The following is a 72089-nucleotide window of genomic DNA, read 5'->3' on the forward strand; positions in this document are numbered from 1 at the left end:
GGCACTGAGTCTTGCTTAGAGTCATTCCATGAGACATGGGTAGGTAGCCTCACTTGGAGTCTGCCATCTTGAACCTATCAAGCACCTTATTGATATAAGTGCTTTGACTAAGTCCAATCATCCTTTTAGATCTATCTCTGTAAATCTTGATGCCCAATATGTACTGTGCTTCTCCTAGATCCTTCATCGAAAAACATTTCCCAAGCCAAATCTTGACAGAGTTCAACATAGGAATGTCATTTCTGATAAGTAATATGTCGTCGACATATAATACTAGAAAAGCAATTTTGCTCCCACTGACCTTCTTGTATACACAAGATTCGTATGCGTTCTTGATGAAACCAAAGTCACTGACTGCTTCATCAAAACGTATATTCCAGCTCCTGGATGCCTGCTTCAATCCGTAGATTGATTTCTTTAGCTTGCATACCTTTTTAGCATTCTTTGGATCCTCAAAACCTTCAGGTTGTGTCATAAACACAGTTTCTGTTAAAACGCCGTTTAAGAAAGCGGTTTTGACATCCATCTGCCATATTTCGTAATCGTAATATGCAGCGATTGCTAACATTATCCGAATAGACTTTAGCATTGCAACTGGTGAAAAGGTTTCATCGTAATCCACACCGTGGACTTGCCTGTAACCTTTTGCAACCAATCTAGCTTTGAAAACTTCAAGTTTCCCATCCTTGTCCTTTTTCAGTTTGAAAACCCATTTGCTTCCAATGGCTTGGTAGCCATCTGGCAAATCGACCAAATCCCATACTTGGTTTTCTGACATGGAGTCTAATTCATATTGCATGGCTTCTTGCCATTGCTTGGAGCTAGGGCTCGTCATAGCTTGTTTGTAAGTCGCAGGTTCATCACTTTCAAGTAATAGAACGTCATAGCTCTCGTTCGTCAAAATACCTAAGTACCTTTCCGGTTGAGATCTATATCTTTGCGATCTACGCGGGGTAACATTTCTAGATTGACCATGATTCTCACTAGATTCTTCTAAAAATCTCTGAGTTTCATCCTGAATGTCATCTTGAGCATTCTCTAGAGTTTGTTGTTCGACTCGAATTTCTTCGAGGTCTACTTTTCTCCCACTTGTCATTTTGGAAATGTGATCTTTCTCCAAAAAGACACCATCTCGAGCAACAAACACCTTGTTCTCAGATGTATTGTAGAAGTAATACCCCTTTGTTTCCTTTGGATAGCCCACAAGGATACATTTGTCAGATTTCGGATGAAGTTTGTCTGAAATTAATCGTTTGACGTATACTTCACATCCCCAAATCTTAAGAAAAGACACATTTGGAGGCTTTCCAAACCATAACTCATATGGAGTCTTTTCGACAGCTTTAGACGGAGCTCTATTTATAGTGAGTGCAGCTGTATTTAGTGCATGTCCCCAAAATTCTATTGGAAGTTCGGCCTGACCCATCATTGACCTGACCATGTCTAGCAAGGTTCTGTTCCTCCGTTCCGACACACCATTCCATTGTTGTGTTCCAGGAGGAGTCAATTCTGACAGAATTCCACATTCTTTTAGATGGTCATCAAATTCATAGCTCAGATATTCACCGCCTCTATCAGACTGCAGTGCCTTAATCTTCTTGCCTAATTGATTCTCTACTTCACTCTAAAATTCCTTGAATTTGTCAAAGGATTCAGACTTATGCTTCATTAGGTAGACATAACCATATCTACTGAAGTCATCAGTGAAAGTGATAAAGTAGCTGAAACCACCTCTAGCATTTGTACTCATTGGTCCACATACATCTGTATGGATTAAACCCAATAGTTCAGTTGCTCTTTCTCCAATTTTAGAGAAAGGTTGCTTTGTCATTTTGCCAAGTAAACATGATTCGCATTTACCATAATCCTCTAAGTCAAATGGTTCTAGAATTCCTTCCTTTTGAAGTCTTTCTAAGCGTTTCAAGTTTATATGGCCTAATCGACAATGCCACAGATAGATGAGATCTGAATCATCCTTTTTGGCCTTTTTGGTATTTATGTTATAAACTTGTTTGTCGTGATCTAATAAATAAAGTTCATTGACTAATCTAGCAGATCCATAAAACATCTCTTTAAAATAAAACGAACAACTATTGTCTTTTATTAAAAAGGAAAATCCCTTAGCATCTAAGCAAGAAACTGAAATGATGTTTTTAGTAAGACTTGGAACATGGAAACATTCTTCCAGTTCCAAAACTAGCCCAGAGGGCAACGACAAATAATAAGTTCCTACAGCTAATGCAGCAATCCGTGCTCCATTTCCCACTCGTAGGTCGACTTCACCCTTGCTTAACTTTCTACTGCTTCTTAGTCCCTGTGGATTGGAACATAAGTGTGAGCCACAACCTGTATCTAATACCCAAGAAGTTGAATTAGCAAGTATACAGTCTATAACAAAAATACCTGAAGATGGAACGACTGTTCCGTTCTTCTGATCTTCCTTTAGCTTCAAGCAATCTCTCTTGCGCGCAGCCTGCCTGCCCATAGCATCGCAGCAGCTACGATGCTCCTCGCATCGCTCGCTCGCTCGCTCGCTCACTCGAGGCCACGCGTTGTGGTGCGTAGAGCAGCGATCGCTGGGCGACCAGCTCTCGCTCGCTCGCGCGCCCACAGCGTGCCATGGCTTCGCCCCATCGCCCATCGCGCACAGCGTTCGACACAAGGCAGGGCTGCTGCCTTGTGCTTGCACGCCATCGCCTTGCTCGCTGCATTCGTACCGCGTGGGCGACGAGCTCCCTTGCTCGTCGTCGCACGCCCGCACTATACAACACCCCTTAAGGGTAACACGTAGCGTCCATTCAAAATTAATGACGAATTAATAAAACATATTAATTTCATAATGGCCGAAAAATCAAAAATTTATTAATTAATTGATTTCCGATTAACATTGATTCAAGTCTAGGTCATAAAAATTTAAAATTTAACACAAATTTACAATTTTTATGGTGGTTTTTAATCATAGGTATCTAATTAAATTATTAACTAATTATGAAAATCAAATTAATTCTAAATTATTCCAATTTTCAACAAATTAATCATAATTACAAATTAGATTGCATAATTAACAAGGCTAGGCATTCAAACTTGTTAAGCATATACAGTAGGTCAATCAAAAATTCCAGATTTATCAACAAGAATCGCAAATATTTAATTTAACATCTTAAATTTACAAAATTTTGCGTTCGAAAAACTAAAACCTCCTAAAAGTCATAGATAGGCTTCGAAATTAGATAAGCTGAAAAATACTCTTTTTGTCAAAATTTTAGAATGCCTTTTACATGCGGAATTGACACAAAAATCACTCGATTTGGATGAGTAACGAAGAAACTGCCAAAAAACTGCGTACGTATAATTAAATAAACGCAATTTGTAATTAATTAACAATTACGAAAATTAATCACCCCTTTTAATTCTTGCAAATTTGTAATATTTAACCATGTTTATGCAATTTAGATTATGAAAATAATAAGAGGCTCGTGATACCACTGTTAGGTTATGATACATATGACAATACATAAATCATGCGGAAAAACCATAAAGTCAGGAAAGCATATTATTTACACATAATCATTTAGCATAGTATAGATGCATACACTTTGTAGCGTGCCTTCCCTAGCTGCGCCCGAACCGAACAAGAACAAGTCTTTAGGACTCCAAGTGTCGTCCCTCCGTAGATAGTCCACAGTACGTCCGGATCCGCCTCAAGATTGACCAACTAGAATCGCCCTTAAGGTGCTTAGGAATTTTCGGCTATTAGTGCAAGAGAGTGGCTGAATTTTCTTTCAAAAACTTACCCTTTGAATACTTCAATCGTGCGTATAAATTATGACCCTAGACCCTTATTTATAGAGGTTTGGAAAGGGAATTGGAATCCTAGTAGGATACGATTTAATTAAACTTAGAATCCTACAAGGACTCTAATTAATTAAATAATCCTAATAGAAATAGGAGTTTAATCATACACCAAATCCTAATAGATTTAGGAATTGTGCATGGACACAAACACACAAGCACGGAGCCACGAGGGCACCCGCACGCATGCGCTTGGCCCACGCAGCCCACGCTGGGCACCATTGCCTTGGCGCGCTGGGCCTGCCTTGCGGTGGGCCTGGCGCTGCCTTGGGCTGGGCGTGCGCGCGTCCTTGCTTGCTGGGCGATGGCCTGGCTTCGTGCTGGGCCTTCGTCCGGCAGGCCTCGTCCGATGCTTATTCGTACGATACGCTTCCGATTAAATTCCCGGTTCCGGAATTCATTTCCGATACGAACAATATTTAATATTTCTGATTCCGGAATTAATTTCCGTTTCGAACAAATATTTAATATTTCCGTTTCCGGAATTATTTTCCGATTCCGATCATATTTCCGATTCTGACAATATTTCCGTTTCCGGCAATATTTCCATTTCCGATAATATTTTCCGATACGTACCATGTTTCCGTTTCCGGCAACATCTACGACTTGGATAATATTTATATTTCCGATACGATCCATATTTCCGTTTCCGGCAATATCATCGTTTCCGGAGTATTCATTTCTTGCTTGTGACGATCTCAGCTCCCACTGAAACCAAGATCCGTCGATTCCGAATATCCATAGATAGAGTATTTAATGCCATTAAATAATTGATCCGTTTACGTACTATTTGTGTGACCCTACGGGTTCATTCAAGAGTAAGATGTGGATTAATGTTATTAATTCCACTTGAACTGAAGCGGCCTCTAGCTAGGCATTCAGCTCACTTGATCTCACTGAATTATTAACTTGTTAATTAATACTGAACCGCATTTATTAGACTTAACATTGAATGCATACTTGGACCAAGGGCATTATTTCCTTCAATATATATATATATATATATATATCATTATCCATCACAATTATAAATTTAAAATAAAGGGCAACACAAGATCCATGAAACCCGAATTTTGAATAATTTGTCTTCAATTACCAATAAAATTAACTTATAAAAACTTAAGTAGTTAAAATTCATAGTACGTACATGTATGTTACTAACCAGAATCCAAAAATACACGCATCTATATCACTAACCGAAATCCAAACCAAATAGTACAAAACATCCTAAATCCAACCTAAGAACTAAAACCTAGAAAAACTAACTAGCTAGGATGTACTATATACTAATACAATTATTTATAAAGGCTCATAAGCTACATAATTTACATTAAAATATCCAATTTTGGAGCTTCTTGCCATCTCTCGTTTTGCAAATTTGGAGCCGCCGAATATGCTCCATGTCACATGCTAAACAACCTTGGGAAATAAAGGCAAGCTAAAGCAGTCAACATTAAAAAAAAATAGATTTGTTCCGTATGAACGACTAGATAGCATAAATCAATCCTACGGTTAAACACACATTCAGGCACTAAAAGCTAATGTGTACAATATCTAAGACAAATTTACATGTGTTTCCAAAATACGAATTGAATCTACATGTACTTAAGAAAGAAGTTGGATTCTCAGTTGTGGAACCCTATAAATTACTTCGTACAGTGTGAGTGCCAAGGAGGGATCTCAGTACATAAACCACAATGAATTGCGACATCAGAGATTTTCATGTTCTGTTGAAGAACCAATGTTATAATAATTATTATTCTGCTACCATCCATCTATACATACTGTGATTGTAATTGACTCACAGTTAACAAGTATGTATAACAATGGAATCATATCTCACTTAACTGTTCAATAGCCTCTCTTACAAGGTAGACTAGGATAAGTTAACCCTACTATATGCCCCACCTTAAAGCAAGAACCACAATGAAGGCACTGGGATACGTTTGGCTTACTGTAAAGGTAGGGTACATAATATTTGCTTCCTAAGAAGATTGAAGATTCAAAAGCGGAAAAGCTTTCTATAACACATCCAACGATAATTTATACAATTAGATGAAATGATTTATACCGAAGAGTTCACATACTGAAGAGTTAACATCCAGTTTCATACCTTAAAGCATCTGTTAAAGGGAGTATGTGTATCCCAATATCCTTTAAACAACAAGCTAGAGGTGCATGTTAATAGATGTCATCAGTGGGTCTCATTAAGCCACCATATACAACTAAATCTACTAACAAACAACATAGTAGAATTAAATGTCTCCCCCATTTGACAAGAACAAAGCTGCAAATGAAGAGCTAATACTCCAGCATAATTCAATTTCAAATTTTAAAAAATCGTAGAAAAAATCTTCTAAAACAAAAGAGAACCCATACCATATCCACATGTCTGATGTTGAGTTCAATCCCTTGGAGTCCTCTTTGGGAATTAACTTGGATATAACAAAACCTGGCCTATTGATAGACACATGGAGGCAAGTAAGAGCTAATGATCAACACACGCCCCTTTTACTCCTCTTGCACATTAATCTCCCACAGTTAAAAACCTCATTCCAACCTATACTACAAATCTACAATATGAATCATAAATACAGTTTTTCCCGCATTATTTTTTTTTTTGGTGAAAAAGTGGGCCAAGCCCAAAGAGAAAACAAAGCTAGAGCTACAAGAAAAGAAAAGAACAGAAATTAAAGAAAGCTGGGAAACTACAAAAACAAAACTAAAGAAGAAACAAAACAGCAAGCAGCCTCTTAGAATCTAAGCAGACTGCTCCAAGCTCATACGAAGCTCCTAGTTAGGTACCATTCTTGGCCATGCCACACCTCCAAGATCCTCCAATAAAACGGCACGAAGATCCTTCGGGATCGCCCTTAGCAGTTCGAACTTTTGACCTAGATGAACTCCGTAGTTTGCTAACCAGTCAGCCGCCCGATTAGCCTCCCTATAACAATGACCAATTGTAACCGTCCAACCACTACGCATGATATAAGCCTTACATTTCCTAATTACATGAATGTAAGGGGAATTAAGAGGTGTCTCATCAACCAACAGTCGCACTACCACCTCCGAGTCAACTGAAATTTGTACTCTTCTATGTCCTCCTTCCCAAGCTACACACATCCCACGCAAAACAGCAAGAAGTTCAGCCTTTGTACAGGTGCAGCTACCACAATTCAGAGCAAATACCTCATGTATCTCACCTGCATGACCCCGTATCAGTCCCCCGCCACCCGTCGGTCCCGGGTTACCCTTAGCAGCCCCGTCTGTGTTAAGTCTCACCCAACCTTCCCTTGGATGCATCCACCTAATTAACACTTCAGACCTCTTCCTCTTAACACCACACTCCACCACCTCCTCTCTGTCCATAGCTCTTCCTATCTCCCTCACTCTGGCCATCACAAAAGCTCCCTGGTCTATAGGAATGCTTGGATTATCATTAAAAATCCTCTCATTTCTCCATCCCCACAACCACCAACAAGTAGTAGCAAAGATACGAGGCCATTGTTCACCTTTTCCATTCCCATCAGGTGCAACATTACTAAGCATCCAATTTTCAAATGTTGGCCTATTGATAGACACATGGAGGCAAGTAAGAGCTAATGATCAACACACGCCCCTTTTACTCCTCTTGCACATTAATCTCCCACAGTTAAAAACCTCATTCCAACCTATACTACAAATCTACAATATGAATCATAAATACTGTTCTTCCCGCATTATTCCTTCCAATACTTTTATATAAACTAACCAGGTTTATATGTTTTCTTCAATACTAATTAACTACAACTATTTTTGTGCTCTTGTGACATTCAAATGAATTAAAGATCAACACTCGTAGTTAGGACATTCAACAACTCATAGAGCAGTACCTGGAACAATTTTAACTTGAATCCCCTTATGCTGTAGGAAATCCATCTCTTCGCCACCGCGTCTGAAAATCTAGCACAATAATCACACAAAAAAACCACAATTATATGGTTTACACAATCTGTTGACATAATAAAAAGTCATTGTTAGCACATAAACATTACTTACAAGAGGATCTCCGCCTTTAAGTCTAACAACATTAGCACTAGCAAAACGCAACAGCAGCTAATAAACCTCCTCATGGGTCCTACTATGATACCCATCAGTTTTCCAACATACAGAAGCCTGGCATTGGGTAGCCGACGACCATCAATTCACATAATAGAACATAAATTTCAAGTTGAGGCAATGACCTAAATATCCAAAAAAATGAGAACATTGGAGACAAATTGACAACTGAAGTTCTTTGAATTTCGTTTACAGTGTGTCGTAATCTTAATTAGTAAATAAATTGAGGCATAATCTTCAAGGTTTTGGAGTAGATCTAGAAATTTCGAGGAAGAGAGGTGAGAGTGATAGAAGTTAGGGTTGAGGGGAGAGGAGAAGACAATAGAGAGAAAGAGGGGTGGGGCGGGTTCATTTTTTCCAAAATGTGAACACCGAGGCCGCTAATTGAGACCACGTGCAAAGCACGTTATTTCTCTACATTCCTCGACGCTATTAGTGACTAGAATTAGGTAGACACAGGACAACGTCGAGAAAACACGGATAGTGTACTCTCAGCCTAACCGTATAACCCAAGCGTCGAAGCCAGAGCGTCTAGAAAACATGCATTTTGTAGTAGTGATTAGATGAGCGAACGACCCATAAGCAGAGAGCCACGTGTCACATATATTTTCTCATGGACGCCTTTTAATATATAGTATGGATATTGCATTGATAGTAAAAATATTTTGATGACGCATGACCTACGTGATTCTTATATGTACCATTTAAATCCGACATGTAGGATTGCCACAACTAATGTACGTTGTCGCAACTTGCGACCTTTATCATCACCCTTAAAGCTAGTTTTCTTCCATTTTCTAGTCTTCCTTGAACTTCACCGATCAAGAGGTCTCCTCAGTACCAACTACCAAGTCTTAGCAATATCCTTGTACTGCAGATATAATGGCACACGAAAATACGAAACACGGTCGACGGGACAATGATCTGCCCAATTTGTTACTCCCTCCGTTCCTAAATAAGTGTCACTTATTGGGAACGGCACGAAGCTTAATAAAATTGTGAAGTGTGTAAGATGTAATAATTGAGAATATTTTTGTTTTGGGAAGGAAAAAGTAGATAATTATTTATTGATAAAGTACAAATAAAAGTGGATGTGGGGATTAAAAAGTGGAAAAGTGTAGAATGTGTAAGTAAAAGTAATCATGATTTATGAAAAATGGAAAAAGTGTATGGAAAAGTGTGAAAAGTGTATGGAAAAGTGGGAAAAGTATATGTTCAAAAATAGAAAAGTGACACTTATAAGTGAACGCCAAAAATGAAAAAGTGACACTTATTTAGGAACGGAAAGAGTATTATCAAAACAAGGAACCAACATTGTGTGGTTTTATTTTTCAATGTGTGTCGATGACTTGAGTATTTCAAATTCCTGCATGATGCTATTTTGAGATCTAAACACTATTTGAACTATTTCTTTCATAAGATATGTACGGGATGATTCACTTTCTCAGAGCAAGTACAACAGTCTAGACGGTTGTACTTACTCTAAGGGGACTTGTTGTACGGGATAATCCCGTGGCCAATCTAAGTACAAGAATAAGGGTCCCAAGGCCCAAAGACAAGAATAAGGGTCTCAAGGCCCAAATGCACAAGAACAAACTGCAAATGGGCCAAGGCCCAAGTCTAAGACTTAATATCCTACAAACCCCTATAAATACTCATTATGGGGGAAGGTAAGGGGGGGGGGGACTTTCTCCACTCTCACACTCTACTCTTTACTTTCTCTCTATATATTATACTAGACACTAATGTTGGGCGTCGGAGACCCCGATCCGGGAAACCTCCTCGGGTCCGGGGTTCACTTTCCAGGAACTCACGTTCACGTTCTAGATAAGAAGATCCGACCACAACATCCGATTCCAATACCGGAACAAGATATACTTAAATCAAATAAACCCGGTCTTGTTGTTTGATCTTTGCTTGAGCTTGCACATATCATATTTAATATTCATACTCAAGCTTAAGTCTAAACAAAATCAAATTGCACATTTCATGACCCTTATCATGGCAATATGGCATATAGATTTAGGTGATAATTAAGTTGTCATAACCCCATACACCCCGAAGATCACGATGTAACACACGTACGTACGTGGTACGTTGTATGTACACTCACTTGTTGTAACCTTTAGTACTCGATTTACAGTTGAATAACGCTTATGCTTGAATAGATAGTTCTGACTGCAAATCCCGTACAAAGTACCATAAGGATATATTATGCTTATATTCGCATGTTGTAATGGTCAGAACTCGAGCTTCGTTAGCATGTGGGCAACCCATACATGGTTCAAAATAACATGCATGCTAATTAAATAACTTACGTACTCCATATCTTTGGATCTCATGTACAAATTCTACCAGCTGTAAAGATTCTGTAACTTTTGAAAAATAGATATGATATGATCATAAAATACGATTTTTTTTTATAAAAGAAGTAATGCTTCGGTAGTTTACTAACTATCAAGACACACGTCGCGGTCACCCACCACTTACTATACAGACATACTATTAAGTGTCATTTAACAATTAAGTAAGAATTGGATCGTATAATATAAGACTAGCCGATAAAATAATTATAACATTTTTTATATATATTTCGATTTTGGATATGTAGGAGAGATTACATAAGTACTATGATATTATTACACAACATGATTTCCATGATCATGTGGGTTAGAGAAGAAAACTAGAGGGAGTAGAATAAATGAATATATTAATTGTAATTAATTAATTATCCAATACCTAAGAAAATCAATTAATAATTAAAAAAATTGGATTAAAAAATTAGGGTTTTTTTGGGGCCCTTTTATCTTGTTTTGGTTGGAAAGATGAGCCATTCTTGATGAGATGATAATAATGTGATTCTGAGCCAAAGACACAATCTTCCATGCATTCTTCTTTTGCTTGCAATTATTGAATGATTCTTCCTTTCTTTAAGCTCTCCCTTGCTCCAATTGAACCTACTCCACTGTCAAGCACACTGAATCCCATGGTATATATCAGTTTATAGTTCTTACCTAAATTAGTTAATAAAATAAATTCAATCTCCTAAGTCTCATTTAAGCATAATAATAATAATACTAATACGGGTATACAATTATTATGACGACCAGTAACAGTTCTTGAACAATGATGGAGGCAGTATATATAAAAAAAAAGAGGCAATATACTCCTCGTGTAGTATGAGATACTCACAATTAATTATGCTCAAAGTTGAAGGGTCGGGACTAAAATTAGACTACAAAAGTTTTCGCCAGGGACTAGGCCCACCACAACCATAGTAAAGGTTTGTCACTGATGTCAACCTAAAATTTAATTTTGGATCTAAAATAAAGTGCAGAGTGCCCTACATTACTACATATGCACATAATACAAATGAACATCTAAAGTTAAATGAAATATTTGAACATCAAAGTCGTAATTCATAAATAGAAAACTGAATCAAAATTCTAACATGTACCTATCTTATACTTCGTACTAGACTGAACAAATTTGTAAATATCAATGTTAGAGTTATTGTAAGTCCATCTCTAGCAGGATATTAAAATCGGCTTGTAAATGATCTCAAGTAAGATAGCAATTTTATTTTAAAGCTGTTAATGTCATTATCATAGTAGTGGTACTTTGTAGTGAAGACATAGATTGTCATTGATAGTTGCACACATGTAATGCCAGCAAAAATACGTGCGACCATGTCTCTAAAGACAGCCGAGGCCGAAGGAAGGGCATGATTGATGCCAACTAGACCACTACATGAGGCATAATTTAGAATTGAGGTTATGATTTTTTTTATGAATTTATTATTCGTGATCTAATTTTTGGATTAAAGGACAAAAATGATACATTAACTATCTTGCATAAGGTGGAGAAATGCAGAGTTGATCCCTTATGAGACTGTCTAACTAAACAAAATTTTCAAACTCATAGACTTTTAAGTGATTTTATGACTTTTTCGTTGATTTTTTTTGTTTAACTAATACGTATTTTAACGAAATAAAATCCATCAAACTTGCTTATATACGAATTTGGCATGTATAAAGTGATTAAATGTCTAATTTATAAAGAAAGTATACCTGAGGGAGGGGTTACGCAAATGGGAGTAATGGGCTTAGAGATAATGGGAGGAGAAACAGTAATTGGGCCAGCAGAAGAAGGTGGGAAAATGTGGGCTGGTAGGCCCATAGCAGCAGCCTGGTGATGGGATTGGTGTTGATGTTGGTGGTGGTGGTGGTGATGGTGAGAGTAAGGGTAAAATGGGTAATATGGCATCAATGTGTTTGCTCCCGCCATCATAGCCTGACCTGGATACATCTGTGTGTAATGCTGCCCACCGTTTATGTAGGCCCCACCACTGTAGCTTAACTTCTGCAATTACAGTAACATATTAGTTTGACCATTCAGTCAACAATATAACGGTCCTAATTACGAAAGGAGAAAAAAGAAAACTCAAAAGAAGGAAAGGGTAGGGACCGAGGGAGAAGATTTTTCGATCTTAATTGTACAGTCAGTTATACCTAGAAAGTATATTTAATTGTACGGTGAAAATTTTTGAGATATGATAACTTTTAGCATTTGGAATAAAAAGTTATTTCGTTAATTTGTTGTGCACATTATTTTAGGCAAAGTATCTGAAATTGACAAATAATAATACAATGTATATTGAAATTGATTTTTAGTGTGAATACCAATTTTTTTACTTATCAAAAAGTAAAATAAAATTCAATGTATATTGAAATAAATTAAGAGCAACACATATCGCATTGGGTTTTTAAGCTCAAAGAGATACATTTTATAAGAAGAATAGATAGATGATTGATCTGATAAATATACGAAATGGAAGGAGTGTCTTTTTATATGGTTCCATATTACAAATGAAAATCATGAGAAGAAAAATGAGATGCTTATGGTTAATTAGAGGGGACCACCAATTTGTTTTCGTGCAAATTTAATGTGTGTATATGATCATTGGTCATATGAAATCTTATGCAAAGATACAATTGAAACTGTTGTCATCGTTGGACTCATATTAGTTTGCAACTTTGCATCAAAAAGAGTTGCTGGTCTCACAGATGAAGTCATTAGGTGAAATTTTAGTACGGACTAAAAATTAACCATTTTATTGCCACTTTTTGGAAAATAATGCTTGGTATTATGGCGTACGATTTGTTTGGTTACGCTTCACAATTTAGTATATGGATCCGTCTAGGAGAATTACACACCCAATGTTATTTTTAAGTCCATTTGAATTTGAGAGATCACCTTATTAGCCAAAGAGCAAAATAATGAACGCGGATATGTAATATAAAGTACACTCTGGCATATAATGAACACATAATGATTTGTGCACGCTAAGTTTAAAATGTTTGCGATCACAAAACATAAAACAGTTGAAGATTTCACTATTTCAATTATAGTTTCAACAACCAAGTCAAACATAAATTTGCAACACATGACAATGTACGTAGTAATTATAGTTGAATTGAAGTAGTATGAAGTAGGGAATATTTACTTACATGATTGTAGCCAACATCAGCTGCAATATAGGTTGGAGAGTACCTGAAATAATTTCAAAATAACAATGTACATTAGATTATAAATTTCCAATTCACAATTGTTACAATTTAATTAAATTATACCCATAGAAAGGAACAGCTTGATGGGGATGAAACGGTGTCGTTGTAGTAGGCGAACTAGCACGACCAGCAGCAGCAGGATAGTACCACTGCACATGACCTGCAGCAGTAGGTGCAGCAGCCGTGGTGGTACCACCAACATTGGTGTTGCTATTGTTTGACACTTGCCGTTGATAGGGTTGCGGAGTGGTGGAAGATGCTCGAGGTGGACGGCGAGCCCCTAGTGCAGCTAGGTTGCAGTTAGCACGTCTGCCGTTGATAATTGGTGTTGCATCTTCACATGCCTTCTTTGCTGCCTCTGCCTCCTTAAAAGTCACCTGTACGTTTTAATTAATTAATTAATATTAATATTAATATTAATATTATTATTTGTTATATGTAAATGATTATTCTAGTGTCGAAAGCAAAGATCGATAACGATAACGATAACAATAACTTACAAAGCCATAACCCTTGGATCGACCGGTGATCTTATCGGAAATGATAACCGCCTCCAAGATCTCACCGTACTTCTCAAAATGTTCGTACAATGATTGCTTAGGCGTCTCCCATGCTAACCCTCCTACGAAAACTTTCGTAAGTGTTGTGTCGCCGAATTGCGATTTAGTATTACTATTGTCGTTGTTGTTGTAGTCGCTCATTGTCATCTTAGAATTAGATAGATAAGATTTATCAAGTGTAGTAGACTAGTAGTATATATGTAATGGAAGCTGAGTTTTTACTTTTTAGAGAAGAAGGAATAATAGAGGAGTGAAATTAAGACAAGGGGGCCCGGGAAATATAAGGGGAAGAAGGACAGTATGGGAATTTTGAATTGAGACAGGTAATGACAGGTAAGAATATGGTGATTAGGAATTGTAGTGCTATACTTGTCTCTTAGCTTCTTAGCAACGTGAACTCATCTCTCTCCAATCTTGGATGTTTTTTCCCACTCTAATGCGGCGTCTCTACTGTCATCTTTTATTCTTATTTTTTACGGAGTAACCCCTTTTTGGAGAATATTTAGCAAGGAAATTGCTTGTTATTGGAAACTTCGTCAAATAACTTTTTGGGTTAGAGACACTATTACGCAACATGGAGTGGCCCATGGCCCAACAAGAAAAACATGGCATGGTGTAACCCAGTAAGTACAATATGGTACCAACACGAAGTTGTGTAGCCCGTAGCCCGTAGGTGGTGCTAGGATCGCAATTGTTTGGGAAAAACACCACAAGATACATCAAACCAAACATGTTATATTAAGGGAAATTAAGATTTAAAGGCTTAAGTAGGGATGTCAGTCAGTATTTAATGGATATCCATTAATCTGATTCACCCACATTATTAAGTGGATAGATACCCGAATTAAACAGATGAGATACGGGTGACGGATCGGGTCGGATATGGATGATGCACGAACTCGATTCATCGCCCTTTTGAGAATTTCAGCATGGCACGAATGAGTCACATAACATATAACTAGTGGTTGGATATTGGCTAGACCTAACCAAGCCCATGACACATGGGCTTGACACTTGGCAAAAGGCACAAACGATAATTGTTTTACGTATATTATGATTTCACTTTTCTCTATATTTTTTCTTGTGAGGAAACCACGAAATAAAAATATTTTACAATTATATCACTTGACAATTGTTTTCTCAAAAGAGTCTAAACTTGATCAAGTAATTAGGACATTCGATACACATGAACATACTAACCTCGTATCATAATCATTAAAAAGTAGAATGGAAGTTGTAAAATAAGAGTGAGTTGGGGAAGTTAGGATTGGAGAGGCAATGATGCAAGTAATTGAGGTCCCTAATCCATGAATGACGCGTGAGAATCTTGAGAAATTACATTGAATTGAATAAGAGAATCCTCTTACTTTTAAGGGTTACAAATTAATAATATTAATAAAAATGATTAATGTAAAAATAAGTAGAAAGGGAGTCCGTATGGATCCAGCATTATCATCACATGCAGTAGCGTGGTGGCATACAATTAAGTATATTTGTAAATAAATAGACAACAAAGCTTTAGGCATAGATTAGATGAGAGATGAGAGATGAGAGTGTAGTACGTAGATCGACAATTAGACATACATTCATGAATACTTAATTATGCTAACAACCTATTTATCACATGCTCCTTCTCATCCCCTCACTTTTCATCCCACTACCAAGAAGCTTCACTCCACTTGCTCACTTGTTTGTGCACTATCACGTGATCGGATCAACCCCATGCATCCTTAGTCCTTACACAATTATGCACTTCTTCCCCCCACTAACTAGTAAGCACAACCCGCCCTCGATCACGATCCATGAAAATAGCTAATGTTCGTCATTTAGTTACAAATTAGTACTATTGTTATAAATCAAAATATTGGCAATGTGATTCATGTATTTGATGCTTCGATCAAGGTATTTTTTCTTCTTTCCTGCTTCACTAACTCTAAGTAAAGGTATACTACCAATGCATGCATCATTTATCATTTGCGCAGTACGTATTTATCAATCAATTTTGACAATATTTCTTTGGCCATTATATAAGGAAAAACATAGTCAAGTGATCGAGATCTTGTTAAATTCGTATTAATGCAACGATTCCAAACATTAACTTTTTATAATTTTACTTATATGCATTTAGAGATATTAATATCCAAAAAAGCGTGTTAAAATACGTGTAAAAGAAATATTCCATGTATTGGTAGCTAGTAGGTAATACTACTTCAAATATCTCGATCATTTTTCCTAATCTTACACATCGAGAATTCGAGATATAAACACACATGTGAGTATAATGAAAATAACGAATTTGTTAACAATTATTGAGTACTTAACCCGTACGTACCAGGTTATGTCCCTTTTTAGATTCATAAATCCACTCCACTTTTGGGGTCAAAGGAGGTTAGTTTGACCCATCACTTTTAATACGTTATGTATACTTTTCATTCCAAGTAAATCATAAGCCCTCAAAAAAAATAAAAACAAAACTATACGTATTTTAACCCAGCTAAGTTTGGTCTAATAATAAAGGTCGTACTTTTTAAGTTTGAACCTCCAATATTAAGGTTGGAGTTATCTTCTTCCCTATTTCTTTAAAGGGACGCGACTACTAACTTAAGCTGCGTTGAGTTGAGTAGAGTGATTGACCCGTGCAAAATTTCAATCCTGTAAAAAAATTCTTCTTACTCCGTACTACATATATAAAATAATGAGCAAATATCTCAAATTTTACTACCTACGGAGCAAATATCTGCAAAATAATGAGCAAATACCTACGGCGTAAAATTATATCAAGGGAGTATATTTAAACAAATGAGTTGAAAATAATAAATCAATAAAATACTAAGGAAATAAAACGAGAACATAGAATTGGCTTGGTAAAACTGGTAAATACTTTCCTATTCATTTATTCAAATGACTTATCAGAACTATAAATCAAAAGCGGTAATTTTATAATGAGTTAATCAAATGACTTATCAGAACGGTAAATCAAAAGCGGTAATTCTATAATACTATAGCTCAACAAAATGTACAAATATACTCCAAAATATACAGATATAACCGGTTGTATAGTAAAGACTCTCTCTAGACTTTTATATACAGTACTTTATACAGGATTTCACTAATTAAAATTGGAAAAGACATATACACGGAGAATATGTTTAAGACAAAGATGAAAGTAGGTAATTTAGACAAAATTAAGAGCAAAGTATATTTTATAGAAGTATTAAATTTACAGGCCTAGATGTTGTATTAACGAGCTGGACTAATTAAGAAGGGGTGTCGACTCAACATAGTGTGCATTGAGCTGGAAAGTACACACTGTTTGACACCCCCCATCATATGGGTCTCTGATTATCTGAACTGCCATATGCTTTCTATTAATTTTGTTTCCAATTTCTTAATATAAATTTATGAAAATAAAATAAAATAAAATAAAACAAAATTTAAAGGTATAATAATTTGATTGATAGTATATGATACCACCTGTGTCCCCTGTTTGTTATACTACGTACTAAGTTATTGAACGCATATATTCTACTCCGTATATTTTATTTAGTAAATACTTGGTATAAAATAATAAAAGTATGAGTATAAATCATTCAAAGCATAACTGCCGATGCCTGTACGGCTGTACAGTGTGAGTGTATACAGTATACTGGAGAATTATTATACATTTATACTCTTCAACTTGCTTAACAAGAAGCAACCTCCACTGTCATGAACGTGTTACTGCACATTTTTTAATTTTAACTTAACTTTGTTTTGGTTTAGTGGTTCGATCACGACTCACGAGTCATAAATTCATGATATGTGGTCACTCATGACATGTCAGGATCAAGTCCTACTAAAGACGCATTAGCCTTGAATTTATCTTACGTTTGCGATTTTGTTAATCATGAATCTTATTCCGCATATTGTTTTGTTGAAACGAAGCTATTTCTATTCTAACTAAACATCATGGAAATGGACAAAAATGAAGATCCTAGTATGATACAGATATGGAAACATTCAATATGTGCCCAAGAGGCCAAGACAATATAGGCATTGTCCAATGCTACCTGAATTTGACATCCAAATGCAGGTTGAACAAAATGACACGAATCAAAACAACACGAGAGGATTTATAAACATAATAATAATAATAATATTCAAGGTACAATTTATGTACGTTACAACCACCTAATCTTTGGTCGATTGTATTTTTTCTTTGGCAGCAGAAGATGTAAGAAAATATCAATAGAAATTCCAGACAGGCTTAACTTACATCATAAAACACCTGTACTTGACCATTATCAGCAAGACATAATCTATAACCTGGCTTTATATTGCAACTGGATACCCTTCAAGTTCAGTTCTTTTCATGAGTTCTTTCTGCAAAAGTAAGTATTATCATAAGTGAAAAACAGAGCAACTAATCATTCATTGGTTTACACTTAAAAAAACATACAAACTAGTCAAGTGACTTCAAATCTGAAACTCCTATAAACATGTTTATGGACAATGAGGCGCATCAAAAAGCCCTTGGACTGTATCAAAGTGAAGTGAAGCTATGAGCTCATCGTTATAGTTAACATATTACTCATACGGCCCGTTTGGTAGCCAGTAAGAAATAGTGGGCATGAGAATGAATTTAAGTGTTTCTAACAAGCAAAATAACACCATAATGTCTATGGGTAATGAATCTTTATCTCAAATGTTTTGCTTTTATAAATTTGCATTCTCGCCAAAAGCCACTCCCCAAATGCTAATGGATGTTAATGAAATTTATAAAGGAAAAAATAGATATTTTTGACTGAACTAGCAATATCATGGGAATAAAAACACCATGAGAATAAAATAGCAATATCATGGGAATAAAAACACCATGAGAATAAAATAGCAATATCATGGGAATAAAATAGATAACCTCATTTATGACCAAGAAGAAGCTTTCTGGATGACCAGGGTCAGGATTAATTGGATTAATAGTGGGGTAAAAACACCAGCTTCTTTCATAACTCTTTCATAACTCTGTGATTATTAGAAGAAGGAATAAAATCACCACTTTGAAGTCAGACGTGGGTCTTGGGATAGAGGGAGATGAGCTAGTGCCTCATATTGTTAAATACTTTTCCAATCTCTTTACCTCTGAGTTGAACATCCCCCCTTGCCAAAACCATCACAACTCTAATGAGATCAATATTGACTATGCCACTAATGTAGAAGAAATAGGGAGAGCAGTATTTGATCCAGGGGGCTTTGTGGCAAGACCTTTACAAGTTTGTTGATAATGTCCTCCAGTCAAAGTCCTTTCCCCAATCCATAAATGACACCACCATCTGCATCATCCCAAAAACTGATCAACCTGAAACCATTAAGCAGTTTAGACCCATCAGCCTTTGTAATGCTAGCTATAAGATAGTGTCTAAGATCCTTGTTAATAGAATCAGACCCCACCTTAAAGACATTATCTCCCCCAATCACAACAGCTTCCTTCCTGGAAGAGGGTGTGAAGTTAACTACATTGCAGCTTGTGAAATCTTGCACTCCATGAAATCTAGGAAAGGAAAATTTGGGTGGTTTGCTTTTAAAATTTACCTAGAAAAGGCTTATGATAGACTGGAATGAAACTTTGTTAGGTTCTGCCTAGCTAGGAAAGGGTTTGATAAGAATTCCACTGATCTCATCCTTAACTGTGTTGCCTCCCCTGCCACCTCTGTCATTGTGAATGGTAAGCCTTCCCCTACCTTTAAGACCTCCAGGGAAATTAGCCAAGGGGATCCTATATCCCCATACATTTTCATCATTCGCATGGAGCACCTAGCTGATAATTTCTGACTCTGCAAATAAAGGGAAATGGAAACCCTTCTGTTTAAGGAGAAATGACATACCAATCACCCACCTGATGTTTGTAGATGACCTGTTATTATTTGGGGACACCTCTATTTCAACTCTTCACATCATGAAGGAAGTTCTTGGAAATTTTTGGGAATGCTCAGGCCAAAAAATGAACAATGCTAAGAGTAAAATATACTTTTCCAAGTATACCCTCCAAAACCAAAAAGATATGTTCTGTGAGTCACTTCAGGTTCAGCCAAGTCCAGACATAGGTACTTACCTAGGTTTCCCTCTTACAGATAAAAGACCAACCAAGAATCAAACATCAAATATCTGTAGGAAAATCAAAAGTAAACTTGCTTCATGGAAGGCCAAATACCTTAGTAAAGCTGGTAGGCTAGTGCTGATAAAATCCTCTCTGAGTGCTATAGCAAGCTACTCAATGCAGGTGTTGTATTTACCTCAAAAAACCCTCCAGAACATTGACCAGATTTGTGCAAACTTTATGTGGGATTCTGATCCACAGAAGAAGAGAACCCGGGATTCAGATTTGGGGGGTCTTATTGTTAGCTCTGCAATAATAATGAACCAAGTGCTCATGACCAAATCTTGTCATAAGATTAATCAAGGATAAATACATTACCAATAGACCTTACCCAGCTGCTTTCACAAAGGGCTCCCATATATGGCAAAATGTAGGGAAGGGGTGGGGCTTGTATCAAAGTCTAACTGCTTGGTGCATTGGGGAGGGAAATCATATCAACCTTTGGCATGACAACTGAACTGGAAAAGACACCTTAAGGTCCCTGGTCCATGGCCCTTTGAATAGAGATGAAGAGACCAAAATGTTAAATTGTGTAATGAGAGATGGTCACTGGAACCTGAATGGTATGTCCTTTATTCTCCCCACTGATCTCCTTATTTGGATCCAAGCTATCCCCATTCCCCAGTTTGGTGAGGATGTCCCCTACTGTTCCTTGTCTAAAGGTCTCAAATTTGACTCTAAAAGTGCTTACAACAAAATTTGGAACAACAAGTTCCGTGACACTACCTCTAATGAGAAGTGGAGTTATATTTAGAAAGCCAGATGCCCCCCAAAAATTAAAATTTTCCTTTGGCTAATCCTTTGGGGTAGGCTTCCAACTGCCTCCCATCTAACTAGCAGACAAATTATTCCTAATGGAAAGTGCCAGTTTTGCCCAGTAATCCAAGAAGACATTGAACACATATTTCTGCACTGTCCTAGAGCTATTGATTTCTGGAACAATATTGAGTTTAACAACAAATTCAGTCACTTGCATTCTGACTTTGAAACCTGGTTTTTGGATAATCTGAAAGACAATACTAATCCCATAAACCTAAACACCTCTCCCCAAACTGTTTTTGCCTTTTGTCTGCGGAGAATATGGAATAGGGAGAAACCTCTTGACCTTCCAAAAAGAAAATAAAACTATTGCCCCTTGGTGTCAACAAACTCTATGGCTGGCCAAAGAGTTTGAAAACACAGAAACACTTAAATCAAAACAGGTTAGACCAATGTATATAGATTCCCCAACCCAAACCAAGTTTATTGTTAAATGTGATGCTTCTTTCTGTGCTTCTACTCTCCTTGCTTCATATGCCATTATTTGCAGAGATGAAGACCACATATTTATTGCTGGTATAGATGGAACTTTCACCACAATTACAACCAATGTTCCAGAAGCCCAAGCCATTTTGATGGCCACCTCATGGACCATAGTAAAAGCTTGGCAGAATGTGACCATAATTTCAGACTGCAAGGAAGCAATCACACCAAGCACCATTTTCATTGCTTACTAATCTGTATGGTAAATGTAGGGAATTGCTAAGCACCCAAGGATGCCTCTGGGTGAGAAGAAGGGAGCAACTCATGGAGGTGGACTACGTGGCAAAAAAGCCAAGAACCAGCTGAGTCTGTTGGATCAAGGCATTGAATTAACCCCACCCCCTTGTCTACTTAGTGATATTTCAATTAAAAATGACACTAATTTTTTGGAAGCATGCTTGCTTCGTAATCATTGGGCCATATGTGGTTGTATTCTTGCCTCCGCAAGGAGTGGAGAGAACTAACAAACTAGTTATGTTGTATGATCTTTTGTTAAGTAATTAATTAAGTCACTCTTTGCTATCAAAAAAAAACAGCAATATCATGGGAATGGATATTAATTTTCCTTACAAATTCATCCCATTAACACCATTAATGACCGGCTACCGAATAGGACGATAGAACTTTTACATTTTAATTATAGAGGAGTTTATCAATACTTCCACAAGAAAATGTGAGAGCTTGGTGCATCTATGCAAGCCTCGTCCATACTTGAGAAAATAGCCTCAAGATAAGCTTTGGAGAAGATCAAAGCACAAGCACCCCTGTCTCTCATTTTAGGTGACTCATTTTAGGTATGTCTAAATTCTAAAACACTGAAAACCCTGGCTGTTATATAACCTAACGCAGTCTGCAGTACTGCAGTGTGCAAATTTCAAATTCATCCACAATATTAACTTTATACCCTTTCAGCAGATTCTTCTCAAAGGCAGAAACTAAGGTGAGCATATTGGAGTGAGTCATGGGGGAAGGGAAATAAAAGCAGTATTAAGCTATATTAACATCTGATGAGCACCTAAAATTCTAGTACGTTTAAATCATTTTAAGTGAAGTTTTTTGTTCCTCCAATGTACAAACAAGAAAAGCATTCGACACAGCACTCCTGAAGCTTAAGCAAACAGTTCGTCAACACCCACAAACATGCAGACGAGGAATTCCATTAAAGATTAAACTGAGGGGCCAAACATATAAACTAAAAGGAAAAATTAATAACAAAAGTCCACTATAGACAATCTTCCTTAGAATGTCTCAAGTTTCAAATAACTAGGGGTAGTCCAAACTACAATGGGGTCTTCTCCAAATGGTTCATGACCTGAACTGCGCTGCTAAACTGGTTAAATACTTAAAATAAACCGCGTAACATATTTCCATTGTTTCTCGTACAAAAATTTAGAATTTCTGTCTCCTCTCTCCACCCGGCTCCTCCCACTGTCCACCCCACCATAAAGCCACAACAAACAGCCCACCCAACCCACCACCAATAAGCCCATCCCAGCCAATGCCCAACCACGACCAAAAATTCCAAGCCAACACCAACATTCAACGCCTTCCAACAATACACTCAATAATTCAAGTTTTCTCGGATCCAATGGCAAAGTTTCCTTCACTATTGCCTTGATTCTCTCACATCTTACTCTGTCAATCTCTAGGTAGAGAGAATTGTTGGGAAGGCGGTTGTTGCCATTGGTGAGAAAGGGAGGATAGATCGAAGGGGAATGGAAAGGGTAAAGGTAAAGGTTGAAGGACGGAGAAGAGGTTGGAAGAGAGAAAGCTGAATAACGCAGGGGTTTGCCAGTGAAGGGGGAGGAAAAGGAGGGAGGCCGGTGGTACCAGTGGCAGGAGAGGTAGCAGGGCGGAGTAAGGGGGAGTACTTCCGGCCAGAGATGTGGTTGTGGAGGTCTTGGGAGGGAAGAGTGGTGGCTGTGGTGTGGGGGGAAAAGTAGGGAGAAAGATGAGAGAAGATAAGGTTCTTTTTCAAATGAAAAAAAGTTACGATTTTACGGATTAGTCGGTCACAAGTCATTCAGAAACATTTCGAGAAGATACAATAATAGTTGTGACTGCCTCTAGTTATCGGAAGTTGGTTTTTTTAAAAAAAATTGATAGTCCATAGACCATAGAGTAAGGACTTTTGTAATTTTCCAATTTAAAATGCAACCTTATGGGCGACTAGAACAAATTTATTTCTCTAGAAGCAATTTAACAACCTAACCCTAACGTGTCAACTAATATTTCAGCATTTTTACGCCTAGAGATTTGAGTGTACCTGAATTAATGTCGTAATCATCCCTGGAGTCCCCTGTATATTTGATAAAAGGTGAAATAGTAAATAAGGTGAGAAAGCGATATACTAGCAATATGACAATCTTGGGAAAGGAATGAAATGCATGCCTTAAAATTCTTCTCCAGCCACGACACTTCTTTCCATGATTTTGATTCCAGTGATGTCCATGACCGAGGAGCTTGAATTGTTTCTACATGCTGTAGAAGTCTCAAGCTATCTACATTAAAGAAGACAGAAACAAGGAGTTAGGTGGAACGCACAAGAAGACAACCAGAGTTCCCAAAATTCTCTACGTGCTTTAGTAATATTAGCTTATATGGCTATGTTACTTGGTCATAGGTAATATGTGAAAATTAGCATGATTTGGTTCAAACTGAAGTGTAAGTGTCATATCAGTCCATTAACTAATCTGACATAACAGAACATGTTTCTCCAAAAGTCCAAATTGCACAAAACTAAGCCCTTTGACATGTGGGTTTTTACTTACTTTCAGCTTATTCAGGTTAAATGTGTTCTGATATTACAGTAAGCTACGGATCATGTCTGTGTTTTGGCTTCCTTCAAAAATAAAAAGATCATTTGGTCATCAAGAAAGAATCTTCTATTCTTCTACTGCCTACATCTACGTTGCTCAGATTTTTCAAAAGTGTTTGGCTGGTTAAAGCATCCAAAAAAGATACATCAAGCATTATTACAATATCCTTCTACTTCTCACAGACTATGCCCAAGTATCCATAAACCTTTAAGAGTTAAGGTGTTGGTGCAGTGTCCAACATTGGTGCAGCACTGTAAATGGAGAGTACAAATAACAGAGGTCTGAATTGATTACGTTTAAGACCATCAAGAAAAGACGACCACTAAAAGCAAGCAGTGATTTAGCACTCCAAAAGTTTATATAGGTAACCTGTCCATTAACTCTTTGTGAGCAATTGGGAGTGCCCTCCCCACCCCCTCTTACCCAAGTCATTAATCTTTGAGTTCTCCAAAATTTCATAGCCACTTCAAACGTTACAAAACTTGTGGTATCCGTTCATTACCTACTTCTCCTTCAATTGCTTTCATGTTTTGTTCAAAATTTATTATAGGACGAATGACATTAAAAATTACCAACACGTTCCTTTTTCCCACCAAAAATACAAGAGCTCCAAACCAGCAAAAGGTGCAAACTAAATACCTACTATTGAAGCAAATGACAGCAGATAAATCAGAAAACCCAAAAAAGTCTTAAACTCTTTATTAATGATACACCAGCAGAACTATGCAGATAAAACTGCCTCTTTCCTTAAACTAATATGGATGAAATTTACAAACAATAGAATAAAAAAGATAGTTACTTGTAACAAATGCTTCTTCCCAACTGTCACGTTCTGACCAAGACGGTGATACTTCTCGAACTGCAATGCCCTTGCTCAAGCATATTCTGTTTTTATAAAATTAAAGAAACAAAAAAGGTCAGAACTTTTATACCAAGAATTCACGGCAGAGAAGTAGAGTCTCCATTGGATCCTCAACTGGAGAGACATACAATGTCCACCTGTCTGCTGCTTCACAACAAGTATGAAGAATAATAGTTCAAGAAGATATTTGATACTCAACGCAAGAACAAAAACATTCTAGATAGCTAAGATAATCAATATTCTTTTCTCATATGAGTCATATCTTACTAATCCATATTCCATAGATATATTCATCTAATGAATGGTAAGGAGTTGCCAAAGAGTGAATGCTTTACGTACTTCAGATCGATTCTGCAGAAGAATAGAGAAATATGTGACCCAGAATACTAAGTCTGGTTGACTCAAATGGAGAGTAGCGACAGGGGTACTGTGTGGACTGAGGTGTACCTTTGAAGCTAAAGGGAAGCTTTTATCAGGCGGCTATCAGGCTAGCGTTTTAATAGGAGTCGGATTGTTGGCCAACTTGGACATTTAGGAAATATCATATTAGGAAGATGGGAGTAGTATAAATTCAAATGTTGAGATGGTTGTGTGGGAACACCTTAAAGGATAGAAAAAAAAATGAAGATATTAGGAGAAAATAGTTGCCGGTAGTGAGGATAAAATAAGGGAGAACCGATTGCGTCTGTTTTGGCATGTGAGACGCATATCAGAAGATGCAACACTAAGAAAAGTAGAAGGTTGGGATCATGTGGATCTTAGAAGAAGGCCGAGGGTGACCGAAGATGACTTGGATGGAAGGAGTTAAGATTAGATTATTTAAGAATGATATGAAGAAGTTAGGCTTGTAAGTACATAACACTGGATAGAAGGGAATGGAGGGAGAGGATCATGGTTGCCGACAGACCCCGTCATCGGGATTAAGACTTTGATATTGTTGGGGGAAAAGGAAAGTAAGCTAAATAATCCTCCTCTATTTTAAAATATAAGGCTCGGGGATAGGGAAATACAAGCATTACATAAAAAAAAGTTATAGTCAAACACGAAATATGTTCTCTTCCTTGAAAGATACGTAGAGGATATTATCCTGAAGTGAAGAAAAGGACAGACCACACATTGTTTGACGATCAGGCCCTTAAATTGGGAAACGCAGGATACTACACTTTGGCTCAAAAATATTGACTTTTTTACTTTTAAAGATAGATGCATGAGTGTACGACAGTATGAGCCATACGACTATCTCATTAGTCATGACAAGACTTGACCTGTGAGCTTCTGAACCACCTTTTTTTTTCTTCTAAGAAAACTGAAATAAATTGAACAAATTCGAAAGCAAAGGAGGTGGGAGTTAACCTGATGACAATTTGGCAATGTTCTTTCGAGGGGAAAAAAGATACCACTGGCAAGTCAACCAACAAAAAATTCAATGTACTAAGAAAGAACAGATCCCACTGTATCCAGATGTTCAAAAATTATCCCAATCAAAGCAAGATAAAAAGATCAACAAGAATGTGGTCAATAAGTCCATCATTCAACATAAAGACATGATATTTCAATATAGTAATAGGCACAGGAAACTAAATCAACATTTAAACCAAGATGGCAACAAGCATTTTGATAAGACATAAATTCTAATAAGGTGAAAGCTCTTACTCAATCACTAGTTGACGAATAACCCCAGGAAGGACACCATCATTTACAGGAGCTGTCTGTAATTCATACGACAGCAAACTTCCATCATTGAATGAGCTTTTCCCGGAGGCTTCAATGTTTCCCTGTAACCAAAGAAACTCAATTTTTGTTTCAGAAAAGAAAAAAAAAACCATTTTTATTAGAAAAGAAAAAACAATCATAAGGGGAAACCCTATATGTGGTCAAACTAGCTTCTCCCCCCACCCAACACATCCAGCCATCCATACCAGATCCCTTCCCCACCCCCTCACTTAATTCCATATTTTGACTCCCAACTAATATTACATTTCACAACCTAAATTTCCATCTATACAAATGAAAGTCACAGGACGAATCGGAATAAGCATAATTTGTCTGAATGATGCGTTTGGAAAATTTGTGTGAGTGAGTTCAGAGCATGTACATTGGTTGGCTCTTCAAAAGAGCTCTTGGAGGACTCTCCCCTCTCTCTCTACCACTATCTCTCTACAAGACACACTCAAGAATTCATTCTTAAAAACACCCAACATTGGTTGGTTCCTCAAATGAGCTCTCCATTATTATTTTTACCATTTGGTGGTCCACAATTAATTGTGCTTTTAACCAAAGTTACTATCCAATTTTCAAAGTTACTCCCCACTTTTCAACAAGAATCAACTCTTGAAGGGCTCTTGGGCAAGAGCTACTCAAGAGCCCCTCAAGAACCACTCAAGAGCCCCAATGTTGGCCAAGAGATAGTTCTTGTTGGAGAGCCACTCCAAGAGCCCCAATGTACATGCTCTCATATTACATTTGGTGTTCAATTAATACTACCATTTCGGCATTTTAAATTGCTACTAAGAACTCGGCAAAATTAACAGATTAATGACAAATAAATCATGCTTATGCAAGCTGATAGCCTACAAATTAACATTGTATTTTTTTTTTTAAACCTGCACCTGCAATGGTGAGATACCAAATCATAATTGTATATTTGTATGTTTTATTTGTTGCAAGTAGAAGCCAGTAAAACCAGAAAGAAAACTCATCCTGTCTTCAGGGTTCCTTAGGAGTCCAGAAAGCCTAGTGATGATGCGTATAAATAATTAGCTTCTCACCTTAAAACGAACTACAAAGAAATTTGTTATCGTCCCTTCAAGTATCCGATCACCATTATCTGACAACAATAGTTCGGTAGCAAAAGGAGGTCTCAACATTTCCAAAGGCTTCCTTAGCCTACCTAGAAAGTAGTTTCCCAAATTACAACTCAAAAAAGATAACAGCTTTAAAGCCATAAATATTCAGCATGCAAAATAGGAAGATGATCAACGAAATGCCTGTGTAAACTTATAAGGGTTTCATGGTTTATTTAGGGTTAATCAGAACTAATTATTTGAAAGCATTTTCAACCAGCAGCAGAGATGCATTACAAATATAAGTTTACCAACCTCAATAATATAGTCCATAAAAAGCAGTAATCCCAATTGAGTTATGGAAGTGGGTTTGGCCCTTAGTATAACAAGATCATCCGGAAGCACATAATGAAAGGAGGTATAGATAGTAGGCAGTTTATCTGTTTGGATATCTCCTTATTCCATCTTTCTCTTTACCCCATCTCTCTTTCTCCTCACCACCCAGGTGGCTCACACTCCTTTCCCTTCATAAATAAGTCAGCGGAGCGGTTGATGCCAAGGTCTGGAGTGAAACAAATACCCAAGAAAAAGAAAAGGGTTGTTTCTAATATCAGTTTAAAGCTAGGAAAATAAGCAGTCAAATTCGGTTTCGTTGTCTAATATACTTCGTACATGGGTTCAGGTTCAACCAATTTCCTACCATCTTATGAAGTACAGAAACTCTTTTTATCCGTACAATCTTGATGAAAACCTACTTCACCAAGTGTTTTTTAATGTTCATACTTGTTCTAGTGCTGGTATGATCGCACCCAAATCATTTTGGGACTAAGGCTTTGTTGTTGTTGTTGTTGTATACTTGTTCTGGCCTTTCACATACGGAGTAAATTCTTTATGAAGTTCATCTAAGTTCATTACCTTAGCTAAACCAATCAACCAATTCAATTGAAAATGGGATGAAAACCAGATTGTTAATGTTTTAACTAGAAGATCACACATTACTCCTTATAATTTCATACACCAAACATTGATCAATATCATGAAGTTCAAAATAGAATAAGCAATCAAACAAACAAATCTAGACATCCAAACCTTGCCCAATCAGAGTACTTAGCCTCAGCAAAATCCCTCCTACATCCAACAACAGCCAACCGCGCCCCATTCCCCTCCGCGCCAAACACCAGCGGCACATACATTCCAATATGCACATACACATCCAATGCCCTATCAATCATCTCCTCCTCAATCCTCCCTTGAATTCCATTCACTCCCTCAAAATTCCCTCCAACAAGCATCGAAATCGCCAACTCCTCGCCATAACTCCTCTCCTTAATCGCAACCGGCAGCGCATTCCCCATCGCATCATTAACGCGACGGCGTATTGAACACTCCCAATTCATGGAGGATGAAAATGAGGAAGACCCAGAAAACCGGGGCCCGAAAACGAGTTGTGGGCTTGACTTGAGAAGAAATTGGAGGGAATTGGAGAGTCTCTTGATGTGGCGATCCCAAAACAAGATGAATTCGCCATTGTTGTGGGTTCGAGTTGTGGTATATGCACCTGCACATTTGTTCAAATTCTAGGGTTCAAGCTTCCATTTCCGGAAAGGGAAAAAGGAGAGGAAAAAGAAGAAAGAGGAAGAAGACCTGGGTTTGTTTCGAGAAATGTGGCGATCGACGGCGTCTCCGGCGGTGGTAAAAGGACGCCGTTGGTGAAGAGAAATCTCGCCGTCGACATATTTTCTCTCTCTCTCAGTTAGCAACTTAGCACTTAGCCGTTTGAAAAGGCGCCACCAAAATTGCAAAGGATTTTTTTTGTGGGGCGAAATTTTGTTACATTTTTAGCTTGTTTTATTGCCACTTTTTGACTTTTAAGTATTTACCTCCGTCTTATAAGAAGAAGCAATGGCCTTTTTATATGGAATAAATGAGGTTCGTTTTTTTTGTTGAGCAATGGAATGCAATTTGTCCCTCTTCATTGATTTTGGTTCTTTTTAAACAAACTCCCCAAATCTAGTCACTAACTTGCAACGGGGCTCTCAATGCGATATTCAATAAGCATGGACAATTAATGTTACGTACTCTCCAAAAGTATAAACATTTCCACTAATATCTAAATTTTAATGCCAATAAATTTTAATCAAATCTAAATCAACTTTGGCCAGATCAAATAAGTTTTAATTACGTTCAATCAGGTTCTATAAATTCATAACATTTCAGGTGAAAACAACACACCTTTTGTTCTATTGTTGTTATGCTACTGAGTTTGTCATGATGCAATCACCCTTTGTTCAAAAGAAGTGACAATCTTAATTGTAGTCTCCGTAAATGATGTTATAAAGTTTAATCAAACAATTTTTTAGTAATTTTATGCGTTCTTTAGGCCGAGTTATTCAAATCAATATGAATGACTATTTTTTTATTTAAGATTATATATCCGATTGTGCAAAATTGAAGAGAGTAAATGTCACTTATAGGGGAATCTTGTCTATTTAGGGTATTTTCAATTACCCTTTGACCTTGTACATACTATCATTCCAAATGGAGTTACGGAGTACATCTACAATGGATTTGAAAAAATATTCAAATTCTCAACTTGGCGTATACCTAACAGCATCCAAGGCCGGCCCAGAATTATTATACTTGTACAATATGGCACATCCTACAACCTTTAAAAGCAAGGAGTTGTGTTTCACTATTCATCCAATAGTGGAACACCTAAAATGCCCTTCAATTTCTACTGATTTATCGTTTTTGCCCTCTTAACATCTTGCTCCTCCACGTTGCTTCAGCCTTAGACCCTCTCTTTACGTTCAGCCTTTGACCTAGGTCTTTCGTCCTCTTCCTTTTGCTTGCTCGAGCTTCCCCTTTCTCTTTCCTCCTGCTTCTCTTCTTGGTATAATCTCATCCCCATCTCCTACTGAAATTTTGTCGACCACACAATTCACGAATGAAGGGAGGTAAATATCGCAAAGATTCTCTGCCTTTGAATTGTAAGCTCTTCAGATCTGAAATTGTTATCATTTTCAATTGTTTTAAAAGTTTCTTATGCAGAAAGCTGAAACGGCAGCAAGTGAGACGAATAGGGCATCGGTTGTGGCGTTGAATGCTGAGATTCGTCGAATTAAAGGTTGATTGCAGCGATTGGCTCAAAAAAAGGGTGAGTTATTATTCTCAATTTTGTTTTGTGATACCACTGAACTTGATTTTACTTCAACATTTAATTGTTTGGTGCCCAAATTTCCCTAATTTTGTCAGGTTATATTCGGTTGTGGCGTTGAATGCTGAGATTCGTCGAATTAAAGGTTGATTGCAGCGATTGCTGCATATTTGTACAAGTAAGATCATCAATTACTCTTGTTCAGTATTTTAAAGTACGTTGGATGATAGTTTAATTTCCTCTCTTGCTCAAAATGTAGGGGAAAAGGAGTAATTTTTGAATGGTGCTTTTTAATGTTTAATCATGATTGCATATAAACTTGAGAAATCGTCGAGTTTTTCCTTTTGTTATTGACATATGCTACCTAGGTTAAAAGTAATGGACCACATTTTGTCTTTGTGCTCAAGGCTTGTTAAGCTCAAGTGAGTTGCAATGTGTAAACCTTTTGTGAAGATAAAAGGGTATTCTGATGTACTGTAATTGGCTTAGAAGAATTAGGTAATTTACTTTGAAGCGATAGTGCATAGATCAATAATGTCTAATTGCCCAAAATTACCCCCCAAAAAAATCGCGATTTCAAATGTTTGCTCTAATTAGTAATAGGGTTCATGATTACATACTGTAAATTGTAAATGGGCAAGAAACAAACAATTCTTGAATGAGAAAAAATGTGAGTGAAAGATCTCATGCGTTGAGATAGGTCCATGAATCTAAGATATTGTCCTAGCACCATGTTTAGGGTGTATCTATTTGAGGTTTTTAAAAGCAATTAGCCGCTTGAGTAGAATTTGGTACTTGAGCCAAGTCCACAGTCTCTTTAATGTCTGGGTGTAGGCACTATACTACGAACCACTATAGTTGTATTGAATATGTCATTAGTGGGCAATGCTAGAGAAGTTTTCAGTCAACTATGCAACTTCTTTGCTTAAATTCCTATCTCCGTATCCACGGTTTTATGTTTCTTCACTGTGTGCACTAAATTTGGGTGAAGATTTGTTTGCCATTCCACGACACATCATATGAACTTAATCTAGGTGGAAAAGGAGTTTCTCTGGCTTATACAGAGAACTTCAATTTGATATTTTCCATTCACCATGTTTACAACATTGGCTATTTTTCCTAATAAATTCCGCAAATTCACAGACTTGGAGAAGATCTCGTAAGTCTATGCTGGAAAGAATGATCAGTGGCATGATTTTTAAAAGAGCTTAGCTACTAAAGGAAATTGATGATCATGAAGCAAAGGTGGCAACCATATGTTCTGCAATGGGAGAGAGACCGTTGCATATTCAGCAGGTAAATAATTCTAATACTTGGAATTTCCCATGACTATTTGTCTATTTGTGAACTATTTGAATTGGTACATTTTGTTTTATTAGTTGTCATTGTAATCTTCATGCCCTTATGTTGCTTTTACTTGGATGCCCTTCAGCAAAGCAGTTTGCGGCTTTATAGGGTGTGATGTCGATGAACTCCATCAACTTTCGATAGTAGAGTTCACAACTTCTTTTTTTCGTTCAGATATTGCAAGAGGTTTTTGCAGCCAACAACATAAGGTAACCTGATTTTTTAGCTTATTCTGCTAAGGTGTTGTATATTTTAATCTGGTCCTCGTTGATTTCAGTAAGGAGATTCAGTTATCTCTTCCTGCTTATGTGCAGAAGTTAACCTTAGGTAACTTTGCATTCAGAACCTACGGTCTCCATATCTTTTCTGGATGATCAGCTAGAATAGTAAAAAAAAAACGAATATTTGATTAAGTCTCGGGTGGGATTGTTGCGTATATACTGCTATGATTTGAAACCAGAAAAAGGAAAAAAATTGTCATCCCTTGTACATATTATGCTATCCACATCTTACATTAAGTTAGTATGAGACCTTCTTATATACTATTATGCCCGTGTACTCCTATTCCTCAACAAGACTTTGTGAAACGGTCTTCTGTTAGTCGTCACTAAGCATGCTTAACTTCTGGGTTTTGACAGTAGCAATTCTCAGGTTTTTGTCAGAATCTCTTTTTCCTGATGTACAGATGATTTCGGGATCAATTCCAAACTTCCGTAATGCTGAGGGACAAGATGTGCTGCTCTTTATTGACAACATTTTCCGTTTTACCCACGTATGGTTTCCTGTCAAAGAACTTCTCTACTCATTGTGAATCTTCCGTGGATTGATCCTCTTGATTATGCAAACCCTTTTTTTTGTTGATTCTAGGCTAACTCAGAGGTGTCTGCTTTACTTGGATGTATTCCCTCGGCTGTTGGTTACCAACCTACCTTGGATACTGATCTTGGAGGTCCACAAGAGTGTATTACAACGACCAATAAGGGTTCTATTACTTCTGTCCAGGCTATCTATGTGCCTGTTGATGATTCGACAGATCCTCCTCCTGCTACAACTTTTCCTCATTTGGATGCCACTACTATATTATCCCGACAGGTAACTTACTTGAAGCTTATTTGATATTTGCAAAAAAAAAAACTTAGATAAAAGGATTTGTCATACTAGGTTCTTGTCTGTGTCTTTTGAGCAGTATGTACCTTGTGTTGAGGATCTTTGTTTAATATAACTCAAATCTCTCTCTTTCTATCTCCTAACATAACTCAAAACTCAAGTCACTGTCACAATTCTCATTATTATTTGTCTTGTATGCACGTCATACACAAGGGAACTCTCCTAAGCATATAAATTTCATGTTTTCAGGGATATTTCGAGCTGCCAAATTGGTATCTGTAGCACCTAAATAGAACTAAAGAGCTGGTTTGTTCTCTTTCCTATTCATGTCCTGTATTGTTTTCAAGCTTTTATTTATCACCGAAGTCCATGTAACTGACCTGATTGCTTTTTATTTTACCCTCTATTCAGGATGATAATACGAGCTTCTCACTGATCGTCCTAGGCTTTCTTCTCGCGTCGAGACATCTTGATCAAGAGGTGTAATTTCTATTTTTGTTTGCATTTTAATAATTTTGATATCTAGGGTTGGGTTTTTTTTATGTATTTTCTTTCCTCTTTTCCCTGTCTATCGCTCTTTTTTTTTAAAATGATTTTTCCATCTCCCGCTCTTTTTAAATTTTTAAATGATTTCATGTATTAGCAAGAACAGGATCCTGTGTTCACTTTGATGTAATTATTAGATTGATCTTTCTTGTTGCATATTTTATTGCAGTTCATATTAGTGGTATAAGATTTGGTATATAGTATCTGGATTGTTGGATGAGGGTTCACAAGGTCCGCACTGTCAGCAGTAACAGTTCATGTGACAAGTTTTACGAAGTTCCATGGAGTTGCAAAAACTCCAACAAAGACGATTGTGCGTAATCTGAAAGAATACATGGAGAAGAAGGGCTTACCAAAAGGGTTGGCTCTAGAGAGCTGCAATATTCTCGAAACTGCAGGACATGGGGTAGTTGCTCCTCTTCACCAGACGCTGCAATCTGCCATTAATGGGAATGATTCAGCATTGCCAAATTCTAGGACAGTTATTTGGGTCAGTTGCTCTATATTTTCTCCTATACAGTTTGTGGAATAACATTAAATGCATAATAGCTGTCTGGGATTCTCTACTTTCAATTTCTGGCATTTGTTTCACTAAAAGCTCAATCATTTGATGCTATTATAAGTTGGTATTCTGTCAACCGCAGTGTTTTTAACTTGTGCACTTTTCTTCTGCCTATCTGACAAGTGGAAATCATACTCCGAGTACTCTTTTAAGCTTCACTTGCTTAACAAGTTTTATTGAGCTTTCACTATACCACATCCCATGCTTAGTAGTGATACCAACCAATTAGAATCCAAAATTTGGTGGGAGCTTGCCATTGTTAGGACCCATTATGTTTCAGTGTCAGCACATTGACGTTGCCAAAGCGATCAACCTGATTTTTCTTCTTTTTTTCTCTATTCGTAAAGAAATGATATTAAAAAATATGAAGGACGTGTCACCCCTTTACGAAAGACGGGCTAAAGCCAAAAAGCTCATGCTTCTTCTAACGTGTATAGTGCTGATATTTTTTGTGGTAATCTAGGGACAAAAAGTTTGAGTATATTTGTGAAATTTGAGTATAGTGCTGAAGCATTTGCCTCAATTTTTGAGTATATTTCTAACTATATTTGTGAGTATATTTCTAACTATATTTGTGAAATTTGAGTATAGTGCTGAAGCATTGCCTCAATTTGTGGTAATCTAGGGATTTTAGTTGATTTCTTGAATACATCTTGTCTCTGGAACACTCGAGCATAAGCTCTGGTATCGAGGATTTGTTTAATTAAAAATTATTTTGCAGTCCAATTTTTAGGGTTTTGTTTGGTGTTGTCCATTGTTCTGAATTTCTGTAATTTTCTCGCAGATTTGAGGGAGATCGCGTCAGCTTTTGAAAACGGGTTCTTATATTAAGGAAGCACATTTCTGGTTTAGCTAATTGTCACTCACATAGAGCGGGAGGTTGAGCAACTTCTTTGGAAAAAAATCTGGTGGCAAACAAGAAGAAAGGAAAGCTCGAACCATATGGGTGTCAGAAGCTGATGGAAGAAGGTAACAAGAATTACATGTTGTTACTTGCGTAAAAATCTTCTTAACTGTGGAATAAAAAAGAAATTTGGTTCACTCTACATTCTAAAATTATGGGACCCTGAGTTGATTTAAGTTTCCGAATACTCTTTTTCCGTTTGCTTCATCTGTGTCCTATTCGTCCGTGTGTTTGTTTTGTTGCCTTTATAGCAGAAATGGGGTTTTGTAATCTGAACATGTTTTCAAACTCAGGATGTTCATAGAGATCGTTCGGGATTCTCTGGCCAAAATGTCCATCCCCAACAGTAGGTCGCAAGAGGTCCTGGGATCTTAAGTTCCCTTCCATCGAACTTCAACGTGTATGCTTGTCAAAGTGCCGGGGATAGCTTTGAGAGGCCGGGGCAATTTGGTAGTAGAGAGAGGCAGGGGCAATTTGACAATAGAGAGAGGCAAGGGTGGGCAGGACACAGTTTTGGTGAGGAAAGAGAAATCACCGAAACTCAATCCAACAGAACTCGGGAAGCATTTGTGTGAGCTTGGAGATCAGTTGTTTACAGGCACCTGTTACTCCAGTCCTAAAAACCACAGAACTAAAGAGCCTAGGCCAAAGGTTAGCCATTTTCGATTTCTTAGCTTGCTACTCCTAACATTTACCAATAAAGTTTTCTTTCGCAAAGTTGATCGCGTTCTTACATGATTCTTTAACTTTGACTAACAGGTACCACCAGCATTCAATATCTATCAGCAACAGGCAGTTGACTTCTTTCTGATAGTCTTTCCAAGATCACCTAGAAAGATGCAAGTAAAGTCTGCCGAGCCAATTCACTGGCAACACACAAATTCGGTTAAGTTTCTACTGTGGGAAAAAAACATCTATGGGAAAATATCATCACAACAATTTCAGAAGTTACAGCAAACATCGTTGTAAGAATCCTAACAGTAAATCTACAAAAAACGCGTAAAGCAGGTGTGTGCTGCAGAAACTGGTAGGTGGCATGGACTTGATGTTGTGTTCCCAGTAGCGCATTGCTACCTAAAAGAATGCTTAACAGGGACTACAGGAAGAGGATGACTGATGCCCAAGCTTTGAGTAAGTGTTTTCTCATTATGTTCTTTGGCTATTCAAGGTTCTGAGCTGGTGTACCATATATTTTAATCTGTATTTTGACTTGAGCTTTGAATTTACCTAATTTGGTCAAATAATGAGGCTTATGCGTACTTCATGTAACATTTGCTTAAGGAAAAGCTTTTGTAATTGATAGCCAAATCACATGTGAGTTCTGTCCTCACAGCTAGGGGCGCAAATTGCATGCTCCTCGGCATTACAAACACCCATCTTCTTCAATCTGGTTTTAAACTATAACCTATTATGAGCAGCAAACCATTTCTCTTTTCCCTACTGACAAGATCTGCTGCCTCTCTTTGCTTTCTCTGAGATTTCATCCCTTCCATTTGCGAACCCTACCTGTCATCTCTCCTCCGCCCCCTTAACTTTTCTCTCCTTTTCAGTATCCTTGGATCATCAGGAAATTGGTTTCATCAAGGTAATTCTTTCTCTTTCTTTTAATAATTCAGCCTGTAATTAGTAATGGTGGTCTGAAGTTGATTGGTTGGGAGTACTTGATCGATCGTCTGTAATTAGGATTTATTTCACATTCGGAATTTAAAAAGTTTAAACCTGTAACAAAACCTGTAATAATCATCAAAACGATTAAAATGTGTGGGTTATTTGGACGATTGAACAATTGGAAAATTTGAAGCTGTTTTTGTTAAATCAATTTTTGGCTAACGATTTTCGGAATTTAAAGAGTTAAAACCTGTAATAATCTTCAAAATGATTAAAATGTGTGGCTTATTTGGACGATTGAACAATTAGAAAATTTGAAGCTTTTTTTGTTAAATCAATTTTCGGCTAACAAATTCATAGCATTTCTGAATTAAAATCCGACTAATTATGTTTAAATTTCTTCAATTATTACAGCTGTTTACCTCAAAATCGATCAATTTCTTCAGTTCCCTGGATGAATTCGGAGAGAAGAACAGGTAATTAAATTCATGCGAAAGAGTGGGAAAACGACTGTCATTTCTGTTCAATTTCTGGTTGAATTTTCATCAAATCATTGTTAACCTTGTGTACATCGAATCTGCATTTCAGCAATTACAAAGCTCAATCATACAGAAAGAACAACAATATTGAAGAAAAGGAGGAAGAAGAAACTTCAATTACTGGTACTGATCCTTGAAGTCGTCGCAACACCCCAATGATGAAGAATTAAAGTATCAAAAGTATCTATTATTTGCAAGATCTTCAAAAGTACCAGTAAATGCTAAACTTGACCACTTAAAGGTACTTTTCTTTTACTTTTAGTTGGTTATTTAAAGCATATTATAGTCTGAAATATAAATTACCCACAGCAAATGAGTTCCTCCAAAATTTTGCTTCTGAATTGTGCTGTTTACAAGTTTGTGTATTGCTTATTAATGCTCTTTTCGTTGGCTTCCTTAAAGTCTGGCATTATTTATCGGTATAGTGGTTGATCATAAGGCATATGAAACTGTTTAGCATGACTTCGTGTTTGTGAGGTCAACACGAAATGGAGAAGTGGGGAAATAGTCGCGACAGCTGCTTGTTTTTGAGGTAGTAGGCTTGTTGAGTTGTTTTATGCTTGCTATTTTGTCTTATTCTTTCTCTCAGGTTGGATACCTTGATTATTGCAAGAAACGAGGCTTTGTCACCTGCTATATAAGCCCCTGTCCACCAGCGAAGGGAGAAGAATAATTTTATATTGTCATCTAGAGACACAAAAAACACCCAGGCGAGTATTTAAAACATCTGAATGGCTTCCTTACATGGTTTGGGAAGGTAACAAGCAACTACAACTTTCTGAAGGCATTACGCAAGTAGTTCATTCTATGTCGTCTAATTCGTAAATGAAAAACGTATTTAATACACTTTTCGATTTCATATGTAGTAAGTGTTTTTTCTTGTAAAGTGACTTTCAAATTGTAATTATTATGACTAATAATTTAATATTTTTTTATTTTGCTAACTTGGGGGACGGCGCGCGTTAGCGCGTCGGCCAACAACTAGTAGAAGAAAGTAAGAAAAATTGACCGTTGCTACAATTGCAAGCACCCAACAAGCATTATCAACCCTACCAAGGTTTATATCATTTGGTAGCCAATTACTCATCCGACCAACCAAATCTATAAATGCTGAGCTCATGTAATAACCACCTGCAATATGCAAAGATATCATAGCAGTTGATGTACTCCGTAATGACTTGGGAAATTCTTGATAATACAATGCCACCTCCGGTGAAAAATAAAACCCTTCTCCGATACCCATTATAGCTAATGGAATCATGAGCCATAAGGCCGATAGTGGAGCTATAACTTTTTGTTGGTCCATCATGTGGTAGACTTTGATTGAACTGAGTCGTTTTCTTTCAATAAGAGCAAAAGCTATTGCGGCAAGAATGTTGCTAACATGGCCAATTCCAATTCCTTGTAAAAATGTCAAACGCCGACCAGTGAGTTTCTTGTAAGTAGGGTATATGAATCGATCGAGTGTGGACGAAGTGATAGCCGTGAATACAAGAGTGACGACTGTGAATGTTCCTGCTGGAATTTCGAAATTAGAACCCATATGTCTATCCATTACTAATTAATGCCATAAGCACCGTGAAACTAAGGATAACTCCTATTGCACCACCAAGTAAAATGCTACTTGACCATAATGGCAATATTTTGATTAACTTCTTTAGATCTTCCACTTCTTCCACTGTGCATTGATTCCATGATTTTGTGCCATTTACGTGGTTCTCCCCTTGTTTAATGAATGCTGCTTTGTTTAGGAACCTTCAACATCAAAAATAAAAGTCAATAACATGTGAGATGTTCATGAATATAAATAAATAAATAAGTCATTTATGATCACTAGTGCTTACTACTAGTCAGAGCTACTTTATTTAGTACTTTCAACATCTAAATTAAACATCCATCATATTGTTTATGCATGGTTTACTACTCAAGTACTACTACATACACACTTCTTTCGTTTTAAAAAGATATTTACAGTTACTATTTGCACGAACTTCAATGTAATATTTAACTACTAATCCAATTTCGGATGTGAAAAAATTATAAAATTTTGATATTCTGGAAATACATACCGAGATCAATCTGACAAGATCTTACATGTAACGTTTTGATGTATATAATAGTGAGAATTTGCGGTCAAAGTTTTTATACTTTGGACACATTTTCCAAAGCGTAAAAAACTTTCAGAAATGGAGGTAATATATAGTATTTGGTTTAGTGGTAAAAGTTTTTTTTTTACAACCTTAAATAAATGGTACTCCGTATCAAACTTAACTATAGCTAATTAAAGGCTATTAGAAACGACTCTGCATATATATGGGCCAGGACATACAAAACGCAAATAAGACAATTATGAAATGCATACCTGAGACTTGTAGTCGGCTCTCCATGCTTGATGTTTAGGCTTGTCGAATTGATCGGCTCCCATGGTCCCTAGTATAAATCGGGTTCCTCCAAGCCCAAGTGATGCTAATGTAAGAGATATGTAAAGAAAGGAGTATTGAAAGGTCGTTGGTGGTACACAAATTGAGTTAAGATCACATTTAGGAGGCCTCAATGACTTGATAGTAACTATCAAAGTAAACATAACAACTCCCTGCAGATTAATTGTAACCTTTTGTCAAACATCATGCCCTGAGATCAAATTTTCCTAAGAACAAGATTAGTGCTAGTCTAAGAAAACTTAGAGAAAAAAGTCTCATTGGGCATTAAGATAAGACCTCTTGTTTAAGTGGGTGAGTATGCATTAATGAAAATCTAAGCAAATAGTCTTGGAATATCGAAACTCTATTGCAGACGATTAAACAACAAATTTGATCTCAAATAATATATTTTTTAAATTTTTTATTGTTTTCACAAGTCTTAAATGGGTATGAGGGGTGAAGTGAAAGAATTGAATAAGTCTGAAAGAGTCTTGACATGGAATCTGCGAAATTAAAAATCAATAAAAGTTAATAAAACAATCAAAATAAGAAAATTTTAAGCTCAGACTCCACTCATATTGCTATAAAGCTAACAAGTTATTTGTTCTCGGATACACCTTAAACTAGGTACTCCCCAAGAGACTTTTTCTATATATAAAAATAAAAAACTAACCTTATAAAATTGAGTTTTTGTGAGAAACAACCTTATAAAATTGAGTTTTGTCAAAAACTACCTTATTAAAAAAACAAAGTTGTAATTAATTTTCTTATTAAAAATTTATGTTGTAAGATACCTTTGGTCGAATTATAAACATATATTTTAGATTACGGGATTGACTTTAATAGGTGTATCTCACGTGGTATCAAACGAGAAAAGCGGTAAATAAATGACACGTAAGATGTATATGATAAAGTCAATCTCGGAATTTCGATCGAGTCAACGTTAATAATTCATAAAAGGTAGTATCTTACAACATAAAAAAATTTATAAGGTATAATAACAACATTTAAAGTAGTTTTTTTTTTGGCAAGCAAGTTAAGATTTTATTGATCCTACATCAACAATTTACAACAAGTGAGGGGAGAGGAGAGAACTCCAACAGGCCCAAACAAACAGGAGGCTAAGAGCACCTAGCCTAAAACACCAAGTACACAGAAACTACAAACTGTGAAACCACAAGAGATCACTACTAGAGACTTTTTTACTGATCAGATGTTGTACACGATATTTGACATCCCCTTGAATGTCTTTAACAAGTTTCTGAATGCTAGGGACTTGCAGCTTCCAGATGCAGGTGTTCCTAGCTTGCCAAACATGATACACAGTAGCAGCAATAGCAGTATAAGCCACCCTCCTTCTGAAATCACTAGAAGCAGTTCTCTGAACCCTTCTGAGTAAAGCAATGAGGCCAGACTTGCAATGAGCGAAATCAAGCCATTTTAACACAGCAGTGCCACACACCACACTATAGGTGTACTCAAAAAACAAGTGTGCCACAGTTTCTGGCTGAATACCACAAATAGGGCAACTACAATCAGCAGCAATCCCCATTCTGTGGAGTCTGAATCTGGTTTTTAATTTATCAAGAGTAGCCAACCATAGAATGAATCTATGTTTTGGAATTGACAGTATATTCCAAATATATCTGTGCCACTGAACTTTTTCCCATTGAGCCAAATTTCTCAGATACATCTCTTTAATGGAATATCTAGTTCCCTGAAGCCATTGAGTATGACCTTGCTGAATAAAGTGATTTTTAACCTGACAAATGTACTTCACCACCCAGCTAGCAGCAGTAGAGGGGGTGAACTGAGCCCAATCATGATTTTTGACATATAAAGCATGCAACCATTTAACCCACAGGTTATCTTTTTTTTCTGTGCAATAGCCCAAGCTAACTTGCCAATAGCAGCTTGGTTCCAGATTAGCAGATTTCTAAAACCCAAACCCCCCTGATTTTTTGCTTCACATAACTTATCCCATGCCAAAGCACCAGGTCTGCTGTCTTCATAGTTACCATGCCAAAGGAAGGATCTGCAATTTGATCTTCTTCAACACATCCTTGGGGAAAACAAAGATTTGTGCCCAGTAGACACAGATACTCATTAAAACTGAGTTAACCAGTTGCATCCTACCAGCAAAGGAGATGTTCCTTGAACTCCAAATTTTGATTCTAAGAACCATTTTATCCACTATGGCCTCACAATCAATAGGTTTCAGTTTACATGTGCTCATAGGAACCCCTAGATATCTGAATGGAAGGCTTCCAATCTTGAAACCAGTAGCAGCAGCAATGTCATCCAAAACAGTAGAGTCAATTCCACAGCTGTAAAAGGAGGATTTAGCAGCATTGACACCAAGGCCAGTAGTGTCAGCAAACACCTGAAAACCATCCAACATCAACTGGATCACCTGTTTTTCACCTTTGCAGAACATGAGTAAATCATCTGCAAAGCAAAGGTGATTGAGGCCAAGCCTTCTGCATCTAGGGTGGAAGCTAAAGTTAGGGTGATCACTCACTGTAACCATAGCCCTAGTAAAGTATTCCATGCAGAGGGTAAACAGGAGGGGAGAAAGGGGATCCCCCTGTCTTAAACCCCTTTGTGGCTGAATCAAGTCAGTAGGCACCCCATTGATTAAAATAGAGTATTGAGTGGTGGTAAGGCATGTCATAATCAGGTTGATGAAATGAGTAGGGAACCCCAAGTCAATCATGATCTCCTTGATAAACCCCCATTCAACTATATCATAGGCTTTCCTGAGATCCAACTTCATTAAGCAACATTTAGCCTTTTGACCTTTACTATACATTTTCACCAGATCTTGGCAAATAAGAACATTATGCAATATGGATCTGCCAGCCACAAATGCCCCTTGATTCTGAGAAATGATGTCAGGAAGAACTGAGTTAAGCTTGTTACAAAGCAACTTTGATATGCACTTGTATAACACAGAGCAACAGGCTATAGGTCTGAAGTCTCCCACAGTAGCAGGAACACTGACCTTTGGCACTAAAGTAATTGAGGCAACATTTATCTCTTTTAGGATTTTCCCAGTGGCAAAGAAATCCTTCACAGCATCATAAATATCATCTTTCATAGTGTTCCAGGAGTTCTTGAAAAAGAAACTGCCAAAACCATCCATGCTAGGTGCTTTGTTACTTGGGATGTCATCAAGAACTTTTTTGATATCATCAACAGAGAATTGGCAAAGCAGCAAATCCTTGTGAGAGTCAGTGAGTCTAGCCCCCCTATCCATGATTTTTGGTAGAACATGAAGTCTATTTTCTTTTTTGGAGCAGAAAAGAGTTTTATAGAACTTCACAAAAGCAGCCTGCACCCCATTCTCAGTTCTGATCCACTCACCCATTTCATTCTGGATAGAATGAATACAATTTTGCTTCCTTCTTTGTTTTATACTCTGGTAAAACACTTTAGAGTTTTCATCCCCATGTTGCAACCAGTGACATTTTGCAGTTTGCTGTAAGTAAGAGATGAATCTGTCATTAGCAACTCTGTAATTCTGTGCAGCCATTTTCTCTTCATTGATCAGGTGGACATTGAGGGGGGCAGCATGAATTTGTTGCTGAGTATCCAAAAGGATCTTGTAGCACTTGTGTTTTTCAGCTTCCACATTACTAAAAGCTTCCTTGTTCAGCAGTTTGAGGTCTGCTTTTATCCACTTCATCTTTTGCAGAACTCTGTACATTGGACAACCATACACATATCTTTTCCAGTTGTTGTCAATGATCTCAGTGTAATTTGGGGAAGTTGCCCACATGTTAAAAAATCTGAAAGGCTTCCTCTGAGCTCTAACTGCATAGCAAGAGAGAACCATTGGACAATGATCAAACTCTCCTTCTGGGAGAAAGGCAGCTTCCATATTGTCAAACAATGCATCCCAAGTACCATTAGCTAGCACTCTGTCTATTCTTGAGAAAACCCTACCCTCCCCTTTTTGTTTATTATTCCAAGTGTAGTGTCTCCCAACAGTTTTCACTTCAGATAACTTGCATATACTCATACAACTTCTCATTGGTTGGACCTCTGAAATCCTCACTGTGGATCCAATTCTGTCCTCCAAGTGTAGGATAGAATTGAAATCCCCCAAGACTAGCCATGCTCCATTGCAGAGAGAAGCTAGTTGCTGTAACTGGTCCCACATAGGTTCTCTTCCCTTCTTATCATTCATCCCATAAATGAAAGTGCAAAAGAACCCTTTATCACTTCTTCTAGGGGTAACATGACAATGTATCATTTGAGGGTCCATGTGTATTATGCTCACAGTAAAAGAGTTAGGATCCCACCCAACAACAATTCTACCATTATGGTGACAACTGAGATTAGAAGTGAAACACCAAGATGGGCAAACATTCAGATAAAGGTCCCCCATCTTTGGTGCTTTCACCCTTGTTTCTAAGAGGCTGAACAACTTGATGTGGTGAGACATGATCATGCTTTTCACCACCTTTTGCTTGTCTTTCCTGTTCAGTCCTCTTACATTCCAACAGAGGATACTATCCATCAGGTTCAGGGGATTTCACCGCCTGCCCTGATGCCCCAACTGAGTTGTTTACAGACTGGATCTCATTGTTGTCATGTAAAGACTCCATATCCTCAAGAACCTGGAATTTGTTACCAGTGCACACTGGTTTTAGTTGACTGCATTTCGGTCTGCTAAAGCCATTAGCTAACACAAATCCATCATGCCCAGGAGAGGTGGGAATGGGATTAGTGGTAGATGTATGGACTACCACAGGTCTAGTAGGCCGAATTGCTTTAGGCATCCATTTTTTCTGAGTGATTCTCCTAGAACAGACCTCCTGTTTATGTCCCAACCCCTTACACAGACCACATGTAATAGGGACCCATTCATACTCTACAGTCTGGTGAATGATCACCCCTTTCTCATCCTTAAACTGAATTTCAGTGGGGAACTCTTGGTCAACACACACCTCCACAAGCACTTTAGAAAACAACAATTTATCTCTATGCAATGTAGCTTGATCAACCTTAACCACTCGACCAATTAAGCCAGCAATCTTGTTTAAACTCTTTTCTCCCCAAAATTTCACATCAAGGCCAACCAGTTTGATCCATATAGGGAGCATTTTAACAGGATCTTTAGCAAAATTCTGATCAGGTGACCAGGGCTTAACCACAACAGGTTTAGAATCAAAGAATTGTGTGCTCCCCTGCAGCACTTTCTGACAATTCTCCATGGTCTTAAATCGAATAAGGTAAATCCCCCTCCCAACCAAAGACACCTTATCAATGCCATATTTTCCCCAAATGCGATGCACAAAACCTGACATAACATTCTGAGGTGGGTTTGCACCCAAAATATAACACACAACAGAGGATTTCCAATAAGCAATTTCATCTTCTACATCCTCTAATTCAATCTGGACAAGATTAACATTCGGAGGTGCAACATTATCCATATTAGGTGGATTATCATCAGTAATTAAGTGGGGAGTTAAGGATTCAAAAATGGGTCCATTCCCGCCAGAAAAATGGGTACAAATGTTCTTGCCACTATTAAGGCCAGATAACCAAGCATTGAAGTTCGATTTCACCTGAGATTGTTGTTGTAAATCACGAAGGCCTGATTCTGGTGATAGAATTTGATCCTCGAGCATTTGTTCAATGTCTGGGTGCGAAATTGTCGAAACAGAGTTATCATCCATAACCTCCATTGATGGTGCTTGAGTGTTCAGAGCTTGCGCGCGAGTCATCGGACGCGCCATTACAGTAGTGTCCTTGTTCTTCTTCCCATTTCTGGGTTGGCTAGCTTGCTTGCGAGGTCTTCCCATGGGGGTCGAGAGGATCGCCTCTTCGAAACCTCTCAAGAGCTTATGTTTCTTCCTTTTATTTATTTTTTTATTTATTGAATGTAGTTTTTTTTATAAAACACAATTTTATAAGGTATTTTTGTGACAAATTCGCCTAAAAATATAAAATCCAATAAGGGGAAAAAACATCTTTGGAATTGGGCACACCTAATATGGAGGTTAATTCTCGAGGGTGACCCAAAGTGTTGGTATGATAATAACAGGAAAACAAACTATTATAGTACAATCAATATATTCGTTCAATACTCAACCATTTTTTGTTTAAGATTTGTTCTGGAAGACTAAACTTACCAATAATGAAACAATGGACGAAACAAGAGTAATGGAGAAAGATCCGAAAGAAGAATCAACAAAGATGGCGGCGACGAACGGAAAAAAATTGATTAATCCACTGAAGATGTTGTTAATCTGAGCAGCAGGGATGTTCTTTACGTTAAAGACACTGATGAGGAATACTATTAAGTTGGAATACCATGTTCCTGATGCTATGCTTAGTCCCAAACTAGTTCCTACAAAACATATACATATACGTACAGTTTAAGGTAAATGGAAACATATCACAATATCGTGTGTGCATTATTTTAAGATTTTAAGGTAACTTAATCAATACCTAGTCAATACCTAGTATTTAAAAAAGAAAACCAACTCTATTTTAAGGACATGTAAGCAACACTATTTAGAAGACACGTGGCAGACACATAAGCATCACCACGTAGAAGACACGTGGTCAAACATATATTCCTTCTTTAAAAATAAAATTAAAAAAAAAAACTTAAAACCAGTCCAACTTGGGATCATTAATCGTCTTACAACATTCATAGTCAATGACCTATTAAATTAAATTTAATCAATTCTCCTAGCTAATTCAATTCCTCTGCCAATTTGAATGAATTTGTTTCAATTTCAATCACTCCTTAATCCTCTCTTCTCCCCTCTTCATTTTTGAACGGTTCTCAACTAAATTATTTAATTGAGTCATTAATGATTCAATAAGGGGATGAATTTGGAAAGGTAGAAGTTTATGGGATATTTAAATTCGGATTCAATTATCTATCATGAGAATATTCAATCTTCGGCAGATAAGTTCTTTATTTTTTGGAAATTACTGAAATTAGGCATACTTTAAATTTAATCATTGAAATTAAATTTATATTCTAAAAAATTTCTCTTAACTTTTAGATTTGTGGATGATTAGTATTGTTTGTTTTTTAGATTTCAAGTTCAAATTTTGAGGTAATTACTAATTTAATGGAATAATTTCGACATCATTTTACCCCTTTTGTTGTTCTATGTATTTAGTTTGATGATATTACGAGCTTTGAAAGCAAAAATTTCAAGTTGAATTCGATTGTTGATGTTGTTTTCTTGGGATATTAATTAATTTGGGTTCAACTTTTTGTGGGTTTTCTCTGTTTACAGGGGCTGCAGTTTAACTACCCGAAAGTTGTTAGTTGTGTCTTCGTCATTTTTGTTGCGGATTGTAATTGCTCATCATTTTATTTGTCTATTACCTTTTAGTGTTGAATTGTGGTTATGTAATTATGTACTACGTGAAGGAAATAATGCCCTTGGTCCAAGTATGCATTTAATGTTAAGTCTAATAAATGCGGTTCAGTGTTAATTATACAAGTTAATAATTCAGTGAGTTCAAGTGAACTGTATGCCTAGCTAGAGGCCGCTTCAGTTCAAGTGGATTAATAATATTAATCCACACCTTACTCTTGACTGAACCCGTAGGGTCACACAAATAGTACGTAAACGGATCAAGTATTTAGTGGCATTAAATACTCCATCTATGGATATTCGGAATCGACGGATCTTGGTTCCAGCGGGAGCTGAGATCGTCAAAGGCAAATAATGAATACTCCGGAAATGATGATATTGCCGGAAACGGAAATATGGATCGTGTCAGAAATATAAATATTATCCAAGTCGTAGATGTTGCCGGAAACGGAAACATGGTACGTATCGGAAAATATTATCGGAAATGGAAATATTGCCGGAATCTGAAATATTGCCGGAATCTGAAATATTGTCGGAAATGGAAATATTTTCGGACTCGGAAATATTATCGGAATCGGAAAATAATTCCGGAAACGGAAATATTAAATATTCGTTCGAAACGGAAATTAATTCCGGAATCGGAAATGTTAAATATTGTTCGTATCGGAAATGAATTCCGGAATCGGGAAATTAATCGGAAGCGCGTCGTACGAATTAGCATCGGACGAGCTTGCTAGACGAAGGCCCAGCGCGAAGCCAGGCCCACGTCCAGCAAGCCTAGCGCGCCTCACAGCAGCCCAAGGCCACGTCAGGCCCAGCGCGCCAAAGGTTGCGAGCACAATGGCAGCACGCGTGGGCTTCGTAGCTGCTGCGGGCTTTGCGTATGCGCGGGCATGGCATGCGCGCATGCGGGTCATGCTCGTGTGTGTTTGTGCTTGCGTACGAAACCTAAATCATGTAGGATTTTTTTAAGATTAAATTCCTAAAACTACTGGATAATTAATTAATAGAATTTTACTTAAATTCAGATTAGTTAATTCGTTTCCTAGTATGATTCTAATACCCGTTTCCATACCCTATAAATATGTGATTATAGTTCACAATTTATAACGAGATTTTCAAGTATTCATAAGAGTTTTAGGCATAAAATTCAGTCATTTATTTTCTTCATAAAACCGAAAACACATAGTACCTTTGGGGCGATTCTAGTTAATTAAACCTAAGGCGGATCCGGACGTGCTGCGGATTTTCTACGGAGGGACGACACTTGGAGTCCTAAAGACTTATTCTTGTTCGGTTCGGGCGCAGCAAGGGAGGGCACGCTACAAAGAGTATGCATCCTAAATTATGCTAATTGTTATGTGGCAATTAATTTGGAATCCTGGCTTTTATGATTTTTCCGCATGATTTATATTCATTTATATGTATCATAACCAAACACTACGTATTTCGTATGATCAATAATGATGATATTATTCATCATTGAGTTTTTCAGTTCTCAAGGACTTGTGTTGTTTCAAATTACAAGGGTTGATAAGAAAATTCAAAGTGAAGGATACAACATGCTACATTGGCTCTGCAACCAGCACCTATGATGGTTTCATGACAATGTTTATTTTTAGGCGGATTTTCAACTGATATTTGTTGTAACAATGTACTCTAATAGACCATTTTCAGATACTTTGTATCAGTTTTTGAGTTGGATTATTAGAATCAAAGTCAGATTATTTACTACACAATTAAAATTTTGATATGGTTGTTTCCCGTCCAGGTCCCCGTTATATAGAGTACATCATAATGCAGTTGCGCTCTTCAATGTTTTGGTCTACAGGTTAAGTTCTTTATCAAGTTTAAAAATGATGGAGATATTTTTTATTTTATTTTGGTGGAAAAATATCTTAAAGTGAACATAATATGTTTGGACAAAAATAGATTGGGGAATGAATATGTAGTTCATGTGTTAAAGATATAAATTGGATCCTTTAGTATTGTAAAAAAAAATACCTTGAATTCGACCAAAATTTTTCCATTTTTGGTAATCAACATTCATAGAGTGCATATTTAAATAAGTACAAAAAATTGTATGTGTAATGTGACTGTCTAATGTATAAGACCAACTTAATTTTTACCAAATACTTTATAAGTAAGTAGATAGTTATGTTTCCTAATCAAATAGTTATAATCAATCAAATAGTTACATATATGTTGTCAATGTATAATCAATCAAATATTTTATAATGACGACATCGTTTGTTTTATGTTTAAATAAGTTTCTTCCAAGTTAAATAAGGTATAAGTTGTATATGATTTTTTAAGTTTGATAAAGTTTAATAAGTTAATTATCTTCATACTCTAACAGCCCCTTTAGTAGCCGTTAATAAATTAAATGGTGCGAATGAGAATAAATTTAAGTGTAATTTGAACATCATAATGTACATGGTAATGGAAATTTGTCTCAAACTTGGTGTTTTTATTCATAAATTTGCATTCCCACCTATTACCACTCCCCAAGCTAGTGGTAATGGATGGTAATGAAAAATTATAAAGATAAAGAGATAACTTGAGTAAATTAGCATTACCATGGGGATGGATTCTGATTTTCTTTACAAATTTACATACAAATTTATTCCAATTGATACCGTTTATGGTCGGCTACCAAACGAGCCGTAAGGCCACATTATGTGTTCTTTTCTTAAGATGACATGTCTATTTTGTGATATATTTTTGGGGCTAGCTTATGCTTAGACAATGCTTGATGATTGCAATATTTTTTTATTTCCTAAGTACCATCATATTTGATGTTCATCACCTTGCTAATTTTTCCTTCCCAATCAAAACATTAATTGTGTTTCGATTGAAGATTTTTTTTTATATTACACAAAATATAAAAGCAACCATTTATCCAATTAAATGCAATACATACTCTATACTACCTCCGTTTCAAAAAGTTCTTTACAGTTACTATTTGCACGGACTCCAATGCAATATTTAACTACTAATATATCCAAATTCATATGTGAAAAAATTATAAAAAGTTGATATTCTGAAAGTTAATAACGAGACCAATCTAACAAGATCTTACATGTAACATTTTGATGTATATAATAGTGGGAATTTACGGTCAAAGTTTTCATACTTTGGGCACATTTTCCAAAGCGTAAAGAACTTTCTGAAACGGAGATAGTAATTAGCATGTGCAAGACAATCATTTATCCAATTAAATACAATAATACATATCCTATAATTAGCCCGTGTCTTACACGGGCCATAAAACTAGTTTAGTTAAGAATAAGGGTAACTTTTTAGTTTTAGGCCACATAAGAAAAATGGAGTATTCTTGTAGATCGGGTGTATGTAAAAGTTTTTTGAGAAATTGATGGATAATCTTATTGATTAACGAATTTGTGAATAAAATGGCATTTCGTAATTAAATTAAAGTAAACATACAATCAGAGTATTCCTTTTATTTTTTTCCATACAAATAGATAAGACTATTTTGATTATATATTTTTTTCAATTTAATTGCCAGAATGCCACGCACACCACATTACTCGAAGACGACATTGTAGTTATTGTCTAGAGCTGATCTATACATAAAAATTAAGGATACAATTAAAGGGGAAAGAAAAGAGAAGAATTAAGAAAGAAACCTAAGATAAGCATGGAGCTGAGCCACCCTCCTTTCCCATTATTATTATTGATGTCTGCATTTGAATCCATTTTCCTGCCTTCTTTCTTCTCCTCAAACTCCACAGATCTTGTTGAGGATTCCATTTTTATGCAACTCAATTGGTGAATTATAATTGAGACTCTTACTATGATACAGGATCACAGGAGAACCATCCCCAAAAGCTAGCTCAAGGGGAGGAGAGCCCATGATCCTATATAAACCCCACATCAGCCACCCATATGACCGATGTGGGACTTAAGTCCCATACCTTACAATGGACCGTAACATACTACTTACTAGTATAATATATAGAATATTTAATTTAATTATTGATCAAATTTTGTATTTCTTGTAATTTTATAATAAATTAATATCCCTCACACCATACTTCAGCAATAGGGGGTGTCCTTCGTAATCATTTGGGCAAATTCAAGTGTCTTTTCTCAAGCCCCATCCCTCCGATTGAGATAAATTGCGCTGAAATTCTAGCTATCTATCGAGCAATCCAGATTACGATAAGAAGTGAAAATATCAGAAAACACACCATCATGGTAGAATCTGACTCAATAAATGCCGTCAGGTGGTGCAACGACGACTCAGGAGGACCGTGGAACCTAAACTACCAGCTGAACTACATCCGAAATGCTCGTAGGAGTTGGCTGAGCCTGATAATCACCCATAGGGGAAGGAGTGCAAATGTGGTGGCTGATTCTCTAGCCAAGCAAGGGCTAACAAGGGATGCAGAATTTTTGGCCTGGTTGTGACAGCAGCTCCTATGTATCCCCCCTGTAATGTTTTGATTTCTATCTCTAGGCCCAATGCAATCTCTGGCCCATGCCTAAACTCGATATTTGCCGTTCTTTGGCATGAATTGAAATAAAATCAAACGCAAATTATCAAAAAAAAAATATCCTTAGGTACACATGTGAACGATTTCTAGAATAGATAATTATACGAGTAACTTGACTTCTTTTTTTTTTTCCTGTTTTTAGCAAACATTTCAACTAATAAGACAGTAATAATACTACTATATACTTTGTATTAACTATAAAAAAAAACAATATACTACTTTGATCGTATTATTATATATTCCCTTCCATCAACTTTGTGTCGATTATAGCGATTAAATATTACAATTAGGTAGCAAATTAATTGATTTATGATTCTTTTTTTTTTGACAAAGGCTAACTAAACAAAATTAAAATTGATTTATGATGATGGATGCTAATGATGTGAAGAAACCAATTTTTTTTTTTTACACGGTCGCTTGTACTTTGTAAAGTTTTGATTGTACCGCCTTATAAGGTAAACTGGTTCTATCATGCATGTATAGATTATGGTTTATAGTGGTGCAGGGATCCAAGCTTTGTAAGAACAATTCCTCTTTTATTTGTTGGTGGTTTTACATGTTAATTAATACCACTTTTGTTTCAAAATAATTTTTACGCTTTACATTTTGATATGTTTCATAATGATATTTACATACGGAGTATTTTGCTTATTTTATTTATGGTTATGAAATTTTATTATATTATCCTTCATATCCATAACATTTACAATTTTTCACTAATTTTCTCTTATTCATTTTTTTTCTTACATTCACCCACCTTTTTATACATTTATCTTACTTTATCCATATTTTATTATATTCACCCACGTTTTCTCACACTCTTCATCTTATCTTAAGATCACTACAAGAATTCACAGTTTTAACTACTTCAACAAACAGTCGATAAACATCAGAAATCAGTCGGTAATTTAATCACCAACCGCTAAACGGCCGGTGAAAGTTGGTTGGTAAACGGCTGGTCGGTAAAATTTTATACCGACTGTTTAGCGGTAGGTAAAATTTTACCGATTGCTAATCAGTAGGTAATTACCTACCACTAGGCTGTAGGTAAATATGTTTGTGCTAATATTAATAGTAAAGATCATTTTAAAAGAGAGTAAAAGGCACTATAACCATTCTATTTTCTCATTTTCTGTTCCTCTTTTTGATTTTATTAACTTTTTGTTGTCATGGTTTTCCATGACATTAGACGTTTCATTTCATTTTTATATACCATTTTTCATATTTTTTTTAAGGGACACAGTTTTGTAATTGAACAAAATTCTCTTTCTTAGTGTTTTCTTTTATGAAATCAATTAGTGACTTGAACAAAAAAATTTTTGACAAATTTAACATTGAAAGCAAGGTTCCAAGTATATGAATATATAGGGCCCCCTGATTAAAATATAATACTAATAATTGGTTCCTCTACTGAGCATGATCCAGTGCAACTAGGAATGGTAATGGATCGGACTCGGTCCGGATGTAGTAAAATCCAGATCCGATCCATTTAAAATTCGGACTCCAAAATTGCATCCATATCCAAATTCATTTACAATTTGGACTCTAAAATTGCATCTATATCCATATCCATATCCATATACATATCCATATCCATATCCATATCCATTTAAAATTCGGACTCCAAAATTGCATCCATATCCCATATCCAAATCCGAATCCATATCCATATCTAAATCCGAATCATGCGTTAAATGTACTTACATAGAACTTGTATTTTTTAAAATTTTAAACTAATTTAGAAATACAAACTTTTATATAAGGCGGATTTAGAAATCCTATTTCACATTTACCAAAATCTAATGAGTTTCTAATAAATTAATAAATTACAAGCGTTTTAATCAAATATATTAGATTATATTGGGAACTTCATTTAAAAAAAGAAGAAGTTATTTACGAAAAATAATACACTTTGAAATAATTTCAGGTCGAATTTGCACTCGGATTCGGACTTGGGTCGGATTCGGATTCGGGTCGGAGTCTCTGCAGACTCCATATCTGATCCATATCCATTCGGATTCGTATGTTTTTAATCGGATTCGGATTTGGACTTTTTTTTCTCGGATTCGGATCGGATATTTTCTTTCGGATCGGGTCGGACTCGGTTTGGATTCGGATGTGATTGCCATCCCTAAGTGCAACACCCTGAAGTCTGCACCCCTCAAACTAAAGGTGGTGTTAATCACTCCAATCCTAGAATGGATAACAAATAATTAAATTGAGGTGACGACAAGTAAGATTATGTTTGGCAACACCAGTTGAAATGAAGCTGAAACTGATAAGTTATCTGAAATTGATAAGGTAATGTCTGAAAACTGATAAGTTACCTGAACTGACAAGCTATCTGATTACAACAACTATTTGGCAAAAGTAAATGTTTAGCTAACTTAAATTATTCGATAATTATATACAGTTTATTGCATTGTATTGAAATTTTATTATTATAATATATTTTGCATTTTACCTATTTTCGTAACTCTTCATTATAATTTAGTAGACCATTACTTATAACATATTTTTATTTTAAGTTTCTAGTTGTTCCTTATATACTTGCTCATATGAAGTATTGATTACATAAATTATTGATCATTCCTATTAAATAATTACATTTCCTAACAAATATATTTGCCCACTGTTGATACAATGATACAAGAAATTTTAGTACATCATACTAGCGTTTTAATACCAACAAAATGTCAGATTAATGGCCTTGAGAAACGAAGTAAAATACCTATGAAACTAATGTAGCGATAGAATTTCAGTACCTGATTCGCAGACGTTACTTTTCAGTCATTTATTTGCAGTCATTTTCTGAGCATTTCAGCTTTTGAAATATGATTTCCAATGGATACCAATCACATATATTTATTTAAGCTACCTTAAATTTCAACTAGCAGATCATTTAAGTTAACTGAAATAAGTTACCAAACAGAGTCTAAATTAGTTAAACAAAATTTAACATACAATAATACTCCCTCCGTCCCTTAATACTCGCACCGGTTTGACCGGTGCGGAGTTTAAAACAATTGAATTGACTTATTAATTTAATGGTGTTGGTTGATAGTGGAGTATTTTTTTTAATATAGTTAGTGGGAAATGTGTAAGGAATGGGGAGTGGTGAGTGGGGTGTGTGAATTTTTAAATGACTTTTTGTAGGGAGTAGTGGTGTAGGTGGGTAAGTAGGTAAGTGTGAGAAATAATATAATATTGGTAAGAATTTCCATTTATAAAAACGGTGCAAGTATTAAGGGACGATCCGAAAAGGAAAGCGGTGCGAGTATTAAGGGACGGAGGGAGTAATACGTAGTAAATTTGTACTCCCTCCATTTCTTTTTGTTGTATCCGTTTCCATTTTAAGCGTTTCTTTTTGTTGTATCCGTTTCTATTTTTGGACATACATTTTATCCTAAAATACCCTTACATTTCTATCTAATTACCAAAATACCTAAAGATTCTACCCATATTCCCACCTAAATTTCCCCACCCCTATTATTTACTCTCTCCGTATTTTTTTAAGAGATACACTTGGCCGAGCACGGGTATTGAGAAGAATAATTGAATGAAATAAAATAATAAAGCAAGTGGGGTTGGATAGATATTTTAATAATTAAATATGTGGGGACCATGTCATTTTGGTGGGTGGAGGGTGGGGTGGGTTTATGAAAATATTTGTTTAATAGGATGGTGGGTGATAGGGTATATTAGATGTATTATTTGATTAGATTGTGGGGTTGATAAGTTATTAAAAATGGCAAGTGTATCTCTTAAATAAATACGGCTGGAAAAGACAAGTGTATCTCTTAAAAAAATACAGAGGGAGTAATTCTTTTCCCTTCCCCATATACCCACTCTCTCACCTCCTTTATCACCCATCATTATCACTCCTCTCTCTTACCTTATTTCTTTATTATTATTTTTTTTTTTTTTAATTATAATATCTTACATACAATCATTTTTCTTACCTCTAATCATTACACTTATACCAATACAAACCAAGATTCCAATTTTCTTAAAAACTCCCCACTTTCTGAAATGGATACATCAAAAAGAAATGGAGGGAGTAAATTATTCTAAATATAGAATGACACTATACAGTAACATTTAAAGGTATGAGAAAAAGAAATTGTCAACTAGATGCAGAAGTAACATCATCCAAGATTGGATTAGGATTATTATACTTGTACAATATGGCACATAGGAGAAAGTAAGCAAAGTTGACCGTTGCAACAATTGCAAGCACCCAACAAGCATTATCAACCCTACCGAGGTTTATATCATTTGGTAGCCAATTACTCGTTCGACCAACCAAATCTATAAAGGCTGAGCTCATGTAATAACCAGCCGCAATATGCAAAGATATCATAGCAGTTGATGTACTCCGTAATGACTTGGGAAATTCTTGATAATACAAAGCCACCTCCGGTGAAAAGTAAAACCCTTCTCCAATACCCATTATGATTTATGACTAATGGAAATATGAGCCATAAGGCCGATAGTGGTGCCACAACGTTATGTTGGATTAGCTTGTGTCGTTTTCTTTCAATAAGAGCAAAGGCTATCGCGGCAAGGATGTTGCTAACGTGGCAAACTCCGATTCCTTGTAAATATGTCAAACGTCGACCAGTGAGTTTCTTGTAAGTAGGGTATATGAATCGATCGAGTGAAGAGGAAGTGATGGCCGTGAATACAAGAGTGACGACTGTGAATGTTCCCGCCGGAATTTCGAAATTAGAACCCATATGTCTATCCATCACTAATGCCATAAGTACAGTGAAACTAATGATAACTCCCATTGCACCACTAAGCAAAATGCTACTTGACCATAGTGGCAATATTTTGATTAGCTTTTTTACGTCTTCTACAGTACATTGGCTCCATGATTTCGTTTTTGTGCCATTTTCGTGATTTTCTCCTTCTTTAATGAATGCTGCCTTGTTTAGGAACCTTCAATGTGAAATATATATTAATTACAAAAATATTAATAACACATGATTTCACATTAAACCATTCCAAGTCACTGGAATTCAAGTTGTTAGCTAGAGCTACATTCACCATCAAAATCACGATATTTTCTTTATGCATAGTGAACTAGTGTGCATGGATGTTCATAAGTGGTCTAGTGGTAAAGGTTTGTATCTCATAACTTTGAGAAAATAGTATCATACCTAACCAAAGGCATTGTGGGGGTAAAGATCCCGTATACAATACTTTTTCCTCCCCCCCACAAGAGGTTGGGCCTACCCAATTTAAGTCAGACTAACCTACATGTATATATACATGCAAGGTAGCACAGTTTACTTAACCATATTACGGAGTAAAAACTATAGGAAATACATAAGGCAGCAAATTAAAGATACTTATGAAATGCATACCTGAGACTTTTGGTAGGCTCTCCATAGGTGAGTTTTGATAAAAATAACAAACTTGTCCATTATGTATTGGTTTAGCCATTTTCATATTTCTGAAAGCAGCAACAAAAACCCTAGCTATACTAGTGAAAGGGCTTCCTTGAGGTGGAATTTTTCGATAGATTCGTGATCCAACTACGAATAGGGCAACAGCAATCAGATTCGCAGCAAGAGCAATGACAAATGAAAGTACCCAACTCACACTAGTTTGGATATAAATAAGGAGAGTGTATCCAATAATCCAACCAACATATAAGAAGCATACAAACCAATTGAAGAAGCTTGCTTGATGTTTAGGCTTATCTAATTGATCAGCTCCCATTGTTGCTAGTATGTATCGCGTTCCTCCAAGTCCAAGTGATGCTAATGTAAGAGATGTGTAAAGAAACGAGTATTGGGAGGTTGTTGGTGGTACACAAGTTGAGTTAAGATCACATTTAGGCGGCCTTAGTGACTTGATTGTAACTATTAAGGTGAACATGAGAACTCCCTGAAAAATGTAACCTTCTATTTAGCCTTATGCCAATGGAAATAAAAATGATTTTTATCAATAAACAAATAACATACCAATAATGAAACAATGGAGGAAATGAGTGTAATGGAGAAGGATCCGAAAGCAGAATCAGCAAAGATGGCGGCGATGAACGGAAACAAATTGATCAATGCACTAAATATGTTGTTAATCTGAGCAGCAGGGATGTTCTTCACGTTGAACATACTAATAAGGAACACTATTAAATTGGAATACCATGCTCCTGATGCTATACCTAGTCCCAAACTTGTTCCTGCAAAACATACAGTTAAAGATAAGGACAGTGTTTTGATCCGTCTAATATTTAATCCTATCTTTTGATAGTAAGTGTCAGAAAGTAAGTGTGAGTAATTGTGTACCATATCGAAAGATGAAGCAAAGAGCTTCTAATTTATGATCTAAGTGGGCTACTCCTCCTATTGTCAATTGGTTTTAGATGGAACCTCACTTGGGTTATGTTAGTGGGCTTTTGTTTCCCGACCGTTATAACAAACTGGTTAATAAAACTATCAAATACGTTTAGCTTAAGATTTATAGCACTTGATAATTTTAAAAACAGAGCTCTTTAATACCAGAACAACTATTCTGCTAAACCTCTGTTCGAATTTTTTGCTAAAAGACAATGTTAATAAAAGATGCTTAGCTATTCTGTTGTACTATGCTTCGGAAAGTGTAATGGACTGATTAAACACAATAAGTAAATTAGGAAACATAAACGCCCAAAGCTAAACACTCGATTAAACATAAGATGTATTACTGATTCATTGGGCATTAATTTACCTGTTAATATAAATTTGTGCTTCCGGTGAAATGAAATGCGTAGAACTTAATTTGTCCTTTATTTTTATGGTTCTACTCACAGCCTTCGGCGAGTGGACTAATTTTCCGCGGGAGTTCGCATGGGTACCTTAATGGGCAGCATCCCTTCCAGTTGAGATTTTTTTCATTCCCAAGGCTCGAACCCGAGACCTTGGTTAAGGAGCAAGAGACCCTTAACCACTCATGCCAACCTCAATTGATTCTCATAATCCTTTATAGTACTAAGTTAGTACTACTAACATATTCAATCCATTTTTTCTTTTATTTTGAAACATTATTACTATTAGGAGTTTTTTTGATACATAGAGTTGGAGGCCCTATAGTATACTGGATATAGGTTCGAAACCACAACCACACGATCATGGGGACAGTGAATTCGTGAAACCATTGAACTCAACTCCGTCTCATTACTAAACAATATTGTAACCAGTGGCGGTGCCAGGAATTTCTGACTAAGGGTTCGAAATTTTCAGACACATGTAATAAAATTAAAATTCATAGTAGAAATTCAAATTACAACTAATAATTTGATGATACACATGTTCTAATATAATAACATTAAAACAAATTTCAATTAAACACTACGAGTTTTTCACTTCGAGGTGATGGAATTTCACTTTAAGGTGTTAGATATTCATTTTGAGGTGGTTCAAGTGGTATATTCATCAATACAGAAAAAATATGGGGCAAGGAAGATCTACAACACATATAATTTTGTTCTAGTTTTTGAAGTGTACAAGAAAAACCAACAAAAGTAAAGGGAAAAGGTAAAAATATGCTTCCGCTAGGAATCGAACCCTGATTGTCAGGATGATAGTATTGCAGAAGAACCGCTGAAGTACTAATATTGTTTGTGATAATTCTATGCGTTGAATAACTATAGTTTGATGTTTCTTCTACTTAAGCCTAGGCAGTTTTTTCCCCGGCCAGTAAGGGTTCAGTTGAACCCACTGAACCCTTATTGGCACCGCCCCTGATTGTAACCATTGTCTAAACATAACAAGGATGCTATTAAAGGAACATGTTACATGGATAATTAGTGAAAATAGAGAGAAGAATTAAGAAAGAAACCTAGGATTAGCATGGAGCTGAGCCACCCTCCTTTGCCATTATTGATTTGTTGTTGTTTTATGTCTTCATTTGACTCCATTTTACTGCCTTCTCTGTTCTCCCCAAACTCTATAGATTTTGTGGATGATTCCATTTTTATGCAATCCAATCGGTGATGGAATAATAATTGAAACTCACATAATATATAAACTTAATTAGACATTATATTTCCTCAAAAAAATAAGGTTAATTAAACAAATATAATATGATTAATATCTCATCGAATCATTTTTTGTATTTTCTAGTAATCTTCCAAAAAATAAAGCCCAACCAACTTGGGTATGGCTTATGGGTAGGTAGGTAAGTAGGCTCCAAAAAAATCCTTATCTATTTTTTTTTTTTTTTTTTTTTTTTTTTTTGCAAATGTGAACAATTTGTGAACGATTTCTCCATTTTTGCAAATATTTCAACTTATAATACAGTAGTAGCACGACTGTCTTATTTCTTTCCACCAACTTTGGGTGGATTATATAGCGATTAAGGTCACGTTCTTTTGGACTTACTTTTTTAACTTTTTAGTTAATTTCATTTTAGGTCCAATAAGTTTTGTTAGGTTTATATTCTATACCAGATTAGTTAAGGCCATATTTATCCGGTCAATAAGATAAGAGCCTATAAGTATATAATTACATATAGCAAAAGTCATTTAGGACGATTGTTGTTAATGAAGTGATGAATACTAGGATTGAACAACATAACAACAAGCTAGCATATGATGAAATAAAGATAACGGCCAGTTGGTTGAATTTTGTACTACAAATCATAAGGTATCATCCATGTCATTCTTATTTTCTACTCCGGTGTTATCTTTATGGCCCAATTCCCACTTGTATAGTGTTATGACTTATGATGAGTCAAAGACTTTAATTTAGACAAGCCGCCTCTAGCGCAAAGGCTACACATACCCTGGGGTATGTAGACCCTTACATAACCTATTTTTTGATTGGTTTATTATTGTTCCCACTCCCAAATAAAATCCATATTCCTCTAAAATTAATTTTCTTTAAGCTGATTTGGACCAATAAAAGACCAAGGTATGTGAGTCCTACATACCCCTGGATATATGTATCATCTTCCCGCCTCTAGCCAGTAGAAGAGGCAAGAATTGAAGGAAAAGAAAGCAATAATGAAAACTACCTCAAACTTTACTAATCGAAGAACAAACAAGGGTGCATGAATGATTTTTTTATGTGCAAATGAGTCACAATGGGCTATACGCCTATACAGATTACAAATTGGGGTGGGTAGATAGTACACATGTTCTTGGATTTAACCACTAGACCAAAATCTTTTTTGTGGGGTGCATAAATGAAGAATGTACATAGACACCTTTGACCCTTTGTTCCAAGCGGAAATTTTGTTAAAATTGGGAGTATCATTCTTACTCAATAATGGACCAGAATCATTATCATTTCATCCTCATTCGAATTATAAAAAAGACAAAAAAAAATTGACCAAATGAATGGATTAGAAATTCACAATTTAATAAAAGGAAGCCTATATGCTTACTAAATGGACTTCAGAGGAATAAAGTCCATTTGGGCCTTTATGTATGCACTTATATTATAACATACTTAAGGCCTTAAAATGGATGCCATTAAGAATAAAAGATATCTACTCCGTAATATTTTCCATTTTCCATTTTCCATACACAACAAGACATCATCACATCACACTGTTTAGAAATAAACCACGTGAGTAACATAAAAAATAAATTGTGTGTGTACACAACATGATGAAGAGAATAAAGTTGTTACATTTCATTCTGATACAATAATTTGATTTTCAGCAGACTCATTATTTGTGTACTTGTATAATTTAGCACATAAAAGAAAATAACCAAAGTTAATAGCTCCAATAATAGCAAGTGTCCAGTAAACTTGATCCAACCTCCCTTGATTAATATCGTCCGGTAACCATGAAGTCCTCCGTTGAACCGAGCTTATAAACACAGTGCTAAGGTAATATCCGACGGCCATATGCAAAGAGGCTAACGACGCGGCTGTACTCCTTAGTGATTTAGGTAGTTCTTGATAGAAGAAAGCCAACTCTGCCGGGAAGTAAAACGAGCTAGAAACACCCAACAATCCTAATGGCAAAATTAACCATAATACTGAAATCATCATATAGTTATTATTAGTATTATTAAGCACGTGATCATGAAGTCGTCGTCGTTTGTTCTCAACGAGAGCAAACGAGATCATGCTTAGGAAAGTGAGGAAGTAGCCATTGCCAACGCGCTTAAGAGGTGATAAAGGTCGACCAAGAGTGGTTTTCCATAGTGGATATAGTACTCGATCAAGAAAGCAAAGTGCGATGGATCCACATAGTAGTGGAAACACTAAGATGCTTGCAGCTGGGAGCTTGAAATGTCGTGTGCCTAGGGTTCGATCCATTGCCAATGCTTGGAGAATAACTAAGCTTGCACCAACTCCGGATATTGTGTTGAGTAATATACCTCCTGACCATATTGGTAATGCTTTTATCAGTTTCTTTAGGTCTTCTACTTCTTCAACCGTGCATAATGTCCATGATTTTTTAAGGGGTTTTGACTCTTGATGATCTCTACATCTTTTTATCAAGGCAGCTCGATTGAAAAACCTACAGTACGTTTATCATAGTTAAACATTATGCGGTTAATCAAGATATTAATTTTAGAGGATTCATACTTTCGATCATCTATTACTATCTATTACTATTTGCACAAATATTAACACAAAAGTAGAAAATATTAGTTGAATATATGGATAAATGAAGAGAAATGTCTAAAAATGTGGGTGAGGGTAAGAATAACCATGAATTAAATAAGAGAACGTAACGTGGGTGGAAACTTGTAAATATTGTGGGGTGAAAAGTGTAAGTAGTAAATTTTCATGTCCAAAAATAGAATAAAGCAAAGTGTAAAATACTTTATGAAACGGACTAAAACGGAAAATTTAAAGATCATTTTGAAACGAATGTAGTATATATTAAGAATAATTAGGCCCTAGTGTTAAGACTTGAGTTATGCTGACATAATATGTGCCACGGCTAGTTTAAGACCACACATAGCTAGACACATACGTAGTAGTAACCTATAGCACTGAAGTGGGTGACTCTTGAATAAAGAAGGGCATGGGCGCGGCGGGTCTCGGGCAAGACCCATGAGACCCAAAACCGTATCCATATTTTTCACGTACGTGGACTCGGATTCATTGGGTATGAAAAATTCAGAATCTTACCCTGATCCAATGGGTCTGGCGCTAGGGATGGCAATCACATCCGAATCCGAACCGAGTCCGAGCCGATCCGAAGGAAAAAATCCGACCCGAATCCGAGAAAAAAAAAGTCCGAATCCGAATCCGATTAAAAACATCCGAATCCGAATGGATATGGATCGAATATGGAGTCCGCAGAGACTCCGACCCGAGTCCGAATCCGAGTCCAAATCCGACCCGAAATTATTTCAAAGTGATTGTTTTTCGTAAAAACATTTTTTAAAAAGGAAATTCCTAATTTAATCTAATATATTTAATTAAAGCGCATATATTTATAATTTATTCATTTATTAGAAACTCATTAGATTTTGGTAAATGAGAAATAGGATTTCTAATTTATTTTAAAATTAATAAATACAAGTTCTATGTAAGTAAAGTTAACGCATGATTCGGATTTGGATATGGATTTGGATTTGGATTTGGATTTGGATATGGATATGGATTCGGATTTGGATATGGATAAATTTTTTTGAGTGCGAATTTTAAATGGATTTGGATATGGATATGGATATGGATATGGATGCAATTTTGGAGTCCGAATTTTAAATGGATATGGATATGGATGCAATTTTAGAGTCCGAATTTTAAATGGATCGGATTTGGAGTTTACTACATCCGACCCAAATCCGATCCATTGCCATCCCTATCTGGCGCGGCGGGTCTTGGGTCTAAAATGGGACCCAAATTAAGTTTAATATTTTATTAATTTTTAACCCTTTTTTTTCTAGGTCATTAATTTGACCATCATTTACCATCACATTTGTGTATAAAATATCATAAACTAGATTTTAGCCCGTGCGATGCACGGATTCTATTAAATTGTTATGTTTAAATAAAAATCCTATGTATATACTACTTTTATATATTAGATTAGATTAGTTTTTGATTTTGCATTGAATTTCATTTTAGATTTTTTTTTATTATGAAAGTGTTTGTTTTTTGATGAAAATGTATATGCGTAATATTAATAAATAATTAATAAAAAATATTTACGTGAAAGTTAATCATTTCTTTACGTGGCACTCGACTTTTTTAATTCAAAATTAATTTTGAAATCTTATTTTTCATTGGCGGAAAACCATTAGATTTTTCTATGTGGCGCTCTACTATTGTATTAAGGTTTGATTTTAAGTTGAATTTTATTTATTTTATTTTAGATTATTGTTTGATTTTAAAATGAATTTTATTTATTTTATTTTAGATTATTGTTTGATTTTGGATGATTTTATTTAGATTTATTTTTTAATTATTAGAGTGTTTGATTTTAGAGGGAGTTGTATATATTAGTAATTAATTAATTAAAATATCTACGTGGCACCTAATTAATTATCTACGTAGAAATCGATTATTTTTTAATTATTATAGTGTTTGATTTTCGATGGAGTTGTATATGTTAGTAATTAATTAATAAAAATATCTACGTGACACCTAATTAATTATCTATGTGTCACCTAATTAATTATCTACGTGTCACTTTATTTTTTAAATTCAAAAAGAAATTAGAAATATTATTTTTCATTAATTGGCCGAAACCATTAGTAATCCTAGGTGGCGCTCTAATATTTCAGCAAATATTCCTCCATTGGCCGAAGCCATTAGATTTTTCTACATGGCGCTCTAATATTGGATTAATGTTTGATTTTAAATTGAAATTTATTTATTTTATTTTAGATTATTGTTTGATTTTGGATGAATTTTATTTTAGATTTATTTTTAAATTATTAGAGTGTTTGATTTTAGATGGAGTTGTATATATTAGTAATTAATTTATTAATTAAAATATCTATGTAGCACCTAATTAATTATCTATGTGGCAATCGATTATTTATTAATTATTAGAGTGTTTGATTTTCGATGGAGTTGTATATATTAATAATTAATTAATTAAAATATCTACGTGGAACTTGATTTTTTTTAATTCAAAAAGAAATTAGAAATCTTATTTTTCATTGGCCGAAACCATTAGTAATCCTAGGTGGCGCTCTAATATTTCATTAAATATGCCTCCTTTATATATGTATATTAGATTAACAATTATTTTACATACAATCTAATGTGGAAAATATGTCTAAATTTAAAATAAATTAATATGTTTTTATTAATTTATTAATCAAATTAATTCATGGGTCGGATATGGATCTAAACATATTGGACCCAAAAGCATACCCGTTTTTTAAGAGTTTGACCCGGATCCTCCAAAATTCAATAGGTCTAAAAGAATTGGTTGTGGCTCATGGACCCTAAAAATTGGGCGGATCCAACAGGGTCTGGTTCGATTCCTAGACGCATGCACATCTGTATATATAGACTTGACAAAAACTTAAATTGAATATTGAAAATCGATTCAAAACTTAAAACCCAATGTTTGAGTTAAATAATAAATGAACATACCTAAGACTAGAAGTTGGAGATCCATGAAGCATCTTTAATTTTGAGGTACCATAGAAGTAATCATCTCCAACCTTTTCTCCAGCCACTCTATCACCCTTCCGAAACGACGCAACCAGAACACGAGCTATACTGATGAAAGGGCTTCCTTGTGGCACCACCAGCCGATAAAAGCGGGACCCAAACAGGAAAAGTGCAATGGCAACTGCATTGACAGCAGCACTCAGCCCAAAACTTAAGGTCCATTTTCCTTTATCTTGGAGGTATATCACAGCAGTAAAGCCTATAACAGAGCTAGCTTCGATGGCGAAGATGAACCAGTTGAAGAAAACTCGCTGCTGTTCAGGTGTTTTGAACTGATCTGCTCCCAATGCTCCTATCACGAAACGAGTCCCCCCGAATCCAACCATCGAAATTGCTAACGTGGCGTAAAGGAAGGCGTACTCAAGGCTTGATGGAGGGTTATTGCATGAGGAGGTTGTGTTTGTGCATGGTGGAGGCCTTAATGTTGGGATTGCAGATGTAAGGGTGAACATTATTGCGCCCTATAATTTGCATGCATAAAAATTTACCAAATTAATTTTGCTAACAACTACCTTAAACTATGTTTTGGTGTTGAAAACACTGTCAGTCCGTTATGCATGCACTTACCAATTTTCTTATTTTAAAATTAATATTACATTCGTTTTATAATGATCTTTACCGTTACTATTTAAACAAATGTTCAGAAAAAAGAAAATTTATAAGAAATAGAGTGGAAATATGTAAATTTGTAGGGTAAGAAAGGTAAGATGGTATATTTTCATGTCCAAAAATAGAATAAAGCACATTATGAAACATTCTAAAACAAAATGATCGAGTAAAGATGGATCATTTTAAAAACAATGTTATTATATATTTATCATTTTTTTACCGCTTTAAGTGATTCAAAGCAAAATTTTCTTCTTTTTTGGCAAGGATTTCATAGAGAAAGTTAACATACCAGTAAGGAGACGAAGGAAGAAACAAGGACGACGGAGTAGGAACCGAAGAGAGAGTCGGCAAGGATTGCAGCTAAGATGGGAAAGAAATTGACACCAGCACCCACTACATTGTGGAATTGAGCAGCTGAAATATCCTTAATGTTGTATTTCTTCATTGCATAAACCACAATGTTTGCATACCAAGATGTTGCTGCTAGTGTTAATCCCATCATACTTCCTGCCACATTAATTCATCATACACTTGTTAATACCAACCCATTAATTGACTCTTTAGTATATATGTCAAATTTTATTAGCCGTGTCGAAAATGTCAATTGTATCACTACTACAAAAGTATGTAGAACCTCTTCTTACGACTTACTACCTCTGTTTCATAGAGATCTTTACAATTACTATTTGCACAAATATTAAGATAAAAGTAGAAAAGTTGGTTGAATATAATAAAAAATAAATAAAATAAGATAAATGTGTAATTAAAAGGTGGATGAATGTAAGAAAAAAGTGAATAAAGTAAGAAAAATAAATGGAAAATTGTAAATATTATGGAGTACCAAGGATAAGTTAGTAACTTTTCATGTCCAAAAATAGAATAAAGCAAAGTGTAAAGAACATTATAAAACAGACAAAAACGAAAAGTGTAAAGATCATTTTAAAACGGATGGAGTATGATACAATCATATTCCAATCGTTCAAAATTGTCTAGTTAATACTCCCTCCATATTTATTTAAAAGATACACTTGACCGGGCACGGGTATTAAGAAAAAGAATTGAATGAAATAAAGTAATTAAACAAGTGGGGTTATGTAGATATTTTAATAAGTAAAACAAGTGGGGACCATGACATTTTAGGGAGTGGGGGATGGGGTATAGTTCTGAAATTATTTGTTTAATAGAGTGGTGGAACATAAGATATATTAAATAGATTATTTAATTAGATGGTGGGGTTACTAAAAATAGCAAGTGTATCTTTTAAATAAATACGGCTGAAAAATGCAAATGTATCCCTTAAATGAATACGGACGGAGTAAAAGAAACTTCCAGACCTAGTAGATAGAGTCAACACATAATTTACACCTTGCTAGATGAAACTCATAACCCGGCTCGAAATAAATTTAGTCATCTTATTTATTTTATTGTTTTTTAAAATTTGTTTTGGTGTGTGTCACTTTCTCATTTAGTTTTACTTTTTTGCACATTTTTAATTTCTCTTTTAGTTGTCACTTGAGTGTATGTACTAGCTCTACTTTCAATAGTATTAAAATGGAAGGAAAGCAAGAACCCTAATTAATTGGTTAATGAAAAGGAAAGTAGAATCATTAATATATTACCCCATCTTATGAGACTAATTAACGGCGTCGAAAAACTTAAAACGAGGTGGGGTGTGGGGAGAAGGAAAACAAATCTTCCTTTTCATTTGAAGATCATAATACATGTCCCACAAAGACTCTTTTTTGTTTTTCCCTCAAAAAACAAAAAAAAAAAAGACTTTTTTTTTTGTTTTGTTTTAGAGCTCACCACTTTCATATATTGCATTTTTATAATAATCTAATTATTCACGGATAATAATCACAACTAATGTGTAGACTGGTAATTACTCGGATTTCTTCTTTGAACAATTTAATTTAATTTTTGCTTGACAATTGTTTCTTTGGAGTATTATATTTTCTCTCCATACAATTAAATTATTTGGTATCAAATTAAAATGTCTTGCCATCGATCAATACCTAATGAAAGTATAAAAATAATTGAAAAAGTTAGTAAATAGTAATTCTTAAAAATATTTATTATTCCGAAGTTATATATATTTACGTGGAGTAAAGATCAAATCAAATAGTTGGCTAAGATGATAGACTTCTACCTTACATAGTTACATCTAATTGAATTGAACTTATTAATAGTGTTAAATTAAATTCAACTGGAATTATGGGAAGAACGCCGAAAAGACCTTAACAGACCTAAGATGTGGTATCAAATAGGTGTAGAGTATGTTTTCTTTTAATTTGGGAGCACAATGAAAGTAGTACGTATCATACTTGTATGTACACTAGGTCGTACGTAGGATGGACACCCTTCTGATACACAATAATATAACGAAACACTGAATTACGTGCCCCCAAAACAAACACTCCCTTATGAACACAATTTAATCATTCGGATAATCTCTATGTTTGTGAAATTATGTTTAAACAAATAAACATGTCAATGCAAATATGCGAAGCATAAAGCTCGCTAGAACAACTAGATAAGTATGCAAGGGATTAGAAATTAAATGGCAGAATTTTATTTGGACCGAATATATGTTCTCTTTATTTTTTACTAGTATTGAAGCCCGTGCGATGCACGGGTTTGTCAATTTTCATACATATCATCGTATAGAAATAGGTATTTTATAAATTATAAGTATAATAGAAAGTAGAATTCTATTGTATGCTTAATAATAGTTATTATGATTTAAATTTATGATATGAATTAATCCAAATATTGAAGGTTTAATATAAATAAAACTCTATTACATATTTGATAATTATCTAGGCATAGAGTGTTTTATAGTATTACGAATATGCATAAGTATGTAATGGTATAGAATGAAGAATTGTATAGAATGGTCACATAAACTCTATTAAGGATATGCATACGTATGCAATTGTATAGAATGAAGAATTGTAATTATATCTACTTTTCTTAGTTGACTATTCTATCCACTCTCAATGGTATTTTGTCTTTGTGAAAATTCAAAATTTGTAATTCTATCTTATTTTTTTAAATAGGATAATTGTATTTTTTTCTGTTATTTACTTAGTACTTATTTATCTTTTTTATTCTTAGTAAAATTTATCTCTTATTATCTTTTATTAGGTGCTTATTTATCTATTTTTATTTTAATAATCTGAAATATATTATTCAGAGATTTGATGACATGGAAATAACGCATGCCCATCCAAAATAGTCCGCTATACTACGTATCAAAACTAAACAACGCTTTCTAATACATATGAACCTAATAAAAAACACAAATACGATAACTACTCAAGACATAGGCATTTAAGTTTATAGACATAGCAAAATCATGATTGACCAAAAATGTGTGATATGCCAATAGCCCATAAAGAGATTTATGAGAACAAAGCATATAAACTTAGACGACATGGTTAGCAAGATGTGTCACAGAAAAACCATCAAAGAAACAACACAACATATCAACTGTTTCCCACGAATCAGAATTCACACCTTAAGCAGACACCCAAAAATAACAACACTGGATAATAATCTCATCTGTCCCCGGGGTATAATTAACACCACATTGCGTCACATTGCATATTTTATCACAAAAACGTAGAAAGGAAGTAGGATAAATTCCCATCAAAAGCTTATATGTATATATATAAAAAGATTGAAGAGAAGTAGGATAAATTTTAGTTGGAATCTATCTTATCATATTATCTATCATCTTATCTTATTAAGTGGTCAATCATGGCAAGACTCTAATATTCTTTATTTAATTAATTAATAAGTTAATAACATGTGATGACGTGGAAATCCTACGTGGACGCTCTAAATGTTCTCCAAAAAACTCCCCTTTATATATATATATTAGATTATTTTTTATTATTCTTCTTTTCAATTAATTAAATGCATGTGCTGCTCAGTTTTTTTTAATGCCTTTTAGATTAGAGATAAATTTTGCATGAAATTTATTTTGCCAACAGTTAATTAATTACGCTCTCATCATTTTTAAGCATATCATGTTCTTCTATATAAACACGAAAAGCTTAGTTCGTACACAGTAATTGAGAATATGCATGAAAAAATTGCAAGGATAATATCCGCTTACTTTACATACACACAACTCACTATAATGTGTAGTACGATTGTACGAGAAGTACCATTTTAGACACGAAGTATATGTACTTTGGGTGCTTCTAATAACTAATTGTTGGATCATGCGCTAACGCGCGTGGTCCCCCAAGATATTAAAATTAGTGCGTAAATTAAATCAGAAAAAGGAGAAAGTGAAACAAAGAAAAGAAATTGGAAAATATGTAATTAACAAGGTTTGAACCTAGGTTGTTTGAACGAGCAACATAGAGTATCTAAAGGGAAGGAATGAAAAAAAATTCTTAGTAATAGTGAATTTCACCATTTTGTGACTCATAGCACTATTCTTAAGCATAGTACTCCAATTGTGAGTATTTTAAAGGTTTGGGATTTGCGCAAATTAAAAAAAAAAAAAAAAAAAAAGTGGGAAAGAAGGAGACCTATGATGAAAGGTAAGGTGACCCATCCTCCTTTGTTATCGTTGACGCATATTTGTTCATCTTGAAGAGATGCTTCATCTTCTTCACCTTTCTCATAGTGTTCCATGGTCGTCGATCACCTTGAAATTCTGAATACTATGTTTTAGTTTTAAGGTTTGAAAGATAACGTAAACTACCACAATCATCCACTACTTTATAGTATAATTATATCATTTTAAAAATATATATTCCACCACTTTATTTTATTACTTTTTAAATTAGTTCATCTCTATTACATAAGAGAAGTCCTGAAAACCCGGTATTCCTTTCTTGAATTTCCTATTATACCTTTATTTGCTTATATAATTTGTAAGAATTATAACAGAAAATTAAGTCTTCCATCTTTTTTATGAAAAAGTAATTTTGATCAAAAAAATCGTCACGCACGCAACACGCATAAACTCTAGTTTAATCATAATATGTATTTAATTTCCCTTGTAATAATGATAATAGTCATTGAAATTTCAACACGGTATTTTGAGAATATTAGACCAATTGAGACATATAAGTGACTGACATGTGGCCACTACCTATACATAATTGCATAATTAACTACCTTAAGCATAAACTTATTTTTCTAAGATTTTATAAACATTGGTCCGTACAATTATATAATTTTAGTCGTAACTCAAATGATCGTAATAAGTATGTGTAATGATGATTGGATATCATCTCCCTAATTTTAGTTGAATTTAATTTGGATGGAATCATTAAGCTGGCCCGAGTTTGTTTATCCGGTAAATACTAATGATGGCTTAATGAGGTTATTTTTAAAGAATAATATCATGATCGAGAGATGAGAGTTGGGACTAATTGTTTCACATTGAAGAAGAACAGCAAGAACTACTACCATATAAGATTCGTGGGTTGTTCCACGTTTATTACCGATTAATTTTAGTATAAATCATACATGATTTGTATGTGGTCATACTCTATTCTATTCGTGGGTTTTTTTGGACGGATCAGTTGTTACAAACCAACGCAGTCTGGATGTGTGTAGCAATTGACTAAACAAACGTATATATATATGCTAAATTTAGTTCTGTAAAAACAACTTGTTAGTACCAATTGAGGTTAGAATGAGTGGTTAAGGGCCTCTTGCTCCTTAACCAAGGTCTCGGGTTCGAGCCTTGGGAATGGAAAAAATCTCAACTGGGAGGGATGCTGCCCATCGAGGTACCCATGCAAACTCCCACGGGAGATTACCTCGTCGAAGGCGGTGGGAACTCCTCGTAGTAGAACCAAAAAA

General features: G+C 35.6%; 4 protein-coding genes, 2 long non-coding RNA genes and 1 pseudogene across 9 annotated transcripts; 2 read left to right on the forward strand and 5 right to left on the reverse strand.

Moving 5' to 3' along the window:
* Positions 1 to 10512: 10512 nt before the first annotated feature.
* LOC110798849 (probable RNA-binding protein ARP1) lies at positions 10513 to 14490 on the reverse strand. Its single transcript, XM_022004047.2, has 5 exons — positions 14021 to 14490; positions 13584 to 13897; positions 13461 to 13503; positions 12021 to 12312; positions 10513 to 10927 (listed from the first exon to the last, which is right to left on the reverse strand). Exons 1-5 carry the CDS (start codon positions 14225 to 14227, stop codon positions 10908 to 10910), a joined length of 876 nt encoding a protein of 291 aa, XP_021859739.2. The 5' UTR covers positions 14228 to 14490; the 3' UTR covers positions 10513 to 10907.
* A 3682-nt stretch (positions 14491 to 18172) lies between these two features.
* On the reverse strand, positions 18173 to 29866 carry LOC110798846 (uncharacterized). 3 transcript variants are annotated; one of them, XR_008927782.1, is made up of 9 exons: positions 29624 to 29866; positions 29069 to 29537; positions 27965 to 28082; positions 26850 to 26971; positions 25134 to 25219; positions 23907 to 24016; positions 23782 to 23814; positions 18978 to 19415; positions 18173 to 18442 (listed from the first exon to the last, which is right to left on the reverse strand). XR_008927782.1 is itself a non-coding variant. In XM_022004045.2 (8 exons), the coding sequence occupies exons 1-8, from the start codon at positions 29712 to 29714 to the stop codon at positions 18392 to 18394; spliced, it is 1080 nt and encodes a 359-aa protein (XP_021859737.1). In that variant the 5' UTR covers positions 29715 to 29863; the 3' UTR covers positions 18173 to 18391. The 3 variants fall into 3 exon arrangements, 2 of the variants coding, with proteins under 2 accessions (XP_021859737.1, XP_021859738.1); XM_022004045.2 differs by lacking the exon at positions 18978 to 19415 and having other exon boundaries at positions 29624 to 29863; XM_022004046.2 differs by lacking the exons at positions 18173 to 18442; positions 18978 to 19415 and adding an exon at positions 19441 to 20460.
* Positions 29867 to 30700: 834 nt separating this feature from the next.
* Positions 30701 to 33256, forward strand: LOC130466041 (uncharacterized). Of its 2 annotated transcripts, none has more exons than XR_008926061.1 (5): positions 30701 to 31136; positions 31235 to 31314; positions 32280 to 32432; positions 32569 to 32692; positions 33169 to 33256. It is a non-coding gene; the product is annotated as an uncharacterized lncRNA (long non-coding RNA). The 2 variants fall into 2 exon arrangements; XR_008926062.1 differs by having other exon boundaries at positions 33135 to 33254.
* Positions 33257 to 33840: 584 nt separating this feature from the next.
* Positions 33841 to 35650, forward strand: LOC130466042 (uncharacterized). Its single transcript, XR_008926063.1, has 4 exons — positions 33841 to 33896; positions 34002 to 34070; positions 34306 to 34626; positions 35483 to 35650. It is a non-coding gene; the product is annotated as an uncharacterized lncRNA (long non-coding RNA).
* A 3039-nt stretch (positions 35651 to 38689) lies between these two features.
* Positions 38690 to 51877, reverse strand: LOC110798848 (protein NRT1/ PTR FAMILY 2.7-like; annotated as a pseudogene).
* Positions 51878 to 56016: 4139 nt separating this feature from the next.
* Positions 56017 to 60562, reverse strand: LOC110798841 (protein NRT1/ PTR FAMILY 2.7-like). The gene is given in 7 exon segments (XM_056834324.1): positions 56017 to 56503; positions 56505 to 56991; positions 57420 to 57456; positions 57459 to 57945; positions 58023 to 58240; positions 59878 to 60066; positions 60547 to 60562. Coding segments are annotated over 7 exon segments (1764 nt in total). The 3' UTR covers positions 56017 to 56173.
* Positions 60563 to 61543: 981 nt separating this feature from the next.
* On the reverse strand, positions 61544 to 70960 carry LOC110798843 (protein NRT1/ PTR FAMILY 2.4-like). Its single transcript, XM_022004043.2, has 4 exons — positions 70802 to 70960; positions 66544 to 66761; positions 65565 to 66106; positions 61544 to 62517 (listed from the first exon to the last, which is right to left on the reverse strand). The coding sequence occupies exons 1-4, from the start codon at positions 70905 to 70907 to the stop codon at positions 61677 to 61679; spliced, it is 1707 nt and encodes a 568-aa protein (XP_021859735.2). The 5' UTR covers positions 70908 to 70960; the 3' UTR covers positions 61544 to 61676.
* Positions 70961 to 72089: the final 1129 nt, after the last annotated feature.

Source organism: Spinacia oleracea, chromosome 1 (assembly GCF_020520425.1).
Source record: "Spinacia oleracea cultivar Varoflay chromosome 1, BTI_SOV_V1, whole genome shotgun sequence".
Classification (NCBI taxonomy): Eukaryota; Viridiplantae; Streptophyta; class Magnoliopsida; order Caryophyllales; family Amaranthaceae; genus Spinacia; species Spinacia oleracea.

Bases quoted from the DNA above. Each gene is read 5' to 3' on its own strand.
- LOC110798846 (XM_022004045.2), bottom strand. From the start codon at position 29,714: ATGTCGACGGCGAGATTTCTCTTCACCAACGGCGTCCTTTTACCACCG. The intron at 26,972-27,964 runs GTGAGAAGCTAA...CTTTGGTTACAG, and splicing joins TCTTTGTAGTTCGTTTTAAG to GGAAACATTGAAGCCTCCGG. The intron at 23,815-23,906 runs GCATGCATTTCA...TCAAATATACAG, and splicing joins GGCTGGAGAAGAATTTTAAG to GGGACTCCAGGGATGATTAC.
- LOC110798849 (XM_022004047.2), bottom strand. From the start codon at position 14,227: ATGACAATGAGCGACTACAACAACAACGACAATAGTAATACTAAATCG. The intron at 12,313-13,460 runs GTAAGTAAATAT...CTGTAATTGCAG, and splicing joins CTGATGTTGGCTACAATCAT to AAGTTAAGCTACAGTGGTGG. The intron at 10,928-12,020 runs GTATACTTTCTT...CATGGGATTCAG, and splicing joins TTGCGTAACCCCTCCCTCAG to TGTGCTTGACAGTGGAGTAG.
- LOC110798843 (XM_022004043.2), bottom strand. From the start codon at position 70,907: ATGGAACACTATGAGAAAGGTGAAGAAGATGAAGCATCTCTTCAAGAT. The intron at 66,762-70,801 runs GTCTCCTTCTTT...TTAATGTGGCAG, and splicing joins CACCTTACCTTTCATCATAG to GAAGTATGATGGGATTAACA. The intron at 66,107-66,543 runs GTATGTTAACTT...TGCAAATTATAG, and splicing joins CTTCCTTCGTCTCCTTACTG to GGCGCAATAATGTTCACCCT.